Source organism: Onthophagus taurus, chromosome 8, assembly GCF_036711975.1.
Source record: "Onthophagus taurus isolate NC chromosome 8, IU_Otau_3.0, whole genome shotgun sequence".
NCBI classification, from domain to species: Eukaryota; Metazoa; Arthropoda; class Insecta; order Coleoptera; family Scarabaeidae; genus Onthophagus; species Onthophagus taurus.
The window spans coordinates 20,891,552-20,963,640 of record NC_091973.1 but is presented as its reverse complement, the minus strand read 5'-3'; the positions used below and the strand labels follow the sequence as shown (position 1 = coordinate 20,963,640).

At 38.4% G+C, this 72,089-nt stretch overlaps 7 protein-coding genes and 1 long non-coding RNA gene across 10 annotated transcripts; 5 read left to right on the top strand and 3 right to left on the bottom strand.

The window, feature by feature from the left end:
* Positions 1-6,280: 6,280 nt before the first annotated feature.
* On the bottom strand, positions 6,281-7,309 carry LOC139431400 (E3 ubiquitin-protein ligase BRE1A-like). Its single transcript, XM_071199059.1, has one exon. The coding sequence runs from the start codon at positions 7,307-7,309 to the stop codon at positions 6,281-6,283; it is 1,029 nt and encodes a 342-aa protein (XP_071055160.1).
* Positions 7,310-30,697: 23,388 nt separating this feature from the next.
* Positions 30,698-33,323, bottom strand: LOC139428877 (uncharacterized). Of its 2 annotated transcripts, none has more exons than XR_011641495.1 (2): positions 32,138-33,323; positions 30,698-32,016 (listed from the first exon to the last, which is right to left on the bottom strand). XR_011641495.1 is itself a non-coding variant. In XM_071198820.1 (2 exons), exons 1-2 carry the CDS (start codon positions 32,579-32,581, stop codon positions 31,071-31,073), a joined length of 1,077 nt encoding a protein of 358 aa, XP_071054921.1. In that variant the 5' UTR covers positions 32,582-33,323; the 3' UTR covers positions 30,698-31,070. The 2 variants fall into 2 exon arrangements, 1 of the variants encoding a protein (XP_071054921.1); XM_071198820.1 differs by having other exon boundaries at positions 30,698-31,703.
* A 163-nt stretch (positions 33,324-33,486) lies between these two features.
* On the top strand, positions 33,487-36,601 carry LOC139430952 (uncharacterized). The gene is made up of 2 exons (XR_011641311.1): positions 33,487-34,007; positions 34,064-36,601. It is a non-coding gene; the product is annotated as an uncharacterized lncRNA (long non-coding RNA).
* Positions 36,591-37,786, bottom strand: LOC139430951 (uncharacterized). 2 transcript variants are annotated; one of them, XM_071198467.1, is made up of 6 exons: positions 37,585-37,782; positions 37,388-37,529; positions 37,263-37,328; positions 37,113-37,210; positions 36,987-37,047; positions 36,591-36,936 (listed from the first exon to the last, which is right to left on the bottom strand). In XM_071198467.1, the coding sequence occupies exons 1-5, from the start codon at positions 37,669-37,671 to the stop codon at positions 37,036-37,038; spliced, it is 405 nt and encodes a 134-aa protein (XP_071054568.1). In that variant the 5' UTR covers positions 37,672-37,782; the 3' UTR covers positions 36,591-36,936; positions 36,987-37,035. The 2 variants fall into 2 exon arrangements, with proteins under 2 accessions (XP_071054568.1, XP_071054567.1); XM_071198466.1 differs by having other exon boundaries at positions 36,591-37,210; positions 37,585-37,786.
* Positions 37,787-41,465: 3,679 nt separating this feature from the next.
* LOC139430950 (uncharacterized) lies at positions 41,466-45,772 on the top strand. The gene has a single exon (XM_071198465.1). It carries the CDS (start codon positions 41,466-41,468, stop codon positions 42,519-42,521), a length of 1,056 nt encoding a protein of 351 aa, XP_071054566.1. The 3' UTR covers positions 42,522-45,772.
* LOC139431399 (uncharacterized) lies at positions 43,852-45,093 on the top strand. Its single transcript, XM_071199058.1, has one exon. The coding sequence runs from the start codon at positions 43,852-43,854 to the stop codon at positions 45,091-45,093; it is 1,242 nt and encodes a 413-aa protein (XP_071055159.1).
* Positions 45,773-45,881: 109 nt separating the features above from the next.
* On the top strand, positions 45,882-47,510 carry LOC139431398 (macrophage metalloelastase-like). Its single transcript, XM_071199057.1, has one exon. It carries the CDS (start codon positions 45,882-45,884, stop codon positions 47,508-47,510), a length of 1,629 nt encoding a protein of 542 aa, XP_071055158.1.
* Positions 47,511-48,376: 866 nt separating this feature from the next.
* LOC139431396 (uncharacterized) lies at positions 48,377-52,225 on the top strand. The gene has a single exon (XM_071199056.1). The coding sequence runs from the start codon at positions 48,377-48,379 to the stop codon at positions 52,223-52,225; it is 3,849 nt and encodes a 1,282-aa protein (XP_071055157.1).
* Positions 52,226-72,089: the final 19,864 nt, after the last annotated feature.

Genomic DNA, 72,089 nt, shown 5'->3' with positions numbered 1-72,089 from the left:
TACCACGCTTACCTTCCCTTCCAACACTGGGAAGGCCGTGCCGAATGGTCGGACGCACCCCATTGGTCGGCATTCATGGAGCCGAGTTAAAAAGGAAGGCCGTTCGACTCAGAGGACATTACTCTCTCTCAGAGAACGAGTCCGTGTAGTGCCTTGAGGAGTGCAACATCGCCTGGAGAGAAGTTTGAAGAATCCACCACCTGCAGCGTGAGCGAAGGAAGGAGGAAGATTCGAGTTCTGCCTGGGTGACCTCGACAAGAGTAATCCGGAGTAGGTAAGTTTCTTTCGAAACTAAAACGCCCTTTTTAGGGTCTGGTTCCCGTAAGGGACACAATCAGTGAGTTTTCGCCTCCATTTTAATCGGCAGAAATGTCGTTTAAAAATGGAAAAGGCTTATCCACGTCGTGTGCAGATTTTCGCTTGTTAGCAAGCGTGGTCGACACCCACACCATCGACAACAACGGGACATTGAGACCCGTTCCACCGAGCCGTCCGCCTTCCCCGTTGAAGGCGACGACTAAACGGAAGGTTAGATCCGCCATCCCCGTGAAGGCGGCAACCAATACCACCCCCGGCAGAACTGCCTCCAAAGTGGAGGCGGCAGCCAAACCATCAGGCCGCACCGCCTCCCGCGTGGAGGCGGCGACCAACGTCATCCCCGTTCCTGGCAAGACTGCCTCCCCTGTGGAGGCGGCAGCCAAATCATCAGGCCGCACCGCCTCCCCCGTGAAGGCGGCGACCAAAACGACACCAGTCACTGGCAGAACTGCCTCCCCAGCGGAGGCGGCAGCCGAGACAGGTACATCAGGCCGTACTGCTTCCCTAGAGGATGCGACGACCAGCGCGGAGTACTCGGAGGCCGTGCGTCCTCGCTTGGAACACGTTTCCAAGCGGGTCCCCCCGGTAATCCTTCATGCGAAGGAAAACTGGGATTCCATTTCGGCAGAGATGGCGAGACTTCGGATCGCCTTTACGAAAGCCAGAGCGGTTCCGCAAGAAATCAAGATTGAGCTCCCCACCGCGGAAGCCTATCGCGCCCTGGTGAAGATGTTGATGGCTGGTAAACACCAGTACCACACATTTTCTCTACCGGAGGAAAAGCCGTTAAAGGTGGTTTTTCGAGGCGTCCCTACCAGTATCGGGGAGGACAGCATTGCTGCCGACCTGAGAAAACAGGGATTCTGGCCCGATACGGTAAAACGTATGCGCCAGGGCTCTGAAAGAAGGGCCGATCCCGTTAGTCCTGTGTGTCTTGAAAAAGACCGCAGACTCCAAGCGGATCTTCGACCTCAAGACGGTCATGAGTTTAACCATAACGGTCGAGAGCGCCAAGAAGAAGACGGAAGTCGGTCAGTGTCATCGCTGTCCGCGTTACGGCCACTCCCAACGAATGTGCAATGGTGCACCTCGTTGCGTTAAGTGCGCCGGTGACCACCGGACGGCTTCCTGCTCCAAAGCAAAGGATGCGCCTGCCAAGTGCGTCCTTTGCGGTGGCCCTCATACTGCCAACTACAAAGGGTGCCAAAAACACCCGAAGGCGGCGGAAACGAGGGCGCCGGCGGCAGCCCCAAAGGTCACACACACACAACACAGACTCGACACAACATGCGGTACCAGGGCATAGCCCATAGCCGCTTCATTCTCTCCTCACATATATTCTCGCCCACTTTGCCTTCTCCCCAAGGGGAGAAGTTACCATCCCTGCCACGTGGAGGCGGGGCCCCACGCACCAGGAAACCACTGCCGACTCACCTGAATTTCACTAACTAGGACCAACGCAGGACAACATTAAATTCACACCTTCCCGCCATACTCACCCAGGACGACCCTCCACCGCACCAGCGACCACTCCCGCGGCATCCAGTCCAGGCCACGACCAGACCCCCGGCACGCCCCTCGAACCCTCCCCCGACGGCGCACACCAACCCTCCACGCAGCCGCACGGAGCCCAAAGGCCCTCCCTCTGCCATCTCAGCCTCACTCAGCGTTTATAGCTACCGGAAGCCTTGACGACAGTAGGGGCAAGCATACGCTTCTGTTCGGCAGCCCCACAGGAGACGGACACGAGTAACCGTTGCCAAGGCGGAACCGCACCCAGACCTTCCTCCGCGGTGACCGACCCCCGGCACACCAGGATAGCCATCCTCCACATTCACACTCTCTCTCAACTCACATCATCTTCACCCAACATAGAAATTAAAACCAATACCCTGTCATCAACAGATTTATCTGGGACCTGACCCATCGTTAGATGTAGTTTGAGTCATCAGCTGTAGCTACACAGCACACTCGGACGACTGGCCGAAGGTAAGACATATGCAGCCCCCTCATCTACTTTCTCTTTGTTTTAGGTCCCCAGCAGGATCCAGCCCGCCACAATCCTGGAGTTTCCGAAGACAACAGTTCCAACGCACGTCGGATGAACAATAAGGTAAAAATATCACAGTCATATATCACACCTATAAAAATATAAATATCGCAATAATTTAAAAAGTAAATAAATAAGATATCTCCAAACGAATAACACAGAAATAAATAAAACCTCTATTACTTACACAACCAAACATAATCACGGTAAATTTCTTCTCACACAGAACAAGGCGTCCACAAATGTTTTGAAGTTCGAATAACTTTGTTCAGTCAACATTACCTTTTTGAGTTGTATCTCATCCCATGTACGCAAGCCTTGTGTGGTTAAGTACCGGAACCTTATCTCTCCGTACAAAGGACAGGAGCCCAGCATATGCACGACCGACTCCACCTCTCCACAGGAACACCGGTCCGATTCTTCTAAACCCAATCTATGGAGGTTTTCTCTTATCGGACCATGCCCAGTAAGAGCGAAGCCAAGATGCAAACCAATACGCATCCACGCCGGCCACCTGTCTTTAACCCTGGGAACAAAACGGTAAGTGACCCTACCCCTTTCACTGTTGTCCCATCCACTTTGCCATACGGCCATTACTTTATTTTTTATACCCTTTTTTATTAAAGATTTCTTGGTTACCTCGGTATCACAGCCTATTTCTAAGATTACCTTATTTACGCCTTTCTTTTTTAGGAAACCCACATATCTCCCAGCAGCCACAAGGTGCAGGGGAGGACAGCCACCCAACACCTGCAGCGACTCCGTGGAAGACGTCCTGCACACCGGCATCATCGCAACCAGCATACATCTCTGGATGGAGGCGAGTTTTCTCCGTAGGTGGGAGTTCTCCAACCTCTCACCCCACAGTTCCACACCGTATAATGCCACACCCAGGAATAGCCCGGAGTAGATGGTCCGGAGCGATCTTCTTCCCATCCCCCATTCTGCTCTCATGACGCCCTTCAGTTTCGATACCATCATAACCACTTTCGCCTTGACCTCCACTAAATGCGGAAGGTAAGACCATTTCTCGTCAAGGACGACACCTAAATAACGGACAGAGGATTTATATTTAACAGGCTCACCCCCAACTTTAAGGATTGGCTTTCTTTTCAGGCTTCCTTTCAGCATCATCATCTGGGTCTTTGTCCCGGCGATTTGTAGTCGGTTATCCCTGACCCATTCGTTGACCCGAACCAATGCTGCGTTCCCGCAATCCTCCAACTCGGCCCGACTGTCACCCATCACCAGGAGCAACAGGTCGTCGGCGTAGGCCAAGATCTCCACTCCCTGGATCCGCTCCTCCAGCAGGGCATCCAGGAGTATGCCCCAGAATCTCGGTCCAAGGACCGAGCCCTGCGGGCATCCCCTAGTCATGCCGCTCCTCACTTCACCCACACCCGACGTCATAACTACTTCGCGACCTCGAAAGTAGTCGCGCACCACTTCGTACACATTACGCGAAACCCCGGCCAACCTAAGCCTGTGCAACACTTTCGGCCACCATACCGTGTCGAAGGCCGCCGCTATGTCCACAAAGACGCCCAGGACATATTTGGTGTCACTGGTCAGCACCGCTTCCCGCACTCTGAACAAGGCGTCGCCGGTGCCTCTCCCCGCACGGAACCCGTATTGCCTCGAGCTGTGGCCTACATTCACTCGATACCTCTCATCAATCTTCACCCATAGTAGCCTTTCAAATAATTTGCCCAAGACAGGCAGCAGGGAGATCAACCTATATGCCTTTACGTTATCCACTATCCCTTTTTTCTTTATTAACATGACCGCTTCAGCGGTTTTCCAAAGACCAGGGAACTTTCTCTGTTCGAGGCATAGGTTGAATAAGTCCCTAAGTACGCCCGGCCGCAGTTCCCACAACTTTTTGACATATTCCGGATATATGCCGTCGCTACCAGGAGACTTCCCCGTCTTCATCCCCTTCACCGCGGCATTAAGGTCGTGGATACTTATCCAGACTTCAGGAGACTCGGCAGCGTAGTTCTCATCTTCTATCACCCCCCTCTCCTCCTCTTTGCATACCACTAGCGACTCCAGGACCGTACGCGCAGTGTCTGCCCACCCCACCGTCTCACGGCCACCCAGAACCACAGAGTGAATCAAGTCACGAACGGGCAGTTTGTCCATGGCTAATTTGTAGAGCAAGCCCCACGGGTCGTCACTATGATCAACCACGAACTTCTCCCATGACTCCTTTTTGGCTGCCTCTATCAATCGCTTATATTTACGAATTCGATCTTTCAAAGTTTCCCTCAGTCTGGGCACCATCTCACTTCCCATTCTTAGCTCTCTCTGGAGCTCCCGGCGGATACGACGCACAATCGCCCTTTCCCTTCCCAACTCCACGTTCCACCATTTACATCGGTTTGGTTTCACGACCCGCTTCGCGATAGTAACCTCCACTATTCGCGACAACCGACTAGTAACTTCACGCACCACAGCCTCGACGTCACTCCCTTCCAACAATGGGTCCATTTCCCGCCTCGCGAACTCACTACCAATAAGATCTTCAACCGCACTCCAGTTTACTTTTTTGACACTTTTTTTAATTACTTTTTTCTCTTTTTCAGGTTTACCAACTTTTAGCCCGAAGACGATGGCCCTGTGATCGGACGTCGTCTCAACAGCCACCCTCCAGTCCACCACCGACCCGAGCAAGCCCGACCCGACAATCGTCACATCAATGTTGGATTCCCCATTTTCTGTATGAAACGTAGTCAGCGGTCCATCCTCATTTGCCAGGTGGAGACGACTCGAGATCAGGTATTCTTGTAATTTTTCACCCTTTTCGTCCAAGATTCTATCGAACCAGAGCGGGGACCGCGCGTTCGCGTCCATCGCAATCACCACCGCACCGTTACCGAATCTACTCTCGAGCTTTTCCAGTATCTCGATATACCGATCGATACCTTCACTATATTGACAGTAAACAGATGCGAAAATTAACCTCGTGTTGTCGAATTCACACGCCACCGTTACGACGTTCGAGCTCATAAAAGTCCCGAGAACCGTGATAATGAAGCTCTCATTTAGGACCACTATGGCCGCGCCGGAGGTCACACCCGCGCTTTTTACTATTCGACCCACCCGCGACAATGAGTTTTCCACGTCCCGCGAGAAGTATGGTTCCTGTAATAACAGGATATCCACACCTCTCTCCGTCGCGCACTTCAACACCTCCCCCATCACCGCCTTTGACCTTTGACAATTCAGTTGGATGCACCTAACTGTGAAGATAGTCTGTTTTATCGCGCCTTAGTTGAATCTGCCGGACAAATTCAGGACACTTACCCGACGTCGTGGGGTGGTCGCTCGACCTACCCCGACCGGAACACAGTTTACAACACGGCGGTCGCTCCCTATTAGGGCAATCTTTTTCATTATGTCCTTTACCGGCGCAATGTCTGCAAGTTTCTTCACCGGTGCACACACGCGCGATGTGCCCAAACTCCAGGCACTTAAAACATCGCGTTACCGGGACGTAATCCACAACCCTGCAGACTCTACGGTCCACGTACACCCGCTGGAGATTGAGCAGCTCCCTCCAAACGGTAGGCGCCACCTCCAACACAACGGCGCTGCTGGTCTCCTTCCTCCCCAGTCGGGTCAGCACCTTGGTATCCCTGTTGAATTCCTCCCATCGGACACCCCTCTCCTCCAGGTTTCTGTTGAAGATATCTTGCCTGATGTCGTCATCCTTCAGCTCCAAGGGGACGTCGTAAACCTGGACCGTAGGCATCATCGTCCTTGGCTTTTCTGCCCTGAAACCGAGCTCCCCGATTTTCTTACATGCTAAGATTTTACTTACCTCCCGCTTGTCAGCCGCCTCCAACAGTATACCAGTACTCCTCGTCGTCCTCATAGCCCTGACCTTCACATTCTTAAGTTCGTTCCTCAGTACCTTGGAAATCTCCTCCTCAACGACGGTACTCTGGCGACTTTAGAGCCCTCCACAGGTTTAATCAGTATTTTTCTTTCTGTTTCAGATTCCATTGGAACGACACCCTGGCGCGGCTTCACCCCGGACGAAGAGGGACCCGCAGCGAGACCCCTGGCAGCAGCCCCAGCGTAGGACACCGCAGAAGCAGTAGACCCCGTCACTCCGACCCCTTCAGGTGAGTTTTTTTGTAAACGCAAGTATTTGTTTTCTTCTTTTAATTTCAGGTTTTCCACAATTAGTTCTCGCAGCGTGTCCTCCATGACGTTCCACCTCTGGAGGATAACTGCCGTGGCCTCTTTGCTAACTTTGGCCGATGGTAATAAAAGGTACTGCTGTATGGCATTTCTTTCTCTTTTGACTATCTCAGTCTTTTCGTAGCAGTCATCACCTTTTGCCCCAGGCGACCCACGCAGGCCACCCCCAAATACATACGCCGCACCCACGCTGCGGCCTTTCTTAGAGGACTCCCTATCCCTCTCGCCTTCACTGTCAGAGTCTCTTTGTCTCTTCCTCTGCTCATCTCCCATTTGCATAGACTCACTGCCATCAGAAGGTACAACAGAACCCGAGTCAAGGACCCAGTTGTCCACGTCCCTAGCCGTCTCCGCAGCCAGCGCCACCCCCCTTTCGGCTACTAGTTTCGCCACCTTCTGCTTCGTTTCTTCAGCCTTCCTTCTTCGTACTTCTTCTTCCTTCATCGTTTCTTCATCCTTCTTCCCAGTTTCTTTCTTCCTCTCTGGTTCCTTCTTCTTGCGAGTCTCACCTTCTTTCTTCTTTCCGGCCTCCTTCTTCCGCTCTGCTCCAGATTCCTCCATTTCTCTCACTCTCTCCCCCACTGTAGTCCTCTCAGCTTCCTCCCCCCTGTGGCTACTACCCTCAGAGGTCTCTCTCCTTCTCCCATCCGGACCCCTAGACCCGACCGGTGATCTGGCTAAAACCGTCGACGGTTTAAACACATGTTCGCCCGGATCTTTTTTGCTCATCGCACGACACTAGCCCTTTTTAGGGCTGCGCGTACACACGGTCCCGGAAATAACTTTCGCACAACTGCAAGTGGCAAAGATTTGCACACTACGAGAAACCGCCGCACGCCTCAACAACGCACAGCACCCAACGGCACACCACGGCAGACCGCAGCACACCACGGCAGACCACGACACCTGACGGCACTCGGCGGCACTCGGCGGCACCCGACGGCACTCGACGGCACCCGACGGCACCCGACGGCAGCCGACGGCACTCGGCGGCACTCGACGGCACCCGACGGCACTCGACGGCACCCGTCGGCACCCGACGGCACCCAACGGCACCCAACGGCACCCGACGGCACCCAACGGCACCCGACGGCACTTGGCGGCACCCGACGGCACCCGACGGCACCCGACGGCACCCGACGGCACCTGACGACACGCGATGGCAGATCGCAGCACAGGGAGGCTCCGCGCAGCAAACCGCCACCCACCGGAAGTCTCCAAGAGGAGTGATGCTCCACTCACCCCCAGCAATCACCCACGACGAGAAAGCCTCGTTACACAACCGTAAAACTCACTTCCGGTCAAACCGGAAGTGCACCCGTCCCAATATGTTCCCCTCGAGGAGTCGGGGGGTTTCTTAAAGGGGGGCAAAACCACCCTCAAAAACACTCTCCGGGCCTCCGTTTAGGAGTTACGGCCGTTTTTCCGTTCACCGCACGGAGTAGTAAAAATTTACTCACCCGGTATGTAATCTTTTGCTGACGTCACCACAAGAAATTTTCAATCAGTCCCTTTATGTGCTTTTCTCAGTCGCACACCGACCTTTTTCGTCGCACACTGACTCGAAGCCAGTGAGCGACTCTAGTCCTTACGTACACCGACACAAAACTTATTTATTAAAACGTTAATAACTTTCACAAAACTAGGCTAATTAACTCTAAACTAACTTTAAACTACTACTAATATGGTCCTTTAACGTTGGCCAACAACAAACTCGCAATAAAATGCGAAGAAATCACCGTAATTCACGATTCAATATGAGCGCAGCCGACAAGCGTGCGTTCACTCTGAATACGAAAACACGACTGAAGAGCCCCAAAGGTCAAAGCGACCGTTCCCCTGAAAGCACCTATTCAGGCGCAAAAAGGGGATAAAAAGGCTCCAGTAGTCGCGGCGAAACCCGTGAAAGCGGTTAGTAGTCAGACGAAAAAGCCCAAAGGCAACGCTAACGTTGCCCCCAAAGCGAACGCTCCAGCTACCAAGGTAGTTCGGAAAGAGGTCGCGGCGCCCAAAGCTAAGCTCAACGAGCCGAAGCAAAAGGCGACCGACGACCCCCCGAAGCTGTCGAGGTCGCAGAGGAGGCGTCGCAATAGGAGGCTTCGTAAAAGCGGGTCGATCGCGGTGGCTGAAACACCATCACCGGTCAATGTTGCGGAACAGGCGGCGGTTGAACCCCCAACCGACCCCCTCGTAAACATACTGGCGATGATGAGCGAGGTCATCCGGATCGACAAATCCGATAGGGACGCACGAGTAAAGTTGTGCCTCCAAATCATCATGAAACTCTTATGATGACTCATCGAAGACCAAGAGTACCTCATTCGCTTGAGTTGGCTTATTGGAACGCCAACGGCCTTGTCTGTAAACAGAATGAGCTTCGCGAGTTCGTCGAAAGGTACGACCTTGACGCGATACTCATCTGCGAAACCCATCTGCGAGCGGGCGACAGGCCGCGGCTGCCTAATTATCGCTTCTATCGAAACACGATAGAAACTACGAACACTATCGGGGTGCGTCCGCTTGATCGCCGCATACAATCCGCCGAATCGGCGGTTGTTGGAAGACGATCTAACGGGTGTCTTGGATACGGACAAAGGCGTGGTTATCGCCGGCGACCTAAACGCTAAGCACCCATCGTGGAACAGTCGGATCGCAAACGCGAACGGTAAAATACTGCGGAGTTTTACCGACGAGACGGACATTGTCACCGATGCCCCCGCCGACCACACGTATTACCCGTCGAACGAAGGGCAACGATCTGACGTTTTGGACGTGGTTGTAATGAAAGATGTCCGACTAGTTCATAGAGTTACCACGCTCACCGAACTTAGTTCCGATCATCTCCCTGTGCTGCTGCAGCTAGGAGACGTCCCGGACGTTCGCGTCCCGGTTGAACGTTCCACTGTATCGTGGCCGGCTTTTACCGACCACATGCACCACAATATGGGACAAATACGACCGATCCACAACGCTCAGGAACTGGATGAGGCTGTTGAACGACTCACGGTCGCTATCGAGGAATCTCTTCGATACGCGACCAACACGATTCCTGTAAAGGACCGTCGATGGGCGCTACCAGCGCGCATCAGGGAACTTATGCGGGAGCGTGATCGCGTCAGACGGACTTATCAGCGAAATTGGGATCCCGATCTCAAAAGACGCTATAACCGTCTGCGCGATAAAGTGAGAAGGGAACTCGCCGAGTTCCGATACGCGTCCCGAGTCTCGATGCCCTGAACACCGAAGCCGATCACTCCTGTTGGAAGATGGTCAAGGTGCTGAAGGGGAACACGTCACGCATGCCGCCCATTCACGGTGAAACCGGAATGGCTTTCACTCTCGAGGAGAAAGCGGAGGCTCATGCCGATAACTTCGAACGCCAGTGCAGCCCGCTATGCGACGATGACGAAGATGAAGATTTCATCGATCGAGTCGAGCGCGTGGTGAGCAGGCGACTGGCTGTATCTATAAAAAGGAAAAGGTAAATATTTGAATAAAAAAAAAATGAGTGTTCCAATAACAACAAAAAAAAATTATAAAAAAAATTATTAGCCAAAAAAAACAAATTAAACAAGAAAAACTCAAATTAAAAAAAAATCTTAATTGAACTCGCGTACGTTCCCGAGTACCCTGAGCTCAAGTTTTCTCCGAAAGCGTTTAAAAAAAAAAATCAAAATCAACGGAGAAAATAAAAAAAAAAAACGGGCCAATAAAATTTAATATTACAAATTAAAAAAATAATGAGTTGGAAGCACAAAAAAAATTGTAACTATAAATTATAAAAAAAAAAACGCGTGAAGCGCTTAATACACAAAAAAAATTAATAAAAAAAAACGATATCCAAAAAAAAGAAACGCAAAATTCTTATTCCAATTCTTTGTTTCCCTTGAATTTTTAAAAATGAAATTTCCGCCGACGAATTTTATTAAAATAAAATATCTGACCTTATCCCAACCTTGATAACAGATCTTTTCCTTTATTCCCGTGGCGTCGCGTGGAGTTAGGAAAGGTTTCGAAAACGTCAAAATGGCGATGGGTTCCTTGGTTCCAAAATGCTCCCAGCAAAAAAAAAAATTGATGGGCGAAGAAAAATTGGAAACGATTGAATGTTACGATAACCGTAACTAAAAAGCCTAAAAGGAATAGAAGGAAAAAAAAACGAATTAGAGAAGAAAAAAAAAGAAATGTTCCGAGATGCAAAAAAAAACAACTCACCTCAAGATCTAACGAGGCTTAGGTCCAAAAAAAAATTTATAAGCAAATACGATATATATCCGGATAAATCCGTAATCGGAATAACGAAAACTTCGTTTTCCAACAGCAAAGAAACTGTGTAAAATCCCGAAAATCGGAGAAAAGCTACTAATTTCCAAAATGCCGTAATGGCGTCACCAAAATTCAACTAATGCACACAGTTCTTCAACGTATCGTCGATGGACCAATAATGATCAAGATGTCAATTATCCGTTTCCGATATCTAACAACCCCCACCTTATCAGATCCTTAACGCAAACTCGGAACGCTCAAAGAAAAGAAAAGACGGAAGAATATAAAAGAAGGAAAGATTACGAAAAATAACAAGTTTAAAATAAGAAATTAAAGAAAAGAATTAAATAATAGGAAAACTTAGTTCAGGAAAAAAAAAAAAGGATTAAAGGAAACTCCATTACGATCGTCACTGAAATAAAGTGTAATTAAAATAAAAAAAACAATAAATCAAAATAATAAATTCAAAACCCTAAACGCGAAATGCAACTCATATTTCACCTCAGCACACAAAGTAACAACACAAAACAAAACAAAGGTAAATGAAAATTTGGCACGTAACAAAGGCTCTACCTTTAAAAGCGGTCGTTTCGCTAACGGGGATTATCAACGCGACGCTCCGGCTGCGCCATTTTCCCACCAAGTGGAAAAGCGCGGACGTCGTCGTGTTACCGAAACCCAGTGCGAATCCAACGTTCCCGCAAAATTATAGGCCCATCAGTTTGCTTTCTTGTCTCGGCAAGGTATGTGAGAGAGTCGTCCAGACGAGGCTACAAAGATCCGTTCAAGATCTTAACCTCATTCAGGACGAACAGTTTGGTTTCCGACCCAAACATTCGACCGTACACCAGGTACTGCGACTTGTCGAACACATAACCGATGGCTTCAATCGAAATCAAAGCACTTGTGCTGTGTTTTTCGACGTTGCCAAAGCGTTCGACAAAGTATGGCATGAAGGACTTTTGTTCAAAATGCTAGAAGCGGGCGTGCCCCTGGCGTTAGTTCAATTGACCGCGTCCTACCTTGACGGTAGGAAGGCGCGCATCAAATTGAAAGGTACGCGTTCGAGAGAGCGAATCCTAACTGCAGGCGTCCCTCAGGGGTCGTTGCTTTCACCGATACTCTTTTGTATCTTTGTGAGCGACCTACCCCGTTCTGAGGGCACTCAGTTAGCGATGTACGCCGACGATGTGTGCATCTACAGTAGATCTTGGTCCCCCGAGGTCGCCGCTCGTAGACTGCAGGCAGTATCGGACGAACTGCTAGACTACTTCGCAAAGTGGCGGGTCAAAATCAACGCTGATAAAAGTACCGCAGTACTTTTTACTCGGCGTAGAAAGAGACCTCCCGATGCGATGGTACTGCAAGGGGACGAGCTCCCCTGGCGTGCTGAAGCCAAGTATTTGGGTGTCATTCTGGACTCTAAACTAACTTGGAAAAGTCACATCGAGTCGATGGCGAACCTGTACGCTCTGATAAATCGCCGAAGTAAGTTGGATCCTCTACGGAAGATTCGACTCTACAAAGCGGTTATCAGACCTACGATGACTTACGCCTCTTCCGTCTGGGGTTACGCCGTGCACTCGCACGTGCAAAAACTCCAAGTTGTTCAGAACAAGGTCCTAAGGATGGCATTTGATGCACCTTGGTTTGTCAGTAATGCGACACTGCACAATGATTCCCAGATGGTGACCATCGAGGAGTTCATTCGTGACAAGGCCAGTACCGAGTTTACGCGGCTCGAAAACCACCCCAATCCCCTCCTAGCGGGATTAACGGATTACGACGTTGAACACCTTCGCCACAAACGGCCAAGGCTGCTTCTCGTCTGACGATCCAGGAGTCCGACTGTCCTTCCCAATTCCACTTCCGATGTCCACTTCCGATGAAAAGTATTGTAAATTGTAAATAAAAAACCAAGTTAAGCGTTTTTGGAATTTGACTCCACCACGTGTTTACTCTCCTCCCCCATCTCCGGTAACACATTGATGATTCCCGTCAGCGAAACGACCGCTTTTAAAGGCAAGGCCTTTAAAGCAGCGTTTCCTATTCCGTCCGGTCCCGATGCCTTCTTCGACTTACATCTCGCGATTGCCTCTTTCACCTCGGACGGAGAAGCGTGCTCGATGTGCCGACGATCTTCTACGGCCAGCCGCCTGCTCACTACGCGTTCGACTCGATCGATGAAATCTTCATCTTCGTCATCGTCGCATAGCGGGCTGCACTGGTTTTCGAAGTTATCGGCATGAGCCTCTGCTTTCTCTTCGAGAGTGAAAGCCATTCCGGTTTCACCGTGAATGGGCGGCATACGCGTCGTGTTCCCCTTCAGCACCTTCACCATCTTCCAACAGGAGTAATCGTCTTCGGTGTTCAGGGCGTCGAGTTTGGCGTCGAAAGACGCGTTCTCACATCACCGCGCAGACGGTTATAGCGACGCTTGAGATCGGGATCCCAATTGCGCTGATAAGTCCGCCTGACGCGATCACGCTCCCGCATAAGTTATAGCACCCATCGATGGTCCTTTACGGGAATCGTGTTGGTCGCGTATCGAAGAGAATCCTCGATTGCGACCGTGAGTCGTTCAACAGCCTCATCCAGTTCCTGAGCGTTGTGGATCGGTCGTATTTGTCCCATATTGTGGTGCAAGTGGTCGCTAAAAGCCGGTCACGATACAGTGGAACGTTCAACCGGGACGCGAACGTCCGGGACGTCTCCTAGCTGCAGCAGCACAGGGAGATGATCGGAACTAAGTTCGTTGAGCGTGGTAACTCTATGAACTAGTCGGACATCTTTCATTACAACCACGTCCAAAACGTCAGATCGTTGCCCTTCGTTCGACGGGTAATAATAATAATAATAATAATAATTCACTTTATTGCCCAACAAAGATCAATTACAGGACAATATTACAAGAAAAAGAAAATAAGAAATAACACATGCCATAAAACAAATATAATTCACATAAACACTCTTACACTATTATTGATTGTTAGTTAGTTTACACATCCTCTGCACCGGGGAGTTGGCTAAAACATTGGATCTGCAATTCCTCAAATAAAACTGATTTGTACTACGTGTTGCACGCGTAGGCACCGTGAAAATGATCCGCGACAACAACCAACCACAATCCAATTCACCTTGCACTAACTTCTGCAAAAACTTGATGCACTGGTCATCTCTTCTTACGTCTAGTGCAGAAAAACTGTGACGCCGCAGCAGGGATGCGTAATCCATTCCACGATCCGGGTATGATCCGTCCAGGCGTAGAGACAAATATTTGAGAAATCTCCTCTGAATTCTCTCCAATATAAGTCTATGACACACATAATGTGGCGACCAAATTACAGAGCCATATTCCAATTTGGACAATACAAAGGTCGAAAATAGGGTCTTGTACACACCGATATCAGAAAAAGCACGCGAGGTGCGCAAAACGAAACCAAGCATCCTCGCAGCAGAAGATGCAATATTTTCGATGTGAGGTACAAAAGACAATTTGCGGTCAAAAGTTACTCCCAGATCCTTGATTGTAGATAATTTCTCAAGAAGAACACCTTCTATATAATAAGAAGATGGAAGAGGAGACAGCTTGCGTGTAAAACTAACTGCACCGCACTTATTGGCATTAATCTTTAGCTGATAACGGCTACACCATTCCACCAAGACGTCCAAATCCGACTGAAGACTGACAACATCACGGTCCGCAAAAATAGGTCGGAATAGTTTCAGATCATCCGCATAAGCTAGTACGCTTGATGAAAATTTGTCCAGAAGGTCATTCAAGAAGATAACAAATAGTAGGGCTCCTAGATTTGAGCCCTGAGGAACACCAGAGACGCATAACCGTTGTAGTACACATAATTTATACGACCCGATAGGTAAGAGGCAAATAGTTTCATAAACTTAGGAGATAAGCCAAAAGCACTAAGTTTATACAAGAGGACGTCATGATGAATCATGTCAAATGCTTTAGAAAAATCAGTGTATACCACATCTACCTGACCGCCCCTATCCAAAGATTCACAAATTACCTCAGTAACCACCGCGAGGTTGGTAATGGTCGAACGACGCTTGATAAACCCATGCTGATATGGTGACACAAATGACTGAACCTGTGGATAAATCATCTTGTAAATAATCCGTTCAAATACCTTAGCGAAATTGGACAATAACGATATTGGTCGATAATCAGTAATGTTGGTACGTTCGCCATGCTTGAATACAGGAACAATGCGTGAGCGCTTCGAAAGTTTAGGAAACGAGCAAGTGCTTAAGGATAGGTTAATTATTAAATGAAGCGGAACTGCAAAAACTGCACAGCAATCACGAATGAAAAATGCAGGAAGATCATCATCACCAGCAGTAAATTTATTAGGTAACCTTTTTAGGAAATGAAGAACCTCTTCTTCGGTGACATCGGTAACAAATACTGGAGGATACGTAGAGTGTACATCAACCATGTTATAAGCAGAGACACCAGAATATACTCCAGAGAATTGATCTGCAAAAGCATTAACTATTTTTTCGGGATCAGTGTAGGTGGACTTATCACGCATCATTTTTCCAGGAAGTCGAGAGGTCGTTGTTTTCTGTCTTATATAATTCCAAAAGTTACGGGGATCAGAACTAAGCGATTGTTCAGCACTAATAGTAAAAGAAGTATACGCATCAGAGATTTTCTGTTTAGTCAAACATCTCAGTCTTTTATATTCCGCTGAATAGAAAGCACTATTGCTTCTCCTCCACTTCCTCCTATAATACTCTTTCAACTTTAATAGCCGCTTAATTTCTGGGGTGTACCAAATGGGGTATGAGGATCCCCGACTCAATCTCTTAGGAACAAATAAATCCAAAATCTCATACAACTTTTTATAAAAAGCTCGCAAAGCATCATCCGCATTAACCTCCACATTGAGAAAAGACCAATCCGTGTAAAGTAGTTTACCATATATGCCAGGAAAGTTGGCTCTTCGAAAATTATATCGACCACCCAAAGACGGAAAGTTCGGCAAACCATCATTTGCCGTCAGTAAATTCATTGTAATATCTAAGGCAGGATGGTACTGATCCTCGTAGACGAAGGGACAATCATCATGAACAAGATCAAACTGATGGTCAGTATTTGTCAGAACCAAATCCAATAGACGATTGTCATAGTTCAGTACATGATTGAGTTGGCGAAGGTCCAGAAAATCACAAAAGTTACGAAATAACTCCGTTTTTCCACATTTGGTTGACATACCAGGCGCCTTAATATATTCAGGCAAATTAAAATCACCAAGGATAAGGACAGGATAATTCAAAACTTTATGTTCTAGGGCGTCCAAGAAACATAGTAAATCAGGTTGCGGATTATCAGGAGGTATGTACAACACCACGATATATAAGGTCACAGACCATAAAGAGCACTTGCAAATCAACACATCGACAAGTGGTACTAAAGCCTGAATGTCTATAGAGTCAACCAGCTCAACATCATGATGACTAGCTACAGCAAGCAGAACTCCACCACCTCTGTTATGTCCAACCAAATCAAACTTACGGTCAGCTCGTAAGACTCTGTACTTATCCACGAATAATTCATTAGATCCAAGATCCGAATTTAAATTAGTTTCCGATAGAGCAATCAAATCATAGGTACAATCAGAACAATTAACATAAAATTCACGCGTTTTTGTACGAAGACCATTAACATTTTGATAGTATACATTAACAGATTGACACATTTTGTTGGGCAAAATCAGTTTTCCGAAGCCTTGACAATTGAGGGAATGCCACGGATGTACTTTAGTATCAAATCCTTTTCGCCAGACTCAGTTCTTGTTTTTAATTCAGTCCTCGCCCTCCTATAAAGATCAACCTGGAAAGGAGTACGATCATTCGAGACAGAGATGTTCTTAAATTCATTATGAGATTTCAAATTCCGCATATTACGAAAAATAAGCTTAAAAGAATTATGATCTGATAATTTTACTCGTATAGGCCTAGATCTCGCGGTATTAGAAGCGTCAAATTTACCACAGCGAAAAGGCTGAATAATAGGTTCAGTAACCCCCAAATGCGTAAATAGTTTGCTTAGAAAGGCAACATCCGCATCACCTTGTTCTTTCCGTGATAAACCGTGGGATTCTGGAATATTATAAATCATCAGATTATTCTTCCTACGCTCGCGTTCCATCACTTCGTGTATAATTTTTTCAGAATCAAAATCAGTTAAAGAATGTGAAGACGGCGGAGTAACATTTGATTTCAGAGCAGCAATATCCTTCTGGAGAGAGAGTATAACGGCTTTCAGACTGTTTAAGTCATTCCCCAATGAAACGCACGAGACGCATGAGAAAGAGAGACCCTTCCCCGCATGAACCTTGCGCGCCTCAGCCGCAGAGACATCGACACAACTAATATTAAATATCTTGCTACAGACGCAGCACCTCACAGTGCGATGCTGTTCGCACTGGCGATTACAACAGGCACATTTATCCATCAGGCGTATGTCCACGACGATCTAAAAGGAAGGAGAAGGGATAACACTCTTCACACCTGTAGTGCCCGTTACGGTGACTGACAACACAGAAAGGCAGGCCCCGGAGAAGGAAAACGGATAAAGAGAGAGTCAGGAGTAGATCGAAGGAGACAATACACCACCCAGAGTGCGATAGCAAATCAATCCTGTTTCTTACCGAGCAATGAAATCGCTACGATAATCTCAATACCAACCAAAGCAAATAAACAAATTTAATACGTGTTTAATACGTAATACGTGTGGTCGGCGGGGGCATCGGTGACAATGCCCGTCTCGTCGGTAAAACTCCGCAGTATTTTACCGTTCGCGTTTGCGATCCGACTGCTCCACGATGGGTGCTTAGCGTTTAGGTCGCCGGCGATAACCACGCCTTTGTCCCTATCCAAGACACCCGTTAGATCGTCTTCCAACAACCGCCGATTCGGCGGATTGTAGGCGGCGATCAAGCGGACGCACCCCGATAGTGTTCGTACCACAATCATAGTAGCTTCGAGATGTTGAAGAGGGGGAGTCAGATCTTCGTAATGATCCAAACTGGTCCTTACAAAGATGGCTGTCCCGCCGCCTCTTGCTCCAACTCTATCGTTTCGATAGAAGCGATAATTGGGCAGCCGTGGCCTGTCGCCCGCTCGCAGATGGGTTTCGCAAATGAGTATCGCATCAAGGTCGTACCTTTCGGCGAACTCGCGAAGTTCATTCTGTTTACAGACAAGGCCGTTGGCGTTCCAATAAGCCAACTCAAGCGAATGCGGTACTCTCGGTCTTCGATGAGTCATCATAAGAGTTTCATCATCTCGGACATGATTTGGACGCACAACTTAACTCGTGCGTCCCTATGGGATTTGTCGATTTGGATGACCTCGCTCATCATCGCCAGTATGTTGACGAGGGGGTCGGTTGGGGGTTCAACCGCCGCCTGTGCCGCAACATTGACCGGGAATGGTGTTTCAGCCACCGCGATCGACCCGCTTTTACGAAGCCTCCTATTGTGACGCCTCCTCTGCGACCTCGACAGCTTCGGGGGGTCGTCGGTCGCCTTTTGCTTCGGCTCGTTGAGCTTAGCTTTAGGCGCCGCGACCGCTTTCCGAACTATCTTGGTAGCTGGAGCGTTCGCTTTGGGGGCAACGTTAGCGTTGCCTTTCGGCTTTTTCGCCTGACTACTAACCGCCTTCACGGGTTTCGCCGCGACTACTGGAGCCTTTTTGTTCCCCTTTTCCGCCTGAATAGGTGCTTTCGGGGGAACGGTCGCTTTGACTTTTGGGGCTGCCGCCGGCACCCTCGTTTCCGCCGCCTTCGGGTGTTTTGGGCACCCTTTGTAGTTGGCGGTATGAGGGCCACCGCAAAGGACGCACTTGGCTGGCGCATCCTTTGCTGTGGCACAGGAAGCCGTCGGATGGTCACCAGCGCACTTCACCCAACGAGGTGCACCGTTGCACATTCGTTGGGAGTGGCCGTAACGCTGACAACGATGACACTGGCCGACTTCTTCTTGGCGCTCTCGACAGTTGTGGTTAAACCCATGACCGTCTTGAGGTTAAAGATCCGTTTGGCGTCCGCGGTCTTTTTCAAGACGCACAGGACTAACGGGATCGGCCTCCTTTCAGAGCCCTGGCGCATACGTTTTACCGTATCGGGCCAGAATCCCTGTTTTCTCAGGTCGGCAGCAATGCTGTCCTCCACGATACTGGTAGGGACGCCTCGAAAAACCACCTTTAACGGCTTTTCCTCCGGTAGAGAGAATGTGTGGTACTGGTGTTTACCAGCCATCAACATCTTCACCAGGGCGCGATAGGCTTCCGCGGTGGGGAGCTCAATCTTGATTCCCTGCGGAACCGCTCTGGCTTTCGAAAAGGCGATCCGAAGTCTCGCCATCTCCGCCGAAATGGAATCCCAGTTTTCCTTCGCATGAAGGATTACCGGGGAGACCCGCTTGGAAACGTGTTCCAATCGAGGACGCACGGCCTCCGAGTACTCGTCCTCCAGGTCGCTGCTGGCCTTCCTTTTGCCGTTGGATGGACCGACTGCCACGTCGACATCCATTTTACCCGCCGGGATGGAAGTTAACGCCTCGGCGAATGACCTCGGAGTGGACGTGGTCGCCGCCTCCTCGAGGGAGGCGGTGCGGCCTGCCGCGCTGGTCGTCGCATCCTCGAGGGAAGCAGTACGGCCTGATGGTGCTTTGGCTTTCGCCTCCACTGGGGAGGCAGTGCTGCCAAGGACGGGGGTGGTTTCGGTTGCCGCCATCTCGGGGATGGCGGTACTAACCTTAAGTGCGCGTTTGGTCGCCACCTGCTCAAGGGAAGCGGTGCGGCCTGCCGCGTTGGTCGTCGCATCCTCTAGGGAAGCAGTACGGCCTGTTGTAGCTGCCTTGACTGCCGCTTCCGCTGGGGAGTCAGTTCTGCCAGTGACAGGTGTCTTGGTCGCCGCCTTCACAAGGGAGGCGGTGCGGCCTGATGATTTGGCTGCCGCCTCCACGGGTAAGGCGGAACTTGCCGGTCGAGCTTTCTTGGTCGCCGCCTTCAACCGGGAAGGCAGACGGCCTGACTTTTTGGCTGTCGCCTCCACGAGGGAGGCGGAACTGACCGTACGCGGAAGTTTTGTCGCCGCCTTCAACGTGGAAGGCGGACGGCATGACGCTTTGGCTGCCGCCTCCACGGAGGTGGCGGAACTGACCGGGCCTGAATGTTTTGTCGCCGCCTCCATCGGGGAAGGCGGACGGCTGGGAAGAACAGGAACCAGCTTCCCGTTCTTGTCGACGGTGTGTGTGTCGACCAAGCTTGCTAGCAAGCTAAAGTCTTCACACGATGCGGACGTGCCCTTTCCAAATTTAAAAGGCATTTCTGCCGATTAAATTATGAGGCAAAAACTCCCTTGTTCCCTTGCGGGAACAACCCTAAAAAGGGCGCTCTTCGTTTCGAAAGAAACTTATCTGCTCCGGATTACGCCTTGACGAGGTCACCCAGGTAGAAAATGAACCTTCCCCCTTCCTTCGCTCACGCAGCAGGTCGGACGAATTCTTCAACTTCTCTCCAGGCGATATTGCTCTCTTCAAGGCTCGAATCGGACTACAATCCGTCACCACACATACGAGATACGTACCGTACGACAACAACGATATAGTTGGTTAAAGTAAACTGATTTACACCATAAATTCATCCCATAATATAAATACGGCCTTATCAATCAGCAATTAATATAAAAAATATAATCTCCAGGCCCCTCCTTTTTTAACATTTTCCCTCCCTTCTATTGTTACCATAATGGTGCGCCGCTGTTGACTTTGATGGTTTTTTTTTTTTGATATAGTAATTTTAATTTCTTTTTGACATGTTTTTTCTTTTTTGTTTATTATTCTTCGTTGTGCCCGATGAAGACAATGTACTGTCGAAACATGTAGCACCGAAATAATTTAATAAATTTAACAATTTTCATCGTCTTTTGGGAATTTCTATTATCTTTTTACGATGAACTTAGAATCAGTCTTAGCCAAAAAAGCTTCTGGTAGGGTTGCGCATCGTATATCGATATATCGGAAATATCGATATTTTTTTCCGATATTTTTTATTTGTACAAAATAATTTTTAATATAATTAGCACCAAGATATTTGAGTATGGTGGCTACTTCAGTGCCCTAGGAAAGATTATTTTCTAAGGCTGGGCTGATTTTAACTCAGCAGCGAAATAAATTAAAAGTTAAACGTTTATAAAAATTATTATTTTTACAAAGTTGTGGTTATGATTAGTGATGGGCATAAGCGAGATATATGAATAATCGATTATTAATCGATTATTTTACAATCGAATAAAATAATCAATTATAAAATAATCGAATGAAATTGTCGATTATAACATCATCGATTGTTTTTCCATTCGATTATTTTTTCATTCGATGATGAAAGTTGAAATAAAATTCTATCTAAAATATTTACGGTATTACTACTTTAAAGGGCTGTTTCGGGGATTTACCGAATTCTTTGAAACTCGATGTATATACAAGTGCACACCCCTACCCGAACTACGTTCGTCGTTCACTCGAGCACAAACTACTCGGCAGTACTGTTGTGTTGTTTTGCAACCAGCTCAAGTGTTTGTGTATTGTTCTGTGTTTATTAAGATTTAACGATATGCCGCGACAAACTGCAAAGAGATCCTTCGTCTGGGATCATTTTGTACGAAGAGGAGATCTCTCAATGTATAGTGAATGTAAGCGAGAATTTAAATTCTTTGGCAATACTACAAATTTAAGTGAACACCTAAAACGAAAGCACCCAGCCTTATTATTACAAAAATCTAAACTTACTGAAGATACATCATGCGAAGAAATTCGAGGTACACTCCCGTCAACTTCCACAACTGAAACTTCCTCACAACATTCTATAATACACCCACCGCCTTCCAAACGTAAACGTCATCTTGCTCTTTACGGAAAAACACAAACATCCATTGTTGAAAACAAGGGGTTCATAAAATATACAAATAAACTTAATCCGCATTATGACTTACCAAGTCGAAAAAAAATTACAACTTCCCTGATACCATATATATACAGCGACGTTGAGTAAGGTTAAAAATGTGTTAAATTTGTCGTCAAATTTGTCTATAACAACAGATATATGGACATCATCATCTACGAAAGCATTTTTGGCAGTTACTGCTCATTATATAAACGGAAGCCAATTGAACAGTTACCTACTGGAAATAAAACAATTGGTTGATCGTCATTCAGCAGGAAATGTTGCGAGCGCATTTCGCGAAGTTTTTGAAAGTTGGGATACATGCAGATCTACAGCAATTGCTCGAGAGATGCAAAAATATTGTGAGACACTTTAAAAAAAGCACTGTAGCATCTGGTGAATTGGCCAAAATGCAGGATCAAATGAAACTTCCTCTGGTAAAAGTGAAACAGGACGTTTCAACAAGATGGAATTCTTGCTTGGCGATGATGCAAAGATTACAGGAATTAAAAGTTCCGTTGTAAGCAGCAATGTCCAATCTTCCCGGATCACCTTCACTTTTGTCATCGGAAGACTGGGCACTAATTAAAGACTGCATATGTATTTTAAAACCTATTGAAGCTATGACTTCCGAGTTGTCGGGAGAAAAATATATAACGTTGTCCATTGTCATCCCCTTAATTCGTGGTGTCCAACACGCTGTTGAGAATGCACAACCAATAACTTCCACGGGAAAGATATTGCAAACTAATTTTCATGATATTGAGGAGATTGGTTTATGTTGAATCTTAAAAAATTTACGCGACATTATTGGACCCCAGATTAAAGATATTGGCCTTCGATAAGGTAATAAATGGTAATATAGGTAGATAGGAAGCTGAATCCTTTAGACTTTTGGGAGTCCAAGAAGGAGATGTTCCCGGAACTATATAAACTTGCAAATAAGTACCTCTGCGTGCCAGCAACATCAGTGCCATCTGAGAGGGTATTCTCAAAAGCAGGCGAGTTAACAAAGGACAGAAGGAGTAGGTTAAGCAGCAATATGATCAACGAAATCATGTTTTTGAATAGTAATATGTAGTGCAGTAAATATTTTCTTTGAAATATGTATTTTGACTGACCATCCTCCATATTATCATGGGGAATCAAATAATCATTCTTTTTTTACTTCATATTAAACAACTAGTAATGAATACAAACATAAAACGTGGATTCTACTTATCATTTGAGACTCTATTTAATTTATATATTAAAATGAGACGTTCAGAGAAGTCGGTAAATTACCAAAACAGCCCTGAAGTAGCATGCCAGTCAATATTTTATATAGAATTTTATTTTAACTTTCAACATCGAATGAAAAAATAATCGAATAGAAAAATAATCGATTATTTTACAATCTATTATTTTTTAGAATAATCGATATCTCGAATGATCGTGTACAATCGGTTATGGTCATTCGATTATGCCCATCACTAGTTCTGATATGTTTTAAATGTACATAACAGTTTTATTTTTGATTTTCCGTATATTTTTTTCTATCGTTTAAGTATATAAAAAATAAATTAAATCGTATGTAATGAATGAACCTAGTTTTAGTTTCAAAATACCTATATTTTACAATATCGATATTTTTGAAACATCGATTTTTCTTTCGATATATCAATTGATGTTAATATCGATATTTACAAAATTTTGCACATCCCTAGCTTCTGGACATCTCTGACAACCTGGTGTATTCATCGGGCCTATCAACAAAACCGCTTATGAAAATCAGCAGGAACCTATTGAAGTTCCTGAGATTCCACCAATTCAACGAGAAGCACCTAAACCAAGTGCACCTCCAACCAATAAATCAGTATATCCTGACATCAGAATCCATTTGATCAATCCAACTGATTGAGTTGTGTGGATTCTGTAACAGAATTATAAGTGTTTTTCCAATTTTCTTCCATTTTTATTGGAAGAAAAACCAAGAATTGCAGAAACCGAAAAGGCCAAAGACGCCGATCAAAGTAAGAATACTTTCACCTCGTAATACATTTCCCAGTATTATTCAATCAAATACTTGACGGAAGGGGGTTTTTACTTAATGAAGAAGAACATGGAAAAAGTAAAACTGGTAACAAACCAATGTTCCTGGGAATATGGAAATTATAAGAGGAAGGGAAACAATATCATATTGCCATTGGGTCAAATACTTTAAAGTGTAAACGAATTGGACAATACGTTCGAAGATATTCGTAGAAAGCAATTTTGGAAGAATTATTTGGAATAAATAAAATAAAAGAAGTAATTTGATGAGAAGATTGTAATTTGGGAAGAAGATAAAAAATAGAAGAATGAAAAAGAAAAGTTCCATAATGCAATTAACAAACAGTTACCATGAGAAACCTGATTTTGGGTTGATAAGAAATGCAAATCCTGCAACGAAAGAAAAGCGCCGAAACAGAAACTAGCGCCTCTTCAACGTTTCATCACGGCCAATCAACCGATGGAGTTGGTATCCATCGATATCGTTGGACCATTAGAAAAATCAATTAGACCTATTATTAATAATAAAAACACACCAACTCAACTTTTAACCAAGAGCATTCACGACATCGTATTATATAATTTTCGTTACGTTTCTAAATATTCAATCAAAAATACCGCTCAACTCATAGAAAAACTAAAAAATCTAAAAATAAACAATAACACCAAATTTATATCATTTGATATAAAAAATCTATGTACCAACATCCCTACACAGGAAACAATAAGAAACAATTAGATTCAATTCAGGAGAAGGACATACATAACATCACATACATATTAGAACACATGACAAAACAAAACTTTTTTATATATGAAGAAAAATACTATAAAATGCCCAATGCTAAATACCCATGGATTCCTCATTATCCGGTCTCTTAGCTAATATCTACGTAGATTCCATAGAAGCAAAACTATTTTCAAGTAAATATAATATTTTTACCAACAATATCTCAGATATCAGATATGTATGTAGATGATATTTTATTAATCTATAACGGTTCAGATGCCGGTCTTATAGCACTACATAATCTTCTTAATAACCTGGAAAATTTGGAATACACTATTGAAAAAGAAAAGGACAATAAATTAAATTTTCTGGATATCACTCTGATTAAAAATCTAGTGGAGAATAGGATTGATTACAAAATTTATCACAAACCCACCACAACCGACACGATTATTCGCAAAAACTCGTATAACGACATAAAACACAAAGAAGCTGCATTCCGTTTTCTGCTTAACAGATTGACCAACACCTCTTTCGCTACACAACTTTGCGGAAGAAATAAAATATATCTTGAAATTGGCCTTAAATAATGGATACAGGGTAGATTTTGTCCAAAACCGGGTACAGAATAGGAACATAGTACAAATGATTTATCCACACTATAAAGAGAAACAGAAATTTATCTCAGTGAACTATAATAAGTCCTATGATATTATTCGAGGGAAGTTAAGAGAGTTTAATATAGATATCGTTTACAGGAATAATCTGAAACTAAAAAACAGTTTAATCAATTGCAAACACAGGATAGAGAAGGAGCAAAAAAGCGGTGTTTATGAAATAAGCTGCGCTGATTGCGACCATATATACATAGGTCAGACAGGACGAAGTATAAGAACTAGGCTGAATGAGCACAAAAATAACAACAATTCTTCAGTTTACAAATACACCAACAACAACGGACATACAATACACGAAGACTCAGCACAATTACTACATAATCTTAAAAAATCGAAGAAACTGGTACCCATGAGGTACCAACTGAAAAGTCGAGGACCGGCGCCGGAACACAGCTGGTGTTACCACGCTTACCTTCCCTTCCAACACTGGGAAGGCCGTGCCGAATGGTCGGACGCACCCCATTGGTCGGCATTCATGGAGCCGAGTTAAAAAGGAAGGCCGTTCGACTCAGAGGACATTATACTACAAACATAGTTTCTATATTAATCTCGTGTAGAAAAGTATTGTAAATTGTAAATAAAAAACCAAGTTAAGCGTTTTTGGAATTTGACTCCACCACGTGTTTACTCTCCTCCCCCCCATCTCCGGTAACACTGGTGTTACCCCCGCAACCCCCACCAGGGTGCTGTTCGGCCCACGCCATTGGTCCGGCAGTTCGGATAGCGGTGCCGCTCAGCGATTGGTCGCTTTTGTTCACCCTAGCCACCCTTGGGGTTAAAAGAAGGGTGAGGACAAAAAGAAGACAGTCCGACGATGTGTGCATCTACAGCAGATCTTGGTCCCCCGAGGTCGCCGCTCGTAGACTGCAGGCAGCATCGGACGAACTGCTAGACTACTTCGCAAAGTGGCGGGTCAAAATCAACGCTGATAAAAGTACCGCAATACTTTTTACTCGGCGTAGACAGAGACCCCCCGATGCGATGGTACTGCAAGGGTACGAGCTCCCCTGGCGTTCTGAAGCCAAGTATTTGGGTGTCATTCTGGACTCTAAACTAACTTGGAAAAGTCACATCGAGTCGATGGCGAACCGGGCGAAGGCAGCTCTGGTCAATCTGTACGCTCTGATAAATCGCCGAAGTAAGTTGGATCCTCTACGGAAGATTCGACTCTATAAAGCGGTTATCAGACCTACGATGACTTACGCCTCTTCCGTCTGGGGTTACGCCGCGCACTCGCACGTGCAAAAACTCCAAGTTGTTCAGAACAAGGTCCTAAGGATGGCATTTGATGCACCTTGGTTTGTCAGTAATGCGACACTGCACAATGATTCCCAGATGGCGACCATCGAGGAATTCATTCGTGACAAGGCCAGTACCGAGTTTACGCGGCTCGAAAACCACCCCAATCCCCTCCTAGCGGGATTAACGGATTACGACGTTGAACACCTTCGCCACAAACGGCCAAGGTTGCTTCTCGTCTGACGATCCAGGAGTCCGACTGTCCTTCCCAATTCCACTTCCGATGTCACTATTAATTAGTGAAAATTTTGTAATATATTTTCCGTTTGTTTTAGGTCCGATGAAGAGGGTTAGGGAAGAAATTCCAGGTACCTCAAGAGGCCCGTCATGTTCACCGTTCACCAAAGAAGACAGTTCCAACCAAACAGCGACAACAGTACAACGTCAAGAAGATCCAACACGTCCAACAAGTCTCATATTCAAACGACGCCTGCCTTCGACGCTCTCCGTCGATGGTCGTCATTCGCCGTATCTGTATATATAATCCTTGTATATAACACTTGTAAATATCCCTAGTATATAACTGTAAATAAACATATTCAAACCAACCGTCTGCTTTTAACAAAAAATACCACGGTAACACTGGGTTCTTCCAAAAACGCATTTAAGCGTTTCGCATGATTTTTAATTATCGTTTTATTTTTTTTTTTAGTTTTTGTAGCATTAGTGCATGAGTAGTACCGATTGCACTTGTAACCGTAGCATTGATTTTAGTTTTGTTTGATGTGTTTTAGTTGAGTTTGTCGCATGAAAGACAAAATTATGCAGACGAACAGGATCATAGCCCGACCCCACAAAAATTCAAGCTATAATCGATTACCCCATTCCACAAAATATTAGGGAAGTTAGAGGATTTTTGGGTCTAGTTGGTTGGTACAGAAAATTTATACCGCGTTATACAGAGTTGGCAAACCCTCTTATTGAATTAACGAAAAAATATTCATCTTTTAAAATTACCCCCGAAATTCAAAATTCAATTCAAAAGTTAAAATTTTCATTAACTTCAGATAGTGTTTTAATTTATCCAAATTTCAACGAACCGTTCATTTTGGCTACGGATGCCAGTGGAATAGGTCTAGGTGCAGTTTTAAGTCAAAAGCGTGATAATTTCGAAAAACCGATTGCTTTTGCCAGTAGGAAATTAAATAAAGCTGAAAGGAATTATTCTGTTACGGAGTTAGAGTGTTTAGCTGTAGTTTGGGGTATCAAACAATATAGATATTTTTTGTACGGTAGAAAATTTCAAATAATAACTGATCATCGGCCGTTGAAATGGCTGTTAACTCTGAAAAATAATAACAGTTCGAGATTGATGCGTTGGGCATTACAATTGTTGGAATACGATTTTGAAGCAATTCACCGCGATGGGAAAATGGTAATGTTGATGCTCTGAGTCGAATGTATCAAAATCTTGATAATAAGGTTATTAGGGATGATAGTGTTAATGCAATCAATAAAACCCCGTTAAATACAAAAATTCAAGAGAAAGTTGGCGATTTGTTTAGTGTAGAAAATTCAAGTTCTTTAGCACATTGTGTTTCTGAGGATTTAAGGATGGGAAAGGGGATAGCGAAAATCTTCAAAGAAAAGTTCGGAAATGTAACTTATTTAGTAAATCCAAATAGGAAAGTTGGTGAATTTTGTTATTTAAGAAATGGTCAACATTACTTATTTTATCTAATTACCAAATGGAAATTTTATGAAAAACCTACTTTAGAATCATTGCAATTATGTCTAGAAAAACTAGCTGTATTTTGCTTTAAAAGAAAAATTAGAAAACTAGCTATGCCACAAATTGCATGTGGTCTTGACAAATTAAATTGGAATGCTGTAAAATTATTATTAGAAAAAACTTTTGAGAAATACAACATTTTAATTACGATATTTGATTTACCCGAAAATAACTCAGTTTTCAGTATCAATAATGATTCAGAACCGATAGTTACTCCTGTTTGGGATCGAGACTCAATCAGATTAGCTCAGCAGAGAGATCCATTTTGTAAAGAGATTGTGGAAACGTATTTTTTGGATAAAGATAATATTTTATACAGAAAAGACACTAAATTATTAGTCGATCAGTTAGTAATTCCAAACAGCTTCATTTTCAAAACTTGAAAAACTTATCATGACTTGCCGTTTGTTGGTCAAATCATACAATTCAAACAACTATACAATTAATTTCATCTATATTTTTTTGGCCTCAAATGAATACGGAAATAGAAAATTATGTTAAAAGTTGTCATTCATGTAATCAAAGGAAAAGTAGTCCGCATTTAGGAGTTTCTCCTATTCAAAAGTTTCCAACTATTTTTGAACCATTCGAAAGAACTTCAATGGATATAATAGGGCCCTTATAAAGGTACTTATAAAGGTAATCGTTATTTTCTTACTTTCCAAGACCATTTTTCGAAATATCCCGAGGCTATCCCCTTGCCAGATCAGAAATCTGAAACAATAGCTAGAGCACTAGTAGATCACGTGATAACTAGACACGGAACCCTGAAAATCTGGATTTCTGATAAGGGTGCGAATTTTTTATCGAATATAATGAAAGATGTTTGGAAAATTTTAAATATAGAAAGTATTCATACTACTCCTTATCGACTCCAGTCAAACGGTTTAATTGAACGAAGTCATAGAGTATTCAAAGATATTCCATCTTATTACATTGACAAGTATCAAAGAGATTGGGATGAGTGGATACCATTAGTTCTAATGGCTTATCGCACGCATACTCATAGTGCTACTGGGTTCAGTCCTTACTTTATATTGCACGGTAGAGATCCTATTTTACCCTTAGATGACTTCATCAAACCACACAAGATATTTTATGATTCAGACCAACACAGATATAGACTTTCGATTTTAGAAAGATTGTATTTGTTTTTTTAAAAAATAAGATTTTATTATACTCTTAAAACAAATGATTTACAAAGTTTATTATTGATTAATTCTAAGTTTTACAATTTATAATAACGGAGCTGTGCGATTTGGAGCGCGACCGGTTACTATATCATTTGGTAAACGGTTCGCTCCTTTTATACGTTTTCTGTTATCTCGTCTTCTTTCTAGGAATCCATCGTTCGTTCTTCGGGTGGATTCCTATTCACACCTCGTAACAATAGTTCATAAACAATTTAATAAAAACTGAATTTGTCCGAGGCCGATAAGGAAGAAAACGAAGTAAAGAACCCTTTTAATATTTTACTACATGGTAATTCGTCAACTGCCCCTAAGGAAGCAATTACAGATTTCATCGATTTAACCCAAACCGATGATACTGACTTCCTGAGAAATCTCATAGAATGAAAAAACCCCCAACCAGATTTGAGGCTATTTAACAAAAATAATCTCAACATCCCCCCCTCCTAGGGTATCGGGAGGCTAAAGAAAAGGAGGCCGTACCATTAAGGCGTAGTTGTTAATTTTTTTTTAAAGTTCTGACACACACGTGGGGCATCACTCAACTACGGGGTGGAATTATTCGATAATCCCTCGTAGCCAGTTTTTTGCGCCTGCGCAGGCGACCGGTGCAAGATCGAAAATCAATTCTTTCTAGCGACACCGTCCGATGTACCTGTGCGTGTACTCCGGTCGCCTGCGCAGGTCGCGTCAGTTGTTTTCTAGTGTTTCTTTCGAACGGTTGTCTCGTCGCTCGCATCGTATTGCCACGTAATACAGCAATTGAAAATGGCGCCATTACATTCAACTAAAAAAATCCTTGAAGATTTTATCGAAATTTATAAAAGTAATCCATGTCTTTGGCAAATTAAAAACAAAGATTACCATAATCGAGACAAAAAACAAGCTGCTTAAAAATTACTCATAGAAAAATTTAGAGAAATTGAGCCAGATGCTAACAAAGATGTAGTTGTGAAAAAGATCAATAATTTAAGAAGCAATGTTAGGAAGGAAAAGAAGAAATATGACCAATCTTTAAAGTCTGGGGCATCTGCTGATGATGTGTACAGTATTAAACTGTGGTACTATGATTTGTTCAATTTCGTTCATGATCAATGCACTCCAAGGGAATCTTCATCCAACTTAGATAGTGATGACGAAAATAGTTGTGAGGTAAGTAAAATATTTCATACTTTGTAGTATAATTTTTTATTAAGTTGAATACATAGAACAATTATTTTGTATTTACCGTCATTCTAAATTTCACCAAAGCTTATAATATAACTATTAGTGATATTCCGGAAATCCGCATCATCGAAAATAAAGATCCGTATCCGTATCCGCGGATATACATTTTTAACGATCCGGTACATCACTAATAACTATGTATTTAGAACTACCTACTCCGCCTGTTTAGTATAATTTTTTAATTTACATGATCATTTTGCCATGGTACCCTTCCCTCCTGATTGAAATAATTCATAAAATTGTTTCGGACTATCTTCGCGTTGTTCAAAGTATTTCCTGGGTTTCTTCTTTCCAAGTTTTCCATGGTACTATTTTGTGCATTGTATCCTTCAGAAATTATAGTCCCGTTTTCAAAGTTTTCTCAATAAAAACATTTTTGAGGTGCATAAGACTTTTTTGAGTGTTCAATTAAAAAGTTATGTAATACACAAGAAGCTTTCACTACTTTATCGATATTTTCGGGTTCTAAATTTATATGAGTATAAAATATCCGAAATCGTGATGCCATTATTCCGAAAGTGTTTTCAACAGTGCGCCTCGCGCGAGATAATCTGTAATTCAGAATTTTTCTTTCTCGCGATGTTAAGTCTGCCTGCCGAAACGGTTTTATCATATCGGGGCGTAATGGGAACGCGTCATCTGCCACAAATACATATGGTAAATTTCGATTACTTCCTGTTAACAATTCACTGCTTGGAATATGTAAATCACTATTTTCTAATTTTTCAAAAAATTTTGTGTTTTGTAGAACCCCTCCATCGGATATTCTACCATTCATGCCAATGTTTATGTACACAAATTGATATTTTGCATTAACAATTGCCATAAGAACCACACTATGTTGCCCTTTATAATTATAAAAATACGATCCACTATTAGCCGGTGGAACAATCGCTATGTGCTTTCCATCTATTGCACCAAGACAATGAGGAAAGTTCCATCGTTCTTCATACATCTTTGCTATTTCTTTCCACTCTTCTTCAGATGTAGGAAACTGTAATATAAAAATAACAGATTTATCATTTATACAATAAGTATCGACATATGTATATCAATCCTCTCCTAATTCCAATAGGGCATATACCCCTGTAAGTTTTGTTTCTTCCGGAAGTCCTAGCGCACCCTGCCTTCCATTTCTCACCAGTCAAAATTCAGAGTATCTTTCTCAATCATTTCAAACTAGCCATCTACTCAACAGTTCCCAATGCAATCCCTACTCTACACAAATGCGAACACCTACAATTCCGGGAAATCAGCCCGGTGAAACAGAGGTAGTTTTATCGATTCCAGATTCGGCAGCGACATTCCTAAATAATTTCAATGTTGATAATGCATAATTTGTACGCGACAGTTTTGTACTTTAATGATTAAAATGGTATTTTTTTCTATAAATATTATCTGTAATATAACAGTGTTTTAATGACTTACCTTCAAATAATCTCTTCTAAGAACTTTATACAAGGCCTCACATGTTTCAGGAATAATTTTTCCAAGCGCCTGAGGCGAAATAATTGCTGAAAATTTAAGGTCATCATAACTTCTGCCAGTTGCGAGAAATCTCAATGTAACTGATAATCTTTCGTGCGCAGAAATACTATTTCTCATAACTGTGTCTTCTTTTTTTATAATAGGAGTAACCATTTCAAGTAATTTAAGGTATGTTTTCTCATCCAGTCGGAAATAGTTTTTAAAATCTTCCTGTTCAAATTTTAATTCATTCAATAAATTAACATGACTATATGTTTTCCTTTTCAATAACCAATGCTTACACCACTTTTTTCGCTTCCTTTTCACTGTTTTTGTATCTTTTATCTTCAAAATTAAAGCAAGGCCTAGCAATGCCAGCGCGTCATCGTCCTCATTCGATGCCATCGCAAAAAGAACTGAAGACCGCTCCGGTACACCGGAACGTCCCCATACACGCTACCAATGTTTGGTTGACCTGCGCAGGCATACCTGCACAGATGACCTCTCCAGTAGATCGTAGCGTGTATGGCTTACATTAGATGACTTCATCAAACCACACAAGATATTTTATGATTCAGACCAAAATTATGCTTCAGAACTAATTTCAAAATTATGTATTGTTTTCAATCAAGTTCGAAATCATTTAGAAAAAAACACAGATAAAGTTCATAAACAATTTAATAAAAACTCTAAAGAAAAATGTTTTAAAATTGGTGATTTGGTATACTTGTATAATTCAATAGCGAAACAAGGTATCAGTAAAAAATTATCAAAACCGTGGGAAGCACCTTTTAGAATTTTAAAACAAAAGAGCCCGGTAAATTATAAAATTAGGAAATTGGGTAAGAGAACAGATCTAGTAGTACACTCGTGATCTTTTTAAATGAAAATTAAAAAAGGATGGCTAGCTCGGAGTCGGGGACGGTCGGGTTGGTTTACTTTGAAACCCGGCGCAAGGCTAAAGGGCCGGAGTAATCATGACGGCCAAAGCAGGTAGAGAAGGAGTAATTTAGAATTTGCCACTACGGGATTTTTAAATAGGTTTATTGTAATAGAAACCAGCTAAATATTCGATTAAATTATCGAAAATAGCATAATAAATTATTTAATGTATTATGTTTTATTAAAAAATGATTTTTGGAAAACAAATAAAAATTGTTCCTAATTTAAATCAATTTTATGGTGATAACTATTAAAATATAAATACAGAAAAAATATTAAATAATAATATTATTACAATAAAACTTAATTTAGATGATTTTCGAACAATTGATTCGATTGTATTGATTGTGCAGTTTCAATTATTTAATGTGAGTAGTATAGTAATGCCGGTTCTGGAGCGGAAATGGCTCCCACGTCACGTGTGACGTCAGAGATAAGTGTGTGACGTAATGTATGACGTCATGGAGTGCGCCATCTGTTGGAGAGTGTCGGCGGTGTGGGTAATGTAGGTTTCTGTTGTGGTGGGGGTGAAGCCTATCTTTTGGAGAGTGTCGGCGGTGTGGGTAATGTAGGTTTCTGTTGTGGTGGGGGTGAAGGCCATCTGTTGGAGAGTGTCGGCGGTGTGAGTAATGTAGGTTTCTGTTGTGGTGGGGGTGAAGCACCTTCCGGCCCGCGAGTGCATGCAGGCACCTAGCGGTGGGGTGGTGTTGATGGGTTAAATTAAAACGAATTAAGCGAACAGCAAGTGAGCAGACATGTCACACATAGCTTACGGAACAGAAAGTCAAAATATCGTATGCTCGCATTGTGGGCAAGAAGGTAAAACTAGGATTAAATCTAAAATAACAACAAGAACTCACACATTCAGTTTAATATTATGTTTGTTTGGGTAAATAAATTATAGTATAAAGAGATTTTTAAATTTAATAAATATTTAAATTATAGATGCTGGCCTTGTATTTGGATACCATACTTAATGGACACGTGTATGAACATTGATCATTATTGTGTTAATTGTGAAACATATCTAGGAACATATCAGAATTGAGGATGGTGTAGTAGAGCAACATAGTATGAGATTATAGGATTGAAATAAAAATAATGTAAATTTAATATGTTTGAAATAAAAAGAATATTAACGTATAAATGTAATTTTATTGCTAAAAAAATAGTATATACATTATGTTAACTTAATTTGGTTGGGGAGATTTTTCACAAAACGATATAAGGTGCGCATTGTTGACTTGCCCAACTTCTTTCTCCCCTTCATAGATGATGCACATTGAACTTAGCGACTGGATGTCTTCATCAGTCATCTCCTCAGCCATCCGTTTCGGCAAAAACACCGAAAAACCATCCTCTAATTCGAGAACAACTGATGGCCATTTCAACGTTGTCACACGTTTTGCTTGTTTTATAGGATGAGGAATTTTCAAGCCCAAATCAACCAATTTCTTCTTCTGTGGGAATTCACAGAGCCCCAACTTATTTAAATGCGATAGTGACATACTTGGTATAGCAGTTTTGACTTTAACTAGAATACTCATAATTAAAAGCCGTCTTATATACCTAAATTTCACGTCATTTCGAATTATCTAGAAATAAAAAACAGGATGTTTACAGAACTTTCATTGGTTGAGAAGAAAAAATAGGGGGGATTTCCGGGAAGTTGTGGTAGACCATAAAGATAACTATCTCTTTTATGAACAACAGGATGTTGACGCATCAGAAGAAATAGGGTGGGTTTCCGGGAAGTTGCGGTAGACCATAAAGATAATTATGTCTGTTATGAAAAACAGGATGTTTACATGAGAGAAGAAATAGGGGGGGATTTCCGGGAAGTTGCGGTAGACCATGAAGATAATTATGTCTTTTATGAAAAACAGGATGTTTGCATGAAAGAAGAAATAGGGGGGGATTTCCGGGAAGTTGTGGTAGACCATAAAGATGACTATCTCTTTTATGAACAACAGGATGTTGACACGAAAGAAGAAATAGAGGGGGTTTCCGGGAAGTTGCGGTGGACCATAAAGATAATTATATCTTTTATGAAAAACAGGATGGTTACATGAAAGAAGAAATAGGGGGGATTTCCGGGAAGTCATGGTCACAAAAACAGGATGTATGCGAAATCAAAAATGGGAAATTTAAATATAACATGTATAATAAATCTATTTAATATCTTATAAATACAGCAAAAATCACATTATTTTTATGATATAAACTCCAAACAGCATAATCAAAGTAGCAAAATTCCACATGTTCGATATTATTATTGAAAGATAAAGCATTATCCATAATGATTAATTTAGCGTTTTCATTTTCAATAAAGTGTCCTTTTTCTTTTAAAAAACTTTTAAATTTATTATGAAATTCAAATACATCACTATTTCCAGCATAGAACGTATTTCCATTCCGATAGATTTTCCAGTTTATCGATAAATAATCACAATACATAATGAACTCAACATTTTCAAATAATTCAGTGTCCAGGTCTTCTAAATTTAATAGTTTCAACTCGATTTCAGAGTTTTCAGCATGTAGAATAATATCGTTTAAAAACACCTTCAATGCGCATCTAAATTCTTCCTGAGACATCATTTTATACATGTTTTCTTTTAGAAGTTAAATATGTAACTGATTAATTAATTTCAGAATTTTATGTATTTAAACATTTCATTTGCAAGGGATAACGGATGTGGTGTGGGACGGACATATATAAGTAAGGATGTATGATAGTAATTTTTTAATATTAGTAAAAATGAGTTCATATAAATTCCAACCAGTGTCTTTACGCGACATAGCATTAAAACGTATAAATTTAAGTGTAAATAACAGAGTGGGAATTTTAAGACTACATTTGTATTTACCCTGGGGGTTAGTATTAGCGCTATGGAACACCTGGGTTGAAGATAATTGGGATGAGATGGTGGGTGCATATGATCACAATATAAATTATGAAATGCTATGTATCGAACGGGAAACGTTTAATTATGAAATGAATCATCGGTGTATAAAAGCGCTATCATTCCATTTCAGTAGTTATAGGTAGGTAGGAGCAAATTAATGAATAAACAACGGATGCTAATTTTTATAAAAATTTCAAAGTGATGCAATCTTTGAAGATAATCAGCAGATATGTATGTGGTGGTGCTATTATAAAACAACGCATGGTGGGGTGTGTCATGATTGTATAAGGCGCTATAACATATATGTTAGAGGTTTCAAAGATTTTTTTGCGGAACGGCTGTTCGTAGTAGCATATGAAGAATGTAAAATCGATCATGAAATAGTTTCAACAGAAGAGTGTGGTGATACTATTCTAGAGTTTGGAAATTGGTGTAACTTTTGTTTAAGACGCCCCAACTTCAGGTTGCTATTAAAAACGGAATGCTCATCACATGTACATAGGATATTCAATGAAATGTAAATAAAACATGTTAAATAAAATAAGTTAAATAAAATATATTAATTAATTTCTTATATATATTCATTTAATTTTATACAATACAATACTGTAATCAAACATAACAAATTAAAGATTTTATAAAATACTAAATGTGATGCGCTCATGGAGTCAGCGATAACGATCACATGGTCATCATTACCAACACCAGTGGCGATACCATAACTCCACCTGTAAAAAATATAAAATTAATTAAAAAGTAAAAAACCAACTACATCATCATTGCCTTCAACAGATAATGGTGGGGATAAAATGTGATTTCGGACCCCCAATGTTAAATCTTATGGGATTTTGGTCCAGAACGCCCATAGCTATACTGCACCGCAGAATTAACAGCGTTTGATTACTTCCTCTATAAAAAAATAAAATTAATTAAAAAGTAAAAAACTAAGTCATCATCACCTTTAGTGGTTACGTCAACCATATCTAATGGGATAAGCGGCAGCAAAAATTACTCTTCCGGCTATAAATAAAATGAAATAAAAGTATAAAAGCCAACTGAATATAAAATAAAAATATATCAATTACCGCTGAATCGTTATCTGTGGTAATGTCTATTTCTATTACCACAGAATTAACAGCGCCTACACCACCACCGGCACCCGTCGTTAGATCGATCAATTCCTCTGTAAAAATAAAATTAATTAAAAAGTAAAAAACCAACTAAGTCATCATTACCTTCACCGGTTAAATCGACCATATCTAATGGGATAAGCGGTGGCGGTGGTAAAATTACTCCTCCGACTATAAATAAAAGTATAAAAAATTAATACAAAATTAAAGTAAAAAGAAAAAATACTTACAGAGTATAAAAAAATGAGATGGCACGACCTCGCTCTCAGAAATTATTAAAAAATCTGTGGGGGTCACATAGCTATAAACTATGCGCCCCCCCTGCACGAGCGAGTCCTCCAAACCGCCATTAGTTGTTACAATCATAATGGGCTAAAAAATTAATATTACATATTGAAAAATTAATTCTAGTATAGGTATAACTTACATTTGGATGATGTAATTCACAAATCCCCCGGATTAGATCCCAGGGGATTGCCGCATATTCATTTGCGTTGTTATTGTTATTGTTCATATTGCACTAAAAACCTTCTTTAAACTAACTGTAAAAACATAAGACACGCTATTTATACCGAGAGATGATATCTAAAAAAATTAACGAAAACAGGAAGATTTGGTTTGAATATGAATCATTTTAATTATCTCCGGAAAACTCGGTTTCTATGGTTGTTAATATCAATTTGTTTATAAAATAAAATTGTCCTTGTAGATTTTTTAAAAAATTATAATTTATAAAACTTAAAAATTAAACAATATTATCTTTAGATATCCAACTATTATGTGTTGAATCAAAACCTAGCCATTTTACATATAGCATATTCTTTTTACGTTTTAACACTTTCTCAACAAGATATGCATCCGATTGTCTAGATTTTTGAAGTTCAAATTCATAAAACGCGCCTTTAATCGGCTGCCCGTTGATATCTTCCAATATATAGGTTACAGGATTTGTAATTTGCACTTTAACAATTTTAAATAATTCAGTAGTCCAGTTGGGTAAGTAGCCTTTATCGAAAACATGTTTATATTTACTAATTCGAACGACGTCGCCAATTTTAAATTTTCCTTTACCGGCAATCTTAATGTGGTTGTACACCGTTTTAAGTAGTTCGTTTTCAACGGATTTCGAATTAATTTGAGCTGGTGCTAACCTTGTGGTACTATGTTTTGTGTTGTTGTATTTTAATGTTACATCTTTTAAAGTTTGCAGCCATATATGATTTCCGTAAAGACTAAACAATTTATACAATTTTTGTTTTATAGTTCTAATAACACGTTCAGCCATCGAAGCTTTCATAACGCTGAACGTAGAATAATGGTTAATGTTAAATTCTTCCATCAATTTTTTAAATTGATTATTGTAGAATTCTTTACCGTTGTCCGTTTGTAGGTTGCGAGGCGTGCGATGTCCGTTTTCAGATAAGATTGTGCGTAACGCGTGAGTAACATCCGTGGCTGATTTGGTTTTTAGCGGTCGAGTCCATAGGTATTTTGAAAAACAATCGATAACAACTAGAATGTATTTATTTCCGGAATTAACTTTAGCGAACTCAATCATTTCAATAAGATCAGCTTGCCATAGATCATCGATCCCCTTTAGTATAGTTCTTCGTCGAGGAAATATACGTCTAGTCGGACGATGTAGTTCTTCAACTATGGTCTCCTTTGCTTTGGATACTTTAGCCATTGATGGTATTATTCTTCTTCAATTCAAGGGATTCTACTATCCAGTTTATCAATACGTGATTTTAGATCCGCATCTAGGGAATCAATTCGCTTCTGAACATCCGTAATGCTATTTCGAATATTCTCGTTGGATGTTTTAACTGAGTTTACAATATCAAACAAAGTACCGTTGAAATATATGAATTCCTTATCTACCTCCACCTTATTTTCATCAATTTTAGTTTTAAGGTTTGGAATTTCAGCGCTAAGATTGTTTATCGTCGCAGATGACTTATCAATGTATGTTTTATGATCAGTAATTTGCTTTTTAATGTTTATGATTTCGTTTGCACAGTTATTTATAGAGGTTTCGGTGAGATTTTTCAAATTAACGAAGTTTGAGCGATGATCTAAAGTAATTTCCGCTTTAGCTTTATCAATTTCCTTCAAGATTTCATCCTTATATTTCATATAAGTTTCATCTACATATTGTTTAAGTTTCTTATTAGTATCAATTATTTTATCAGCAACTTCCTTTAAGATTTTATTCTTACAAGTTTCATCCGCATATTGTTTAAGTTTCCTATTAGTATAGTCTATTTTATGCTCTGTTTTATTCTCTATATCCGTTATTTGTTTTCTAACATACATTATGAGATTATCTTCTAAATCTTTACAGTGTTTAGTAAATTCATTTTTAGTATCAATAAATAATTTTGTTGTTTCTAAAAACTTAACACCCCATTCTTTATCCATTTCATCCACGTTTTGTTTTATAGCACAATCATCAGCGGCTTCAGGTCGCTTAACGTTTGATAATTTTCGACCCTGAACATCATAATCACCATCGGCGGTCAAAGAGAATCCGATGTTTCGTTGAAATGCAAATCTACCACCTTCATCGCCACCATCTGATTTACTCCATGAAGTGCGACCAAATTTATCAATACTAACAACGGCTGAGTGCATTAGGAAATAATGTTGCTTTCTTTCAATTCCTCTATAATTGAAGTAATTTCATTGATATGTGAATTATTACCAGCCACTTGTGATGCATGCAACAATCTCAAACGATCTACCAATTCATTAACATCATCCCAGTATTTATACTGAATGGATTTACTGTTAACTTCTAGAAATTTATCCGAAATTCCTCGCCCCTCTCCATCCCCCACGTTAAATAGGGGTTTAATTATTTTAACATACTTGGATGATCTATTTCCCGTAATATAACCATCATACTCATAATTATGTCTATGCGCGCTGGTATATTGTAAAATCGCTTTATATTGTTTTAAATCATCATCTGTGTAGTGTTTAGGTTCCTTTAATTGTATGAGCTCATATAGACCGGGGGTAGCTTGAAATTGTTTTTCACCACCTATGATAATATGGGATGGCTTAAATTGAACTGCCTTCGATCCAATCTTCCATCCGTTATCGCCAGAGGAGCGCCGTATACCCATCCTATCATCAATAATCCCCCTTTTAAGATAATATTGCTGAATTTGGAGCGGTAAATTTTCAATTGAGGTCTCATCAGACTTTACTTTCGATTCAGGTGTTAGTAGTAATTTCCTTTTTTTCACACTAACTCCGGACAAGGTGGGGGTTTTAAATTCTTCGATTCCCTCATCATCAGGTTTTAACCCTATCGGTGGTGGTGGTGGGTAGTGGTGATGGAAATGTGTAGCTTTATTTCCATCGTTTAATTTATTAGTGATGTCCTTCAGCGGTTCAAGCAACGGTTGATGAAGTTTAGCGATGAGTTTATCATCTCTATCACGACCGAGTTTAAGAGCCAGATACTTTTTCTTAATATTATTCGTTATACTAATTATAGCTTTATCTCTTTCACGCATTGATTTCATAACATCCTTATTATTATTAGATCGATTATGTGATGGTGACATGTTTACATTGTGAAAACCTATGTATGAATAATTAAATTTAGTCTAGGTGGAGAAATTTATCCATTCCCATACGGTATCTACCATTTTTAATTTCAAAATCCTTCATAATAATCATCGGTGTGTACGGCCCACCATCATTCCAACACCGAATGCAAACCTCTTTGAAAACATCAAATTTCATATCGGTGTTAACGTGTTCATCATATACATGTTTCAAATTAAGCTCATCCTGTTTGAATAACATTAAAACATTAGCGTTATCCCTAATTAAATGTTTAGGTATTCTCGTATAAGTTTGTGTAAGATAAAATGAATCAATGTTTTTATGTCTACCCATACAAAAAAACGCTCGAATCCTGTCTTGTTTATCACACGCTACGTCATCAAATATAAAGATTGAGTTCTCTTTAGCTTCAGCTGGATCGACAACTGATTCATTATCTGCAAAGCGATAAAGCCCCACATCTGGTAGCCGTTTTAAAACCTTTTCTAACAATTCATATTTCGGTTGATGTAGTGATTTAGAATAGATGTAAATGTTTTCAAATTTTAAACCATTTATATCGAAAATAAGATTTAGCATTAAATTTGTTTTCCCACATCCGCTTGGACCGCATACTATCGCCCGCAAACTATTCGGCATGAGCTCACCATGACGTTGACGTCGATCGGATGTAGATTGAGTCATCACCAGCCGATCTAGATCGATGGATGACATAGACAGCGATGGATGCTTTACAATGCGCATTATGCTACTAAATATGAAACACACCCCACATCAACTATATATTTGTTGGAAACTTTAAAATACCACCATTTCAATGTGATGTTCATACGTGATAACAGCATCATATCATCACCTACAACGTTAGGAGGAGGAGGTGGTTTTAATACGCTTATCAACAAACTACCAATCGAGTTACACGTTCCAGGCTATCAATTTTGTGGACCGGGCACAAAATTAAAGAAGCGTCTAGCACGTGGGGATACTGGTATTAACCCGCTAGATCGTGCTTGTAGAGAACACGATATAGCGTATTCTAATAGTAATACTTTAGATCGACGTCACGAAGCCGATAAGCGTTTGGAGGAAAACGCTTGGGAAAGAGTTAAGGCTAAAGACTCAACGTTTGGTGAAAAGGCATCAGCTTGGATGGTTACAAACGTTATGAAAGCAAAACGAAAATTAGGCCTCGGCCATAAAAGGCGGAGTCGTCGTCAAACTAAACCAAAACCGCCGTCAACGGGCGTCTTAAAAAGAAAAATTTCGAAGAAAAAAAAACGATGTGAAAAAGAAAATATAATTCGAGGAGTAGAAAAAGGAGGAGCTTTAAAATATAAATCTAATAAACCGCTAGCATTTAAACGCACGCTTGTAAACCGCATAGTTAAAGATCTACCAAAATCTACTGATAATTTACGGGAAGCAGCTCAATTAGCGCTAAAGAGCGCTCGTATAGCCGTGAAAACTGTTGGTGGTAGGAAAAAAATAAAAATCCCTCGAGCAATACCGTTACCGATTAAAAGGGGAGGTATTCTTCCAATTTTACCTGCCATATTTGCTGGGCTTTCAGCCCTCGGAGCATTATCCGGTGGTACGGCAGGAGTGTATCGGGCTATAAAGAGTGGGCAGGAGGCTAAAGAGAAATTAGAAGAGGCTGAACGGCATAATAAACAGATGGAAGCTATCGCAATAGGTAAATCGGGTAATGGTCTCTACATCAAGAAATATAAAAAAGGATTGGGTTTATATTTAAGTAAAAAAAAGAAACAAAAAAACTTGTAGATAGGCTACCCAACAGACCTCTAACAAATCTTGATATAATTCAATTCGTTAAAGCTCTAAAAATTTCAAATTTTCGCGGTGTATTTATGCGGAATGAATTACCTAAGAGCGGTCCTAAATATAAGGAATCAGCAGTTATAAATTTAGATGATCGAAACGGTCGCGGAACCCATTGGGTAGCCTATAAAAAGAATGGTAATCAAGCGTTGTACTTCGACAGCTATGGCGATCTTAAACCTCCCTTTGAACTACTGAATTATTTGAAAAATTGTCGAATTGTGTACAATCATGAAAATTTTCAAAAAGAGAACCCCTTTAACTGTGGACATTTATGTATAAATTTCCTGTTAAACACCGAAAACTCATCATTTGATTAAAAATGTCTCAAACGTTCACACTGGTTGGTAGAAAAAGCGAAATTTCTGAAGATTATTATCCACTAATAGATTTGAATCCTAAATTAAACTACTCTTTGGGGCTTATTGGATTCCACACCTACAATAGTATACCTAATATTGAAGAAGGAGTTAACAATATATTTTATTTTACTGAAGAAAACGCGATAAATTCCGCTCGACAAGCGATTATAGACGTGGGACCAGCAATAAATGTTATCACAATTCCTACAGGTTCTTACGAAATTACTGATATCGAGAAATATTTACAAAAAGAGATTCTACGAATTGTTGGTTTAGATGATACCGTTGACGATCCTAATAAGTATTTCACCCTCAAAGCTAATAATAATACCTTAAAGTGCGAATTAAAGAGCGATTATTTTGGGGTTGATTTTTCTAAGCCTAATACGTTAGCTTCGGTATTGGGGTTTTCCGAGGGTAGAACTCTACCTGCAGGTATAAAACACTACTCCGATCTCCCAGTCAACATAATTCGCGTAACAACCATTAGAGTGGAGTGTAATATAATTTCTGGGTCATACTACAACAGCAAGCTATCACATACTTTATACGAATTTGCTCCAACGGTGGATCCTGGTTTCAGTATAAATATTGAACCTAGGAACCCCATCTATTTACCAATCAATTCAGACAACGCGATATCGAACATCACAATTAGATTGCTCGATCAGCGTGGTAATTTGGTTAATTTTCGAGGTGAAGAAATAGTTGTTAGGTTAGAATTGAAACGTACAATATAATGGGATTAATATTTTTGACGGAAGGCAGCAGCAGCGATCCTCAACGACATCAACATCCTTCGACTACAAAAAAACGTTATAACTCGATTGGAAAGAAGGGTTCTAGAGCAGTATACAAAAAGACATCATTGCGAGCGGACAACCGACGTTTCCTCGAGAAACTGGGTTATCATGTCAACAAAAAAATTAAATATATACCGCGAACCTATCACGGATAATTCCATAGCTAGAGAGGAAGTGCATAGCTATCATCCATCTACAAATTCTTTTGAAAACAATGATGTATTTATCATCGAGTTGAACCAAGAAGACGTCCTATTTTCATTTTTTGAAAGCTATCTACGCATCGAAGGTAATTTTACAAAAACTTTAGGTGATCCTGCTAATGATGTTATTCAATTAACACATAACCTACCAACTTTTCTATTTGAATACATCGCATTTGAGCATAATGGAACGGAAATTGAGCGGGTTCGAGAGCCAGGTTTAACATCACTCATTCGAACTCTACTCCAATTAAACGATGTGGAGTGTAAAACTTTAGAAATCGCTGGTTTAAAATGGCCGCCTGAAGGAGATCTACCAACGGTGGATGCAAACAACAATTTCATGTTTCAAATACCACTTAGTCATATATTCGGTCTATTCCGAGATTATAATCACATTATGCGAGGACGTTTTAAATTCAGATTTGTTAGAAGTCGGACGGACTCTAATTGCTACAAAGCCACATCAAACGTCAAAGCAAAACCTAGTAGTGCAAAGTTTGCTATAAAAACGGTTACATTGTTAGCAAAACATGTCTATCCTAGCCCAACGATAAAAATGAAGCTTTTAGATGGTTTAAATAAAAATTCAAATATTCTAGTACCATTTCGTAAATGGTCCTTTTACGAGCTACCATCAATGCGAAAAGGTAATAAGGAGATATGGTCGGTCACATCAACGTCCAACAGGGGTCGACCTCAATACGTTATAGTTGGGTTTCAAACTAAGAGAAAAGATCACGTCGCTTCCGACTGCACTTTCTTCGATCACTTAAACATCGTTGATCTTAAAGTATATCTTAACTCATACTGTTATCCGTTCGAATCTATGAATTTAAACTTCGCAAAGGAAAATTATGTGGAATTATATAAAATGTACACCGAGTTTCAACCCTACATTTGGGAATCTTCGCGAAAACAGCCGCTTATGGATTTCAAAAGCTTTAAAGAGAGATCGTTGTTTGTTGTTGATACTACAAAAAATAATGATGAAGAAGCAGCGCCATCTACTTCATGTGAAGTACGTATTGAAATTCAAAGCGATATGGATTTTCCGCCTGATACGAAGGCTTACTGTCTCTTGATACAAGAATCCATGTATGCATATAAACCTTTAAGTGGGGAGGTATCTATCATTATAAATTAAAGTGCGCTTACTTACCGCATGCTAGTTTACATCAAGATGTTCAAAAGAGCGATCGCAGACCTTCAAGGTTTTCATATTAATTCAGACTTTATGGTAAAAGAGTTTACACTTCTTGATCTCACTAGTGATTATGTGGTGCATCTAAACTTGAAGTCTGACATACCATACCAGAGGTTATCTACACAAGATCAGCGATCGGTGAGATATTTAGAGCGTAATCACCATAAATTATCGTACAACGATGGATGGATGGAACAATCAGATGGTTTAAATATAATTGATGATTTATTATCCAATTATAATCAAATTTACGTTAAGGGTAATCAAAAAGCCCATTTTTTGGAAGCGCGCGCTGGTAGATGTATTATAACCGATATTGGAGTCGAATTTGATGAAGACAGTACCAATAAATTAAATTTAACCATCACTCCGTGCTGGTTCCACATTAGTGCCCCAGCAATCTGTTCTCAAAACAATGTGTTTATTTTAAAAAAATTTTTGTGTAGTACCCGCTCTAGAGATGTATGCTGTTAATCGTTCGCTCTAGATATTGTGTTAATTTTAAAAAATGTTTGTGTAGTACCCGCTCTAGAGATGTATTCTGTTAATCGTTCGTTCTAAAGATGTATATATTGGTAAATTCTATGTAAATAAATAAATATTACTTTTTTATTGGAAACTATTTTTTTATTTTATCCATAATAATTATATAAATCGATAACCTCTTGATATTTAATCATTTACTCACTAACTCTCACACAGTGTAGACGTGGAAAAAAATTTTAAATATGAAGGTATTATTGTTGATTCTTTGGATGTATATGTTAAGACATATCACGGGGTTGCTAACCGAGCATGAAGTGGAAATTTATAATATTCTAGATAAGTATGGTTATATCAGACAAGATGCTAATGCTGGTACTGGTAAAATAAGCGTGCATAAAACTGAGAATGAAATGTTGAGGGATGGTATAAATAATTTCCAAAAATATTTTAATCTCCCAATCACAGGACAAGCAAATTTTGACACCTTGGAGTTACTTTGGACGCCTAGATGTGGTAATGTGGATTTATTCGAAAATTTAAGTTCCAAACCAATCACGACTCGAAGATGGAATCTATCAACACTTAGATGGAATGTATACACATCTTCATATCCCGGTTTTACAACCGTGGTGGAAAGAGCCTTTAACGTTTGGTCTAAATACATTAACGTAAAGTTTGAAAGGACGTTTGCGGGCGCTAATATTTTAATAGGTTTCCTATCGAAAAATCATACGTGTATACGAAATTCAACGATATATTGTCGGAGTTCTTTAGATGGTAAAGGGCGCGTGTTAGCTCACGCATACTATCCACATATTAAAAAATCCAAAGTTGAAATTCATGTAGATTTAGATGAAGATTGGGATATAACCAATACCACAATAGAAGGTAAACATAACCTATTTCTAGTTATGGTGCATGAAATAGGGCACGCCTTAGGATTACATCATAATGTACGACTCAACTCGGTGATGCATCCGATTTATGGTAACATAAATATTGAAAATTTCACGTTAAGTCGTGAAGATATTTATAATATACAACAATTATATGGAAATTCAACAGAAAGTGTAACCACCACTGTTAATCCAACACCTACGTTAAATACAACACCCCCCGCCTATATTACACATTCCCTAACATCTACATCTTCAACACCAACATTGTCGAATCTAGCACACGCGGAGGTATGTGATGTGGACAATAAGTTTTCAGGATTTTTAATTTACAATAAACAAATTTATGTATTCTATAAACAATGGGTTTGGTTAATCGATCTAAAAACAAAAAAACCAATTTGGTCTAAACCTGTAAACATTGTGGATTGGATACGTCCTTTAAGAGGGGTTTTAAAAGAGGATGATGATTATGTAGTTTCGATAGGTCCTAACGGTCAATTTATATTTATCATACGTGATACAATCTATATAATTGAAATTGCTAGTATAACCATACGCTATAAATGGAAAATTTCAGAAACTGATTTAGGTTTAAATGATCAATCTAAGGTTAGAGGTGTTGTAACGAGTAATTATGGATTAACATATATATTTTTTGATGATATTTATGCGATTGGGGTGGATGAGTCATTTTACAATAGAAACAAAATTATTACATCAGTTGTCGATCTATTTCCTGGGATGCCAACGAAATTTAATGGAGTATACAAAACACCTGATGGTTTATTGAATTTCATCGTTGGAGATAAAATTATTCGTTATGATGAATATTTAAAGGAAGTTACAGATAGTTTAGATAAAAGTTTATTTATTTTAGGTATATCTTGCCCCTATAAATCTCTATTAGATCAACTTAAATATGTATTATCTGCGATCATTTCATACAAACTACCAATTCCCGCTGAATATTAAAAAATGTTTGACATGAAATATAAAGGAGTCAACATCGATCAATCGATTTAGTTTACATTCAATCTCTTTGCGAAATGGATGCTACCAGCATTTGTAAAATTTCTGATGAAATCTCTTACTGGACCTCACTGAATAAACAGTGGAAACAGTCTCAGGCTGCTATAGAGAAAGAAAATAAATTTATTGGTGAGACGGACTTTTCCACTGAAAATTTTTGTATTAAAGTTGGAATTAGTGCTGCGAGAGGTTTTATAACCTGTGTAAAATTAACCTCAAAATTAATTGAATCCCAAAATCATTTAATCACATTGCTGAGGGATGATTGGATGATATTAATAAATACGCTTAAGCTCATCCACTTCAATTTAAACTTTTCATATGAAACAATCCCATTAGCTGAAGGAATTCTTAGAGTTGCTGCTAACGATGGTGTAGATGGTGATAATTATATTCACATAACATATGAACATGAAGATGGTGATGATGTTGATGATGTGGGATCTAAAAATAGATATTTTATACCAATAATGCTAACCTTGGAAGATGTGCGTGAAATTTTATCCAAGACGGTTTTAATTTCATACAAATTGAATATATTGGATAATTTAAATCTTAAAAATTATATACATTTTATAATGACCTCATCTTCCTCATCATCTAAGTTTTCAAAGGATAAGTTGGATTTAGTTAGACGATTTTGTTCGGAAAACATATGTGAGATTAACTTTTATGTGATGCAATATTTGGAAATGTCGTGCAAACCACATGATGACAATAACACCTCCCCCCACACACACACATAAAAGCCGGCTTATGCGACCTAATGCGTCACTTTAATACTAGTTCCTACAATAACAAAGTGTACAATGTTTTCATGCGAATTCTGTAATCAAGTATTCACTTTAAAGAAAAATCTTTTACGCCATTTGCAAAATGTAAATCATGGTTTGATGGATGTGGGACCTACACCTTCAACATCCGCTGTGGATGTTCCTGGACCTATACCTTCAACATCCGCTGCCGATGTCGTTGATGTTGCGGCTACAACCTCTTCAAGCTCTAAGTTTAAGGAATGTGGAATCTGCGCTAAAATGTTCCCATCAATTTCAACACTTCGAGCGCATCTTTGCGCTGAACATGTATCTCCGGTTGATGGTGAAAACGATGTGGAAATGATAGCTACATGTTTTAAAAACCGCATCGCCGTTTATAGAGTGAAAGGTGCAACGCGCGATGATGACATACCATCATACTTAAAGAAATGTGGTAATGTTGTATTTAGATTAATTATGGATAGTATAGGTAAATTTAATTCTATTAAAGTTCAAATTGAACTATTAGCATTTTTCATTAAATCCGATCCAGATGAAAACGGTGATGATAACTTAGAGGGTGTGCTTGTTTCGGAAAAAAATTTTAATTCAAAATTTAAAGTTATTACACCTACTACGGAGTTGGATGCGGTGTACAATGACATGACTCGTGATATTTTAAATCAGAGTGAGGAGTTTCAGGAGCGTGGATCTGGTTGGGCTTTCTTAGCTATATCCAACCTTCTGCTTAATATCAATAAATATGAGCCGCTGTCTGGGTCATCATACATCCGACTTCCAGAGCAAATCGCTAAAAAACATGCATGTATCAATATTAAAAACTATGATGATGATGCATGTTTAGCGTGGTGTTTGACAGCGGCCCTCTATCCCACCGATTTTACTCAGGATCGGATTTCTAGCTATCCACATTATAGCACAGTACTTAATTTAAATGGTATAATGTTCCCAGTTCATTTAAAGGACTTAGTTAAAATAGAATTAATGAATAATTTAAGTATTAATGTTTATGAATTAGTTGTAGATAATTATGGTGGATGCACGGTGGAAGGACCAATTTATTTTACTAAACGACGTCGGGATATACATATTAATCTCCTATATTTATTTAAAAACGGTATAGGTCATTTCGTTTTAATAAAAAACCTATCACGACTTATTTCTAGTCGGCTTTCAAACCACGAACATGCGAATTACATATGTGATGGTTGTTTATTACGATTTCCATCCGTTAATAAGCTGCAGGTACATCAACTTAATGATTGTAACCATAAAATGACCATCATACCATCGAAAGATGTAAAACCAACACCAAATTTTTTTGGACAATTAACCCCGCAAAATATTTTAGAATTCAATAACTATAAATTCACTCAAATGTGCCCGTTTGTGATTTATGCGGATTTTGAGGCTCTTTTACTACCGATCCAGCATTGTGAACCCAATTCAACCCAATCTTTCACCGAAAAAATTGAGATGCATTTACCCTATAGTTTCGCATATTACATAGTATCCACAGTGGATGATAGTTATAATAAATTTGAAACTTACACGGGTCCTGATGCATCACAAGTTTTTATCACAAAATTACTTAACGATACTAAATTTATCTATAGCGAATACTTTAAAACCGTAAAACCTATGCTACCTTTAACGACTGAAGAGCAACATAATTTCGATATTGCACAATTTTGTTTCATTTGTCAAAATCCTTTCACAATAGACCAAACTAAGGTGCGGGATCACTGTCACATAAGTGGCAGATATCGCGGGCCGGCTCATACAAACTGTAATCTAAATTATAAACTTCAACATTTCGTTCCAGTATTTTTCCATAATTTTAGCGGTTATGATTGCCATTTATTTATCAAAGAAATAGCTAAACTTGGTGATGGGCTTGATGTATTACCTAACAATAAAGAGAGATACATCAGTTTTAGTAAAAGGGTGCTTGTTGATAGAGTTGAAAAGGAAAATAATCAGTTTGAAGATGTTTTTATGAAACTAAAATTTCTGGATTCGTTTAGATTTATGGCATCTTCATTAGATTCTTTAGTCAGCACTCTCGATAATTGTGATTTTAAAAATGTGCGTAAATTTTTCCCACACAACAATCAATTTAAATTATTAACTAAAAAAGGAATATTTCCATATAATTACATGAACTCTTTTGATAAACTTAATGATACAGTTCTACCCTGTAAAGATGCGTTTTTCAATAAACTCACTTTAGAAGCTATAACCGATGAACAATATTTACACGCGCAAACTGTGTGGGAAACATTTATGTGTCAAACTCTAAAAGACTATTCGGATCTATATCTAAAGTCGGATGTTCTTTTACTTGCTGATGTTTTCGAAAAATTTCGGCAAGTTTGTTTTAGAACATACGGTTTGGATCCTGCGAATTATTATACCGCTCCTAGTCTTTCGTGGGATTCAATGTTGAAATTTACAAAAATTAAATTGGAATTACTAACGGATATAGATCAAGTTCACTTTATTAAAAAAGGTATTCGTGGTGGTATTTCTCAATGTTCATTACGTCATGCCAGAGCTAATAATAAATTTATGGAACATTTTGATACTAATTTACCCTCAAATTTTTTAATGTATTGGGATGCCAACAATTTGTATGGGTGGGCGATGTCGCAACCTATGCCTGTTGGTGAGTTCACGTGGTTAAATGAAAACCAAATTCGAAATTTCAATTTTAATGATGTATCCGATTGCTCTGATTTTGGCTATATTTTAGATGTGGATGTTGAATACCCTAAAAATTTACACGATCTACATAACGATCTACCTTTTCTACCTGAAAACATAATCCCACCTAATGGTAAATGTGAAAGTGATAGACGTTTAATCCCGAATTTATTAAGCAAGAAAAATTATATTATACATTATAGAAACTTAAAGCAAGCTGTCGCTCATGGCCTTAAAGTTAGTAGTGTGAATAGAGTTTTATCGTTTAAGCAGTCGGCTTGGTTAAAGTCTTACATTAACAAAAATACAGAATTACGTCAGATGGCAAACAATTCATTTGAGAAAGATTTTTTTAAATTGATGAATAATTCTGTATTCGGGAAAACAATGGAGAACGTTGATAAGCGAGTTGATGTAAAATTAGTCACTAGCTGGGATGATGTTCATACAGGTGGTCGTGGTCGACCACGACTTGGAGCGCGTAGTTTAATTTCAAAGTTAAATTTTAAAAGTATAAAAATTTTCACTAAAACGTTTTCAGCTATTGAGATGGAGCGGCTTCACGTAATTTACGATAAACCTCTATACATAGGTTTTACCGTTTTAGAGCTATCAAAATTATTAATGTATGATTTCTACTACGCTTATTTAAAGCCGAAATATGGTGAAGATATTCGGTTATGCTATATGGATACAGATAGCTTCACCGTTCAAATTTATACAGATGACATTTATAATGAGGTTAAATTGAATTTAGATAAATTTGACACATCGAATTATAGTCCAGATAACCAGTTTAACATCCCGCTCCAAAATAAAGCTGTTTTAGGACTCATGAAAGATGAGAATTGTGGTAATATAATGCTGGAATTCGTTGGTTTAAGGTCAAAGGTGTATGCGAATCGTGTTTCAGGTGAACGTATTACAAAAAAATCGAAAGGGGTTAGAAAGGCTATTGTTAAACGTAAAATCACTTTTGAAAATTATTTAGATTGTTTGAGTACGAAATCGGTTTTATTTAAAAAACAGCTCATCTTCAGAAGTTTCAATCATGACATTTTTACCGTTTTACAGAATAAATTGGTCCTATCACCTTATGACTCTAAGCGATGGATTGATTCTGATTATATTAATACATTAGCTTGGGGTCACCACAATATTATTAATAATAGATAAGTATTTATTTATGTAATCTATATAACTTTATGATACATACATGTTATCTATATTGCTTTGCGGTTTTTATAGCGATAAAATATGTATAAAATCTCGCAACGTTATTTTCATAATTTTAGTTTAAGTTTTAATTCAAATCTAACCAGTCGTCGCCGCGTTCGCATACATACACCACAACTATGAACTCGACAATATTTTACACTATACTACATGGAGTTTTATTAATTAAATTTCCTACTGAAGTTAAAAACGTATCAATTTCTTTCATTAGTGATTATACCAGTAAACCTGCTAGTGATAATGATTTAAAATGGTTGAAAATGATGAAGCCGAACACTACCACCGTTGATTATGATGACTATGGGGATGATAGCGTTTTTCAAATTGTTCCCCCCAATACCACATTCAGTGAGATTATTACTTTTAAGTTGCGGTACACGTTAGAAAATAATAATGTTATTAATGGAAATTGGACATCGATCTTATACAATACCAATACTATTTCATTGTGTTATATTAATAGGATACTTCTTATAGCCGCCTCAGTAATTATATTTATTACCATTAGTTATAGTTGTATATTTTTTCCACTTGTCGTACGTCAAAGTTGTATGATTTTCTCAACAATGATTTTAGATTGTATTAAATAAAATTGTTTAACTGTTATTTACTTAATTCGTTTTAATTTAACCCATCAACACCACCCCACCGCTAGGTGCCTGCATGCACTCGCGGGCCGGAAGGTGCTTCACCCCCACCACAACAGAAACCTACATTACTCACACCGCCGACACTCTCCAACAGATGGCCTTCACCCCCACCACAACAGAAACCTACATTACCCACACCGCCGACACTCTCCAAAAGATAGGCTTCACCCCCACCACAACAGAAACCTACATTACCCACACCGCCGACACTCTCCAACAGATGGCGCACTCCATGACGTCATACATTACGTCACACACTTATCTCTGACGTCACACGTGACGTGGGAGCCATTTCCGCTCCAGAACCGGCATTACTATACTACTAATGTGTTTCAATTATTGTTCCTAATTTAAATCAATTTCGTACGTGGAACGTTTTGTCACTAAAAGTTTTTTGTTTTTTTGCTCCGTTTTAATTTTTTGTATATTTCAACCAATTAAATTATCGTATCCCTACCAAATCTGAATGAAAACATACGGCTTCAAAACACACCACCTGAACATTATAAAGTATTAAGATTTGTTTAATAATAAATGTCAGTATTTATACAAACCAGTTAACTATTTTTTTATTTTATTTTATTTATATTTTGTCTTGCGATCGTTCCCGGAAATAAGTAAAAATGCCGCCTTTGTGTCATTTTACAACCCTCGAAATTAATTAAATGTAATTAATGTAATTTTTATGTAATTTAATGTAATTTAAATGTAATAAATGTGTTAATTTATGATTTTGCTCATAAATTTAAAGTTTGGCTAAATGTGCGCAATATCAGGTAAATATGTAATATTATGATTCAGTTATCTTTTAAGTCATTTCTCTGCGATTCTTCAGTGCGAGTAAAGATTTAGTTTTGACATTGCGAAAAAATTTTTTTTTTACTTTTAAGTTTTGTTTTTGTTAATATTAGAAATTTATTGTTAGTGCTAGTGTAAGTGTTAGTTGAAACAAGATAGTGACTTTATTTAGACATAGTGTTTTTCAGTATAAAAACAATAAAACCGTAAGTATTTAAAATTAATTAAAATGTTAATGTAATCGGTAATTTAGTAAAATCTGGCAATTTAAATTAAGTATGAGTAAAAGTAAACAATTATTATTTATTGGCGCAATTAGACAAAATGAAAAATCTCGGTCAAGTGGAAACGAGCATTGCGGAACTAATACAAATATCGCTCACCGGCGACAATAGTGGCACATCTCAAAAAAATACAAAATGGCTTTAAACACAAGTATAAATATAAAATTTGATGCAGTTTCATCCATCAACACTGGTGTAATATTAGTTCGAATAGTCCCTACTAGATGGCACAATGTGTCATTAATGCATTTCATGTGTTCCATCAATCCTGTTACTTCAATAGTGGCATATTTTTAGTGTGCCGTTGCATGTTCGAGGTAAAGTCCTGTTTTGTGTAAGCAATAGTGACACATCTGAAGAAGTAGCATCGATTTGAGTATGCATTAGTGGCACATTTTGATTTATGCCACTCTAGACTTTGTGTTGTTGGCCACTTTCATTAAATGTGCCAGTATAGGTGATACACTGTGATGATTATTTTGACTTATGACGATATTGCCTGAAGATTTAAAGTCGTTTTCTTAGCTGTGCCGGTATAGACCATTGTTCGTCGTTTTGTGGTTTATGATAAATGGTAATAAACTATAGAAAATGGATAGCACTCTTGGCACAAAAGGTGGGAGAGGAGAGAAGATGTTGTCAATCATTGGAATAAAGTATGAAATAATAAATTCCAGAAAAGTTAATAAAAAAATATTGAATAAATGCAATGCAAATTTTAGGCTGAAAAATAATACTGCTATTAAGCAACGAGACCCACAACAAAGTGAACAGTGGAAAGCTTCTATTTTAACTGCTGTCTCAATCCCCCAGTTAGACGGCACTGCAATTCCATCTTCTGAAACCTGTGGTAATTTTTTTTAGACTTCATAGTAAATATAGGGATAACATTAACTTGGTGAGTATCTTTTTGCAGAAACGTTTACGCAAGTGCTTCACAGTGGATCAACTATAGACACAAAAGATAAACCATCTTTCCACGCTTTGAAAGAAAATGCAGGTACATTGTGATTTAACAATTATACGTATAAATACCCATTAATCTATATAATTTTAGGTCACACGTTTGATAGGAATAAACAATATTCCACTATTCTAAGTGCTAACGATAATATTTACGTTAATGTTCAAAATGATTAAAATATTATCATTCTTGATGTTAAAGAAAATGTAGCTTCTGGAGCACAACAACAACTGCTTAGACTTAGTGGTAAACTGCGCTTTTTTTCATTTTTTAATGTTATTAACAGTGAACCTACGCAAATTTCAGATAAAAGCAAGCAAGATGACGAGGAAAAACAATACGATTCAGACGATTCTTCATCTTCATCGAGTGACTCGTCTGACAGTGAACCCTATTCATCAGATGATTCAATTAAAGATCCGAATTATAACACGGATTCATCGTCAAGTTCAGATTTACATAATAAATTGTTTAAGACTGTTGAAAATCAGCCGTTAAGAAGAAAAGAACAAGGAAAAGAAAAGCAGAACCATCAGACTGGAAAAAGTTCCGTGCTAAACGTTTGAGAAACTCTGGCAAATCGTACAAAACGTTGGGAAAAGGATTAGAAGTTGCAGGACGACAAATAAAACCACCATGTGATGATTCTAAGTGCAAACAGAAATGCAGCACCAAATTTACTGAAGAAGAAAGGTTGTTTTTGTTTCAAAACTATTGGGACATGGGTGATATTGTAAAACAACGTACTTACATTCTATCACTTATGCAAGAAGTTAACCCTACATACAAGTATCCACGCAATACCGAAAGCAGGGCATAAAAGACGCATAAGCACGCATAAAAGATGGTAAGAAATTGAGAGTCTGTAAAACATTTTTCATAGCAACCCTGGGTATTACTGCGCGCTGCATCCGAACAATAAAATCAAAAATTAAAAATTGTACTTTGAGCGAAGATAACAGAGGAAAACATTCTAACCATAAAGAAGTTGACAAGAGTATAAAAGAAGGTGTTCGGGCTCACATCTCCTCTATTCCTACCATCGAGAGTCATTATACAAGAAAGCATTCTGAAAAACTGTATATCGAAGGAAGTAAGACCATTGCTCAGTTACATCGTGATTATAAAACTGAATGCGAAAACCAGGGAAAACCTTTTGCAAATTTAACGATGTACAGAAACATCTTTAATCACGAGTTTAATATAGCCTTCTTCGTGCCAAAAAAAGATCAGTGCCAAGCTTGTGTCACTTTTGAAAATACTAGTGAAGAAGAGAAGAAAAAGTTAGAAGACAAACATAACTCCCACATTGAAGAAAAAGGATTAAGCAGGGAAGAAAAGAAAACAGACAAAGAGAGAAGTTCTTCCTTGTATCAAGTTGCTGGTTTCGATTTGCAGGCTACTCTACCAACTCCTAACGGGCAAGTCTCATCGTTTTATTACAGATCCAAATTGTCAACTTACAATTTTACGGTGGCAGATCTTACTCAAAAAGGACAAGGATCTGTAAACTGTTACTTGTGGCATGAGGGACAAGGGAAGAGAGGAGCAATTGAAATAGGAACATGTTTATTGCACTACTTAAAAGAAAAAGCTGCTGTCTGTAATGACAATCTTGAAATAGTATTCTATTCTGATAATTGTACAGGCCAACAAAAAAACAAATTCATCATTGCAGCTTATTTGTATGCCGTAGCTAATTATACAATCAAAGCAATTAATCATAAATACCTTATTACTGGGCATACGCAGAATGAGGGCGACAACGTCCATTCTTTAATAGAAAGAAACGTCAAAAGGGCTTTAAAATCAGGTCCCATTTATACGCCATCTCAGTATGCAGCTATAATACAAACCTCAAAAAAAACTGGCAAACCTTATAACGTTATAGAGCTGTCGCATGAAGACTTTTTTGACTTAAAGCACTTAACTGAACAAACCACTGTAAATTTTCAAAAAAACACAGACGGAGAGACTTTCAAAATGGCTGACGCCTCAGTAATTAGGGTTGAGAAAAGTCACTTAGACTCGTTTTTTTATAAGACATCTTTTAAGTGCCCAGATTTTAAAGAAGTCAAATTAATTAGTGGAAGACGTTCAAGGACACCTCTCTCCACTTTTTCAGGTTTTGAAATGAAAAAGTTTACAGTAATCCTCTACCTATTGCTAAAAAAAAATATGAGGATCTGATGTATTCAGTGAAAACCAACGCTATAAAGAAATGCCACAGTTACTTTTATACTAGTTTAAGTTCAGAGTGAAATGAATGACTAGACGCAAAAATTGATTTTTTTGTATACTTTCCATCTGTATTTTTCCTTTAATTTTCTTTGTTCCAATAAAATAAAGAAACTTGTTGAATATTTTCGTTTTATTGAATGTCACATTAACATTTTTGTAGCACTTTTCAAAATTTTTTTCCCAAAACTATGCCATGTAGTTTAGACAATAGTGGCATATCTTACAAATATGGACTTTTTTAAAAAAGAAAAAATATTTTGAAATTTCCCACTATTTTAGACCGTAAAAACTAATTAATAATCACTGCCAATTTCATTGATCTTAATCAAATGACGTTTAGAACATGGGGAGAAAAATATCCAAAACTTTAAATTGAGATTTCTCCACAAAGTTTAATTTTGAGTTGTGTCACTATTGTCGCCGGTGAGCGATATATTCAATGGCGCGTGCCGGATCTTCACTCAATGAGATATCCCAACATGTTAATATATCGGTAAGATTTTACTGATTTATTTTTTAAATACTACACTCGACCGCAAAATTAACCTGACATTAAAATTTTTCAATTTTTTTTAATATTGTAAAATTGATTTTAAAATATTGGATATTATTTATCACAGATAATAAATGTTCGTCTTCGTCTTTATCATATCGTTTTTAGCTCAGAAAAACATCTTGTATGTGTCCGAAAATCATAATGTCTGGTTAATTATGCAGTGGAGTGTTACCATACCTGTCGACGTTTTATAGACCAAATCAATCAAAGGGACTGTTATATACTACTGTTATATGTTGATTGCATTACAGGAATTGCAAATAAGACGATGGATTCAGCGTGGGACTGAAAATGGAATCGAAGGTTTGAGGACAGTCGGTCGCGGACGTCGGAAAGTAATTACCGAAGAATTATAATAATCCTGAATCCGTAATTCCTGAAGAAGGCGATCAATTGATTGAGTATGTGAGGAATAATCCATTTGTCACGTCAAAAACGTTGGTAGCAGATTTAAATTTAAGTTGCACGCCGCTAACCGTTAGACGGTATTCGAATGCAAATGGTAAGAAAAATAAGAATAACATTTTATGACATTTTTTTTTCAAAATAGGATTACTTTATTTTTAGGATTAAATTCTAGAATTCCTGCGCATAAGGTTGACATTACGCCTCGCAATACCGAGGCACGGCTTGAATTTTACCGCGCTAATTTGAATAGGAATTGGAATAATGTATTTTCTGATGAAAAAACGTTTCAGACAAACGAAAAGGATTCGCGACGAGTGTAGCGTGAAAAAAAAACGCGTCACTCCATGGAACACGTTATACCTAATAAACGTAGTGGAAGGATGTCCTTAGGTAAAATTTTCTTTATCTTTCGGTTCATATTAATACGATTATTATTATTGTAATCGTATGGGGATGGATATCTGCAGATGGACCTGGAGAATTGGTCACAGTATCTCCACCTCATTTCAATGCCATTAGGTATATAGAAGTTCTGGAGGATGTCTTGTTACCATCTGCAAGAGCGATGTATGGAGAAGGACAAATTTCATTTGTGCAGGATAATAGTCCAATACATACGGCGAGGTGTGTGCGGGACTGGTTTACAGAACATCCTGAGATTGAGGTAATCCGCTGGCCAGCAAGATCTCCAGATCTCAACCCCATAGAGGAGGTTTGGAGTGCCATGATCCGGAAATGGCACGCAGAGGAAACGCATAATGTTGCTGCCTTCGAAAATAAAATTCACCGAAGGTGGGAGGACTTACGGGGGAAAAATTTGTGTGAGGTGCTGGCAAATTCGATGAGAAGAAGATTAGAGGAATGTATAGAAAACAATGACTATTACACCCATTATTAATAAATAAACATAAATATATTTGCTTTTGTATTTACTAAATCCTTGTGTTTTATTATCTGGACGATTCAAACGTAGATGGCAAAACTGAAATCATTTTGGGAATATAAATCTTTAACCCTTTATAGCCCTACATATAACTTTAAAGTAACATTCATTTGATTCTAAATTTTTCATCATTTAGTTGGTTTAACAGCAACACTATTTTAATCCTTATTTTGAACAATTTTAGATGACTTGAAGACAATTTTGGATTATCTTAACTAATTTTAAATGAGTTTACTAGATTTTAAGCGGTTGCAGCTAATTTTATGTGTTCCTAGAACATTTTGCAAGGTTTTAAAACATTTCAGATAATTTTCAACCAGTTTAAATCGATTCAGCAATTTCACGCCATTTTAGATTGATGTCTACATGTACATGTTTATCTACATGTACATCTAGATAAATTAAAAAAGTATCTTGAACAACCAACGTACAATGATAAAGTAGAGGACAAAATTGAGCAACAATATCTCAAAAATGAAAAAGAAATTATTAATACTCAGGTTGAACCAACTTTAGGTAGGGTAACATTGTCTGAGGGCGATAAGGAGGAAAACGAAGTAAAGAACCCTTTTAATATTTTACTACATGGTAATTCGTCAACTGCTCCTAAGGAAGTAATTACAGATTTCATCGATTTAACCCAAACCGATGATACTGACTTCCTGAGAAGATCTCATAGAATGAGAAACCCCCAACCAGATTTGAAGCTATTTAACAAAAATAATCTCAACATCCCCCCCCTCCTAGGGTATCGGGAGGCTAAAGAAAAGGATTTAGAGTGTAGATCCATGTTGCAAGTGAATTATTTAAAAAATAAAACGAAAAAACTTCTTAACTTGCTATATTTAATATATTTGTAGTCAAACTAGTTTCGGGGCTAGCCCCATCCTCAGTGATAACTAAATTTAAAAGGAGAAAACATAAAGTTAAAATCACTCGAGAATATATTAAATTAATTTTGGACAATATTGCAATTAAACTTATAAAATATACCGATTGGTAACTTTAATTTTAGGAGATACACCCAACACGGACGTACGTATAAGTATACGTGTGTGTGTATATTCGGTGTCGTTAAGTGGGGGATAAACAAGCGTAAGGGTAATGCACAAATTGAATCGTTCATAGATTGTTGAGAGGCGAAGTTGGTCGCATCGCTTTGCAGTTAACCCTAGCAAAAAAAAACTAAGATGTTGTTTACTGTAGCGGAAAAGGTACAGATTATAAAATGGTTTTATGGTGGCAATTCTGTAGCCCAAATAATTAATTTGTTTCCTGTGGCCTGTGAAAACAGATCAATTCCTAGTCGCGGAACAATTTCAAATATTATTAAAAACTTTGAGCGACATGGATGTGTGTCTCCACAGAAACACAAATTACGAAGGGGTAAAAGAGATGAGTTACGTGATACGATGATATGTGCTGATGTTGAACGCAATAAAAATCAGTCAAGCAGACAAGTTGCGGAGACGTTTGCTATCAGCCATGTTGCCGTCAGGAACTCTGCGAGAACGATAATATTACCAGGGCGGAATTTTGCTTTACTGTGATGGAAATGGCCAACGGAAATGTGGATTTTATAAAAAACATTTTATTTATCGATGAATCTACATTTCTTTTGCATGGTCGGCATAATCCCAGCGTTGCTCGATATTGGAGTCGTGACAATGAACACAAAGTTTATGCGGCTCGTACACAATATCCCCAAAAATTAAATGTTTGGGCTGGCTTAGTAGGTGACCATATTATCGGTCCTTTTTTCATAGAAGGAAATTTAAATGGTCATAAGTATTTAAACATTTTGCAAAATGACGTAATCCCATCGCTTCAACAATTAGACAATGTTCAATTTGGAAGTACCTAAAGAAACACGAATTACCAAATTAAAAATAACATAATTACTATTACAAACATGAAAAACAATCTCCATACACTTAACTCACAAAAGATTTTTTGTTTAGTTTATAGAATATGATTCTTACCTAAGACTATTATCAATTTTTATCACTAATTGTTTCTTAAATTTATTCCGATACATCTTATCATGCTTACGAATCAAGTCTAAGAGAAATTTTCATACAAGGTCAGATAACAATTGTATTCCTTTGTCCTAAACCTGTTTTCTCTCCTATATTCTATTATATCACTAATTTATTTAAAATATCCGCATAATGTGCCCCTATTCTTCCTACAGCGGTTTTAAAATTAACTGTTTTATTATTATTTTTTGTTATGAAGATTGACTCTAAATTTTTCCTTATTTGTATGTTTTTATTTGTTGTTAATATCTTAGGATTATCGAAATCAAACTTATGACTTAAAGTTACAGAATGTTGGCACAAAGCTGTTTTGTTTTGAATTTTTATTTGTTTAGTATCGTATTTGTGTTGTATTCGTTTTTTAAGATGTTGTTTTGATTCCCCTATATATATTTTATTACAATCCATGCAATTTAATTGGTATATAGTATCTACTTTATCTAAAGTTTTGATTTTGTCCTTCATGTTTGATATTAAGGTGCCGATTTTGTTGTTATTGTATTTAGCGAATTTTATTTCGGATATTTCATACTTTTTAAAGATGTTCGTTATTTTATTTGTTAGTGCTGGTATATATTTGATTTTACAAAATTCTTTATTATGAGTACTTTTGCTATTAATTCCTTGAGTACTAACATCGTTTTCCTGACAAATCTGCTCTATATTACTCTGTCTAGGTATGAATTATGTAATTAAGGATTGTCTAAAAATTGGCTTATTCTTTTTGTTCATATCTCCTTTTCCATTTTCTGCATCTGCATTCCCAGTTTTTTGATGATTATCTTGTGTGGTTGTGTTATTTGTTGTGACTTCCAGTCTTTGTATATTATTTAGTATCGTAAACCATGAGTTATTGATCAAGTGCTTGGGATAAAAATTATTTAACAAAATATCATAAATTTTTTGTTTCATTTCTTTCAAAAAGGGTTTATCTGTCAATTTTATCGCTCTATATATATAATTGTTCATCGTGTTTATAATATAGTATATATTGAATTACCATAGTAATATGAATATGTCATAATATGGGAAATGTTCCCATATTTCCCGAAACGTCGTTATAATTGGAGTTTTAGAAATAAAGGAGGGAATGATGTCACAATTTTTATAATAAAATTACAAAAACTATTTAAAAAACACATTAAAACATGTTAAAAATATAAAATATAAAATTCCAAAAAACTACTTACTGTCAATAGAAGACTAATATTGTAAACTGAAGATCATCACAAAGCATTTGAAACAAAGCAAATTGAAAGCATGTATACAGCTGAAGGCAATATAATGCGTTGTTAAACGTGTACAGCAAAACGATTAAAATGGCGACAGCAAAAAAACGTTATTTTAAACGCTAAAAAGGAGAAGAAAAATAAAAAATTAGACAAAAAAAGGAGAGAAAAAAAAAAGAAAAACAATAAAATAAAAAATATAAAAAACAACTAAACGCAGGTAAAAATCACTTAATAACAAAGATTTACCTTGTTGAAAAATATGTTGATCCTTTAAAGAGACGTGATGAAACGAGACTGAGGACAAATGTGAAAAACACACTGAAAAGAAATGAGAGAAAGAAAAAGAGAAAAAAGGAAAAAGTGAAAACGAAATATAGAATTTGAAGAGCGCCAAAAATGAATATAACTTGTAAATTGAATTATTATTTTAAATTTAGGTATGTAAATAAAGGTTTATACAAATTTGGAATTTGATCATTTAAAGTTGTATAATTATTGTTTAAATTCAGTTTGTGAATCTCCAGCAATTCCAAAAGATCCAACCTAAAACCCTTCTGACATTTGTGAATTAAAGATGTGTTGTCATAATCAATTTTATACCCCGTTTCAATTTTGTGTTTGTAAACGTTGGATTGTATTTTGTGTTTGTGCTCGCTAATACGAGTTTCCAATTTTCTCCCTGTTTGACCAATGTAAATACCATTACAATTAGAGCAACTGATAGAGTACACCCCACTTTCCTTCAAATGATTAAAATCTTTATAGTGATAATTGGATAAAAGTTTAAGAATGGAATTGTTATTTGAGAAAGCCAATGAAATATTAAACTTACTAAAAATATTCTTAGACAATAAAGAAAAATGGTTAAACGCAATAGGTTTATAAATTGTATCCTATGGGTGATGCCAACTTACCAGCTCTAGGCAGGCTGTCGTCTCTTTGAACAGAGCTAGGGTCAACCGCTGGTATTTTAAGTGGTTTAACACCAGGGTGGAGAGGATTAGTGGATGAATACGGGAGAAGGTTTATCCACTAATATGATTTGTTTGTTTTCTTCTTTTTCTTCTCCCAACATTAAATGTTTCCGTAAAAATTCATTTTATGTTTTATGAATTTTTTTTTCTCTTTCCATTTTATTGTTAAAGTAAGTAAGGAATCATAATAAATATTGTAACCCTTTTGGGAACTCTGATAACTAATGTTAATAATGTGTAATAATGTTGTAAAAGTTATTTTGAACTGTTTAAAAATCAAACTGGATACATTTTTTTTTATTGTATTTTGGTATAATTATGTCTCGAAGAACTCTGATGCTCGTACACTGTTTCCAGATAACATCGACACTTTGGGGCTACCCTATTAGCAAAACTGGAGGAAAGAATAATGTTGGAATTATCCTCACTATATTAATCCATCCAAATAATAACGGCGCCTCATATTGTTTGGCTTCGGCGACCAGATGTGGGCCGGACCCTCCTTCTAAATCCGAAAGGTATGAAAAAGGTTTAGAGTTTAGAGGTAGAAAAGTGTGTGACTTAGTACCCTTCTCCAATGATGGGTTACCGCTCACGAGAGCCGATACGTTCAGTGAGGTATGGTCGTCTGACCACGATCTCCATAAGGAAGACCCTCCTTCTAAATCCGAAAAGTATGGAAAAGGTTTAGAGTTTAGAGGTAGAAAAGGGTATGACTTATGAACCCGTTAGAAGAAATATGATCGTGTCTTGAGATAGAGATATAAATATAAAAAATACAGAATATATACCCCATACAAATATATAGAAATATAAAAGATATAAACATAATAAATACAGAATATACAAGGTGTATCTCAATGACATGCCCAAACTTCAGGGGGTGATTCTTTAGGCAATTTTAAGGGTACTTTGATATATAAACCATGGGCGACTTGGGCTCCCCTAAGGAGCTACACCCCTCCAAAAATGGCGGAAAATTTTGGTTTAATTTTTTTTTCTCAAAAACCATAAACGCTAGGACAACGAAATTTGGGGAATATGTTTAACTGGTAGTAGGGCACGTTTTCACCCTATTTGGACTTTCAACCTATCCTTCTAAACTACTAAACGTAACCACCCCCTTTACATTTTTGCTAAAATTTTTTTATGCAGAGGGTAAATACATTAAAAAAAAAATTACATAGGTAGATGAAAGTATCCTAAATCTTTTTTGTCTCTCTAAAATTTTTCCAAAAACTACTAATTTTTTTTGTCAAAATTTTATTTATTAAAAAGAAAATTAATTTATGAATAAAGTTCTACCGCATTTACGCTCGTTCACTCGATGTTTCAAAATTTTAAATAAAACAATAATAATAGTAAGAAAACCACTGACATTTAAACGTCAAAAATATTTCTGACAAAGATTGCTAAGCCTGCTAAGATTTTTTCTTTAAAAATTCATTCCAACTTTCGATTAACAACGCTACAGCTTAACAGTTAGTCTTTGCTTAATTAATTTTTTTCTCAGAAACTATTAACTTTTCGAAGAACATCAGAGAGACAAAAAAGTTTTAGAATATTTTGGTCTATCTAAATAAAATATTTCCAAGGTATTTATCATCGTCATAAAAAAGATCTAGACAAAAATTGAACGGGGGTGGTTATGTTTAGTAACTTAGAAGAGAAGATTGAAAGTACAAATAGGCTCGAAACATGCCCTATTATAAGCTAAACATATTTCCCAAATTTCATTTTCTTGGTGTTAATGGTTTTCGGGAAAAATATAATAACCCAAAATTTTTCGCAATTTTTGAAGGGGCGTAGCTCCGCAGGGGAGTCGAAATCGCTGATAGTTTATATGAGAAAGTACCCTTAAAATTGCCTAAAGAATTACCCCCTGAAGTTTGGGCACGTCATTCAGATACACCCTGTATATACCCCATATAAAATACATAGAAATATAAACGATATAAATATAACAAATACAGAATATATATACCCCATATAAAATACATATAAATATAAAAGATATAAATATAATAAATACAGAATATATACCCCATATAAAATACATAGAAATATAAAACGATATAAATATAATAAATACAGAATATATATACCCCATATAAAATGGTACAAAGATAGAAATATAATAAAGATATAGATATGATAAATAGATATATAAATAGATATAGATACATATCTATAATTATTGGATGCTCCTACCAAGTCGGGAAATCCGTCAATAAATAGAGGTTAGCTCAATATCATAATGCGGATGTTATAAAGTGATTGGGAAATAACAACTAATTGTTGTGCACCGTCAGCTTGGCACACTTTATGAACACATATATAAAGACGCCTCCGTCCACAAGCAGTATGGTATCAGTTTGGTAATAATATCGCAACGACCGAGCCGAAAAACAACTATGGGAAAAACGCAGTCAAAAGAGGTTCACCCTAATCAGGAACTCATCGAAAATGGAGCCATTAATGCGAACTTTGTGGTTCAAGAGTCCCATCTATCCGTATCAAATGATCTCACCGTTATGTTCTATATCCTGTTTGTCATGATGGTTATTAGCTTCGTTATTAAAGTACTCAAGGCGTACACAAGACACATAAAACGACGTGTGGTAAGAAGAGGAGTATCCAGAGAAACAGTATAAACAATTACGAAGGGACTACCACAACATGTATTCTAAAAAGCTAAATAATATAATCCCATTGTCTTCATTGCTGTAAACTGTTCAATCATTAATTATTATTATCTTTTAACTTTTATTGTAAACTGTTACTGGTAATATTTTTATCTTATTTTGTAGACTCAACGCACCTACCTACTGGAATGTGAAAGGGACTGTAGTATGAAAGTGATCTTTAGGAACTTTAGAAGTGGGTGTCGTTGAAGAATTTAATGGTGTTAGTTTTAAGGTTTACAACTTGTGTACAACTTTAAGCGTTGTACGTTCTTCTGCGTTGTAAGGGATTAACGCAATAGGAATGGCACCTCAAGGCACACATTCCTTTCTAAGGAAGGGGGTGATGTAACAAACCGCCCTGTATATTAAATTGCGTTTTGTATAATTATTTTGCTTAAGTCAGCTTTATCGCGTGAGGCGTTGATGCGCCACCGAGTTCGACTCGAGGAGTTGAGTACCAACTACCAAGGTATATAGAAGCTACAGCCCTCCCCTTGAGTTCGATCCATTTTATTTTATTTTTAATTTAAATTCTGAATACTAAATTCGGAAAGGCTCTAAATACGCTGGTGGTTTGTGCTGGGTAATTTGCTAGAGAAATCGAATCCTTCTATCGAAATTGTGCCTTGAAGCCAGCTCCTGAAGCGTCCGAATCCTAGTGGAAGAGTGTCGTCGTGGCGTAGAATAAGTAAGCATAATTAATTACTATTGTTCTTGAAACTCATAACCATCGCTAGTATTTGTATCCATAATTAACGTTCCGTTATCCAAAATTTGTTCAATTAGTTTTCTTTTTCTTCTTTAATATTTTAACTTGATTTTTTTGGTTGTTTTATTTTTCTATTTTTTTTTTAATATTTTATTTTCCTTAATTTAATATATTAATATTTTTTTATATAAATTCTTGTTTCGTATTATTTCAATTTCAACACAAGGGCTACGATCCTCCCTCCTTTTACTCATTAACTTCTTAAACCGTTCGGCCAAGTACGTAACTTGCCTGATGGCAGCATCTCAAAAATCTTCTATAATTTTTTCTCTTTTTCTGTAAGTACACGCTACCGTACTTCTTTCATTTTCCGTCCGCATAACGTTGGTGGCGGTGTTCCCTTTAACCCGTCCACGTTATATTGGCGGCAGCGCCCGTTACATTGGTGGCGGGTGTCCCTTTCCTCCGCCTACGTTACATTGGTGGCGGTAGTGTTCTTCCCCGTCTACATTACATCTCTAGGTCATCGCGTTCGTGGCATCTTCAGCATTGTCGCCTGCGGAGCCATTATCACCTACGATTGCCAGAACACGAAAATGAACATCATCACCTTCAGCCTCACGGACATCGGAGCCTGCAAGACGCGAGCCAACACCGTCACGGAGTCGATGGAGAAGGTGCAACTTGTTCAATTCAACGAGGTGGAGATGATACCCATCGTCCAGTGTAAAATCCACATGACTAGGATGGTTAGTCACTGCGATATGCACTCCCATATGTCAGCCGTACGGAACGGATTGTCGTCATACATCTACCCGGTGAACAAGGAAATGTGTTATGAGATGCACAGGACATATCGCCTGTACCATTTCTATGGGAAAACATAGAAGGGTTAGTGATAAACGACACAACTTTCGCCAGCGTCCTGATGGAAGGGAAGATGCCGGGAGAAAATACGTGTAAGGGCGAGGGTTCGCTTACGCCAAGACAGTTTGAGAATTATGTGATGATTTTTGGGATTAGCTAGTGGCGGATGTTATCTTCCGGCCCCGTGGTCAAAAATTGTTCCCTTTCTCAAATTCCCTCGTTGGTTCAGAAAATTATTGTAAAACATCCGCCCCGTATTTTGGATTGGCCCCAGGTGCCGGGGACATCCAGGCGATTTGCACCAAGGTGATTGCACCCCTCCAACACCCGAGGTTACTTAACCCAGATATGCCTAGCGTCCTACATGTAGGACACCAGGAACAAGTTGTAACACGATTTAGGTATTAGTAATTTTTCCTCGCCCACTCGCGTATATACCTTCAGTAACAACTTCACCGTCGTATGAGATCATCGTGGGTTTATAAATCGGTAAAAACGACGAAAATTAAAATTTTCTTATATTATTATTAAAAATATGTTCATCTTTCGATGTGCAGTTGTTTGAATCGAAATGCTTTCCATAAATCTTAGTAAATCAAAATTGTTTTTTGATGTCCTATATGTAGTACGCCAGGAACATAGCATACAATTTATTTCAGAAATGTTTTACTCAATGAAGCACTTGCAATGCTTGAAGAGTGTAATGGGGAAATTAAGAATTAATAAAACTATAAAATAAATAGAATTAAATATATGTATAACAAGAAATACAAGTAAGTTGAACGGATATGCATCAGCATATTGTAACAATTAGATACTTGTCGACGATGCATATCCGTTATGAAACGAACTGAATGTATAACTTTGGATACGTTGAATTGAGCAGTCTATAACAACATATCAAAGAATAAACAGTTTTTTAGAAAAATGTTATTAGTTTTATTATAACGAACACTTAAACTTGTAACAACCAAAGAATATGAAAGAACCATTTATTACAAGAAGACGAAGAAATGGTTGGACGTGTTGAGAATATTACCATGTTAGAACCAATAAATGCGTGTGGTAATCTCACTCACGAAGATTCAGGGGAAGAAGATCAAATGTCAATAAACAATTTACCAGGTTCTCAATTGCAAGCAACTGTAGAATTGTTTGGTGATCATGTTAGTAGTTCGTATGATACTGATGATAATATCCCATTATCAGAGTTGGCCAGAAAATTTCAAAACAAGAAAAAAATGTACAAAAAAAGGAAAACTTATCATTGGATAAAAAATGATTTACCTCCAAGTTTTTGTGATGAATCGCAAGAAAACTTTTCTTCTGAAAACAAAACACCTCTTGAGTGGTCCTAGATTTTTTTGATAAAGATCTTATAAACCTAATAACAACTGAAACAAATAGATACGCTAAAGAAAAGAATCGTTTTCAAGAAGTTCTGGAATCCGAAATAAAAGCTTTTCTTGGAGTTCTTATTATTAGTGGATACGTAATTACTCCACGGCGAAGAATGTTTTGGGAACGTGATAGAGACGCTAACAATAGTATGGTAACAGAATGTATCAGTAGAGATAAGTTTGAATTTATTTTATCAAACTTTCATTTGGCTGACAATTCCACGCTAGATCAACAAGACAAATTTGCAAAGGTTACACCTCTTTTCGAGCATTTGAACAAAAAATTTATGGAAAAGGAATTCGTACAAAAAACCATTCAATAGATGAAACCATGATTCCGTATTTCGGTCGTCACTCCTGTAAGCAGTTCATTTATGGCAAGCCAATAAGATATGGCTATAAACTCTGGGTTGGCGCCTCTAAGGAAGGGTATGTTTATTGGTTTGAGCCCTATCAAGGTTCAAAAATAAATATTAGCAAAGTATACTGTGCACCGTTGCATGATACGTCCATAACCTCAAATCTCGTCCCAATAAAATGAACATCGTTCCCTTGATGTTATTAGTAATGTAAAGTTAAATTAAAGTTCCAATTCCTCCCCAACCATATTAATGTTAAACCTTCTGATGATGGCCTAATAAGCCGAAACATGTAAAGGAAATATTTAAATTAATACATCGATTAACAGTAAAATAGAAAGTAATATTTATTCAATTTACCTTAAATAATATCGATGAAAATGGATTTATATAATAATTTTAATATACTGTGACCTTGGAGTTGGCCCTTGCGTTGTACCAGAATATGCGGATGTTTTGAAAAAGAAATGGCCTAATTTTGAGTTTCACCTAGTCTTTGATAATTTTTTTACGAACATACCACTTATTGAGAAGCTGTCTGAAAAAAAACTAATGGGGACCGGCACAGTTAGAGAAAATCAACTGCGAGGAATTGACTTACAAGACATTATAGAAAACGACTTACTGTCTAAAGGCGAATCTAGCGGAAAAGTTTGAAATATTGAAAATTTTAAATATGGAACGTTTGAAGAGAAAGTCTTGATAAACCGCCAAAAAATTAAAATGAGTTGTTAAAGTGACAAAATCTTCAAAATGGAGGTCACGATAAAGCGTGGTTTGGTACAAAAAATTATTTCAGAATAATCTAAAACACAATTAAAAATTAGAATAAAACTGATTAATTAAAAATACAAAAAACTTACAAGTTAAAATGATGGACCCAAAATAAAGTGCATTTAAGAGATTAAAAAATAGCGTAAGAAGAAGAGACTGGCACCAGAAACAAGACAAGTTAGTTAATAAATTTAGAATAGTGTTACGATATGAAAAAGCAATATTAATATATTATAGTATTTAGAAATTTTTTTTTTAATTTAGCAGTTACAACATTAAATTGTATTTAATGGTCATTAATGAATAATTTTGAGAAACTATTTTATTATTAAAATGTGAATCAAATAATTTGGAAACTATTTCAAGCGTGTAGTCTAGTGGAACACTCGGCTAAAGATTTGTTATGTCAAAGGAAATCAAAAAACAATTACCTTAATTGATCAAAACATGAAATTTCCAGATATGTGGCTCTCTAGCGTTTATTTCTTGGTCGACCTTCAATTTATGGTGGGGGTCAGGTGCTAACACTGTCTGGAACCTTATCCGATGGAAGGTTAAACATAAGAGGAGCTTCACAGGAATTTAAAGTAATCTATGGTACCCTGAGCAATAAATTTCTCTGAAGACATGTCCTAAAACCTGGAGGAAAGCCCATCTTCAGTACAGAAGAAGAGAAAGCATTTGTCAAAAGCATTCAAGTGTTTTGATTGGAGCTTCCCTCTATGTGAGCGAGATGTGAAGATCCTTGTTAAAAACTATTTGAATAACAGAAGGATTCTGGAGCCACGTTTTGTCAACAATACACCTGGTGATGATTGGGTGAAAATATTTTTAAAACGACACAATAACGAACTGGGTCAAAGATGGGCTGCTAACATAAAGAAGGCAAGAGCTGGGGTTACCAGGAAAACTATTCAGGATTATTTTAACAATCTACAAGAAACGCTGCTAAATGTGGAGTCTGTGAACTACCATGTACATTTTCACTCAAATAAGAAGATAATTAAAAGATCAATAGAAATAACGACCAATTTCGTCAAACATATGAAATCTAAACATGTGAAAAGTTATGAAAGTTATGTGGAATACAAAAAAGATAAAAAGAATGAACGTATGTCAAAAGGTACTACTTACGGTGATATTTCTGATTCATCTGCTTAATCTTCAAAGCCATATTCACTTAATAAGTCAAACATTAAATCTAGCAAAATTCAGAGTCAGATTTCATTTTCGCGGTTAAGCCAATCAGTATTTATATAGAAACTATGTTCCCAATATCAATTATATTGCACCCCACGTTCATAAACATGTTTGAGGGTATGCAAGTGAAAGTTATAAATAAAAAGTTTTGCTGCTGTAAAGAAAATTGATGACATGTACCGAAAAATGATCACAGACATTAAACTTGATTTGTCAGGATGCGCTTTTGTCTGTATAACAGCAGATATATTAAATGTTCGAAGTTGTGGAAAAAGGCTAAAAGACCAAAATCTGCTGAAATAATTAATATAATTTTGGGTCACACACAAAGTGATCCTGGTGGAACAACTCCTTATATGATGCCACAAAACAAATTTTACCCTTAATTACAGATGACCGGTAAATTTTACCGACGAGCGTATCAAGGTTACTGGATTATGCGTAAACGCGCCACCTAGGCGCATATGCATATAGGTACCTTTTTGTCCGTTAGTTTAAAGATATACGCTCAAGTGTGCACCGTGTTTAGTGAAAAATAACTTAAATATCGTAATCCAAACATTTCTACCGGTAAAAATTACCGGAGGTCTGTATTTATGAAATATTGTTTGAATTATTAATTTATAGATTTTTGTACATACATATTTAGCTGTGAAAATGAATAGGAAGGAAATTCCCGGAACTTCAAAGAGTGTACGATACGGAGATAAGAATTTTGA

Excerpts from the sequence above, each read along its gene's own strand:
- LOC139431399 (XM_071199058.1), top strand. The coding sequence starts at position 43,852 with ATGTCAACAAAAAAATTAAATATATACCGCGAACCTATCACGGATAAT.
- LOC139431400 (XM_071199059.1), bottom strand. The coding sequence starts at position 7,309 with ATGAGCAAAAAAGATCCGGGCGAACATGTGTTTAAACCGTCGACGGTT.
- LOC139431398 (XM_071199057.1), top strand. The coding sequence starts at position 45,882 with ATGAAGGTATTATTGTTGATTCTTTGGATGTATATGTTAAGACATATC.
- LOC139430950 (XM_071198465.1), top strand. The coding sequence starts at position 41,466 with ATGCTTTACAATGCGCATTATGCTACTAAATATGAAACACACCCCACA.
- LOC139430951 (XM_071198466.1), bottom strand. The coding sequence starts at position 37,671 with ATGAACAATAACAATAACAACGCAAATGAATATGCGGCAATCCCCTGG. Across the intron at positions 37,530-37,584 it reads GTGAATTACATCATCCAAAT|CCCATTATGATTGTAACAAC; the intron begins GTAAGTTATACC and ends TTAATTTTTTAG. Across the intron at positions 37,329-37,387 it reads ATCTCATTTTTTTATACTCT|TCGGAGGAGTAATTTTACCA; the intron begins GTAAGTATTTTT and ends TTTTATTTATAG.
- LOC139428877 (XM_071198820.1), bottom strand. The coding sequence starts at position 32,581 with ATGGCATCGAATGAGGACGATGACGCGCTGGCATTGCTAGGCCTTGCT. Across the intron at positions 31,704-32,137 it reads TTAGAAGAGATTATTTGAAG|TTTCCTACATCTGAAGAAGA; the intron begins GTAAGTCATTAA and ends TTTATATTACAG.
- LOC139431396 (XM_071199056.1), top strand. The coding sequence starts at position 48,377 with ATGTTTTCATGCGAATTCTGTAATCAAGTATTCACTTTAAAGAAAAAT.